We start from the raw sequence: 72,089 nt of genomic DNA on the forward strand, positions 1-72,089 counted from the left end.
CGGACTGGCATTCCAGGAACTTCCTGGATTTCAGCGACTGGCGGCTGCACCCTGCGGTCTTCCAGGCTTTGACGGATGTTTGGGGACCGTTCTCAGTGGATCTGTTTGCTTCCCGGCTCAACCGCCAACTTCCGAGGTTTGTGAGTTGGAGACCGGACCCGGAAGCGTTGGCGGTCGATGCATTCTTACAAGATTGGTCGCTGGAACAGGCTTATGCCTTCCCTCCGTTTCTCATGATTCCGCGAGTAGCGGCGCAAGCTCGCCGTCAGCGGGCTTCGCTGGTCCTAGTGACCCCCTTCTGGCGGGCTCAGGCCTGGTTTCCCCCTCTGCTCGAGCTCTCGTGGGATCGTCCGATTCGGCTGCCCTTGTTCCCGTCGCTACTGTCGGGGCCCCTGGGAGAGGGGCATCCGATGGTGCTGCAGGAAACCTTACACCTCATGGCTTGGAGGATTTCAGGGGACGCTGGCAGGACGGACGCCTTTCGGCGGGCGCTAAGGAGCTCATTTGCAACGCCTGGGCCCCAGGTACCGTCAAGAGGTACCGATCGGCTTGGCAGCGATGGCGTCGTTGGTGTCTGGGAAGACACGCCGATCCCGTGGGGGCTGACGTTACCCTCATCTTGAACTTTCTGGCCGAACTGGCCCAATCGGGTTTAGCATATCGCTCAGTCAACTCTTTCAGATCCGCCATTTCAGCGGGACATTCCCTCATCGACGGTAGACCGGCGGGGGAACACCCTTGGGTTTGCAAGCTCATGAAAGGTGTCAGGCTATCCAAACCCCCAGAACCCAGATATTGCAACCTCTGGGATGTCAACATCATTCTCCGGTTCCTCTGCTCATGGCGTGATAACCAGTATCTGAGTAGGAAGGAGTTGTCTGCTAAGCTTGCTATTTTGCTTTGTCTAGTGTCGTGCAAGCGTGTCTCAGATGTCAGAGCTTTGGACGTCACGGCACGTACGTTCACTCCGGAGGGAGTGACTTTCACGGTCGCTAGACGGACCAAGACCAGTATTAGATCAGTGTCGTACCCGGCATTCCCGGATCAACCAAAGTTGTGTGTGGTGCGTTGCCTCAAGGCCTACGAGGATATGACAGAGGAGTGTCGTCCTCCTGGGGAGCGACAGCTTCTCATTGCACTGCTGAAGCCCTTTAAGGTGGTTTCTGCTCCGTCCATCGCTAGGTGGGTCCGTTGGATCATGACCGAAGCGGGGATAGATGTGACTAGATTCGGTGCTCATTCCACGAGAGGAGCAATGGCTTCTAAGGCCATTCAGCTGGGCGGTAGGCTAGAGGACATCATGGCAGCAGCTGATTGGTCCTCGGAGTCTACGTTTAAAAAGTTTTACTTCAAGCCTATCTATGGCGCGGCAGAACTGGTGGTGGATAAGCTTTGAAACTGCATAATCCTCGCCTCCGTCCTGACATAGAATGAAAAATTTCCTAGCTTACGTAACGGAAAGTTTCGATTCTATTAAGGACTAGGAGGCGAGGATTATCCCTCCCGAGACTGGTGGTCTCTCCCCACCCATATACCTACGTATTTCAGTAAGTATTGATTTTACGATTCTACACTGTGTTTGTGGATGCACTGAATTGAATTGTGCCAGGTCATTGCTTGTATACATGTTTTCCTCTTGGACTGTGCTAAAGCTCATGTTATACCGATTATTGTATAGACTGTATACTGCCTTCTTGCCTTCCCTCTTGTAAGAAGAGCTGGATAACGTTGTTCTTGTTTGATTTAGGACACGACCAGAAGGATTGAAGGTTTTTTCCTGGAGTTCTTCCTCACAGAGAAGAAGAGGAAGAGGATAGGACGTCATGGCTAATATTACGGCGGACGGCTCCATGATTGGATGACAGTTACTATGGACACTATGCCCCATGTGCTCATGGGAGTTGTGGTTTAAGAAGTTTGTGTTGATTGGTTTTTCTTTGAATTGCTGATTTTAATAAAGAGAAGAAAGGACTGCATAATCCTCGCCTCCTAGTCCTTAATAGAATCGAAACTTTCCGTTACGTAAGCTAGGAAATTTTTCATTTCAGTGCAAAGCGTCTCGGGTTGGCTCCTCTATATTGGGGAAAGGGTTTCTCCTCTGCGCGGGCGCAGTGAGAACTGAGTGTCTCTCCTTTGCGCAGGCGCAGTGAGACTGAGTGTCTTCTGTCCAGGGCAGTTCACAGGCTGCACTCCGTGCAAAGTCCTAACTCGGCGATAGAAAGTTTGGTCTTCGCTCCGCACATGCGCAGCAGTGACGAGCGGTCCTGCGCGTGCGCAGCCGTGAGACGCCATGTTTTGTACGTGCTTGTGGCTCGGCGTGAGCGTGCGCGTCACTCTGGGGGCAATAACACACCGGGACACACTCCTCACAGGCAGCCGGGTCCCCAGCGTGCCCCACCTCTCCCCCAGGCCCTGCAGCCTCCACTGAGCGGTGCAAAAGTAGAGGTGAGGCACTCTAATCCCAGTTTCCAAGCTCCATTGGGACTATACTCTTTGTGCATGCTGGAGACAGTGTCTGTTTTCCGCGCATGCGCAGTTGCACGGCGCGTGAGACTCACTATTTTAAGCCTGGCTGCAGCATCCCCGTTTCTAAGGTGCATTGGCGCGCTTTGTATCTGGGACATTTAAACCGCCACTGGGGCTGGGAGAAGCTTGAAGCTGCCAGGCTGCCAGTGCTCCCAGTGTGGTCATGGGACGGGCGGGGTGAGCATTGAAGTGTTGAAGAAGCTGAGTCAGTCACCGGTCACCACTTGTACAGACCCTCCGAGTGATCATAAGAGTGGCAGTAATTTGATGGTTTTGCAGATTATCTTTTCTGAGAAAACCAAAGCCCCTGCAAGATGCCGCATTTGTCATACACCAGCCAGGCTGCCAGGGTTTCAGATGTGTGACATTTTCTTAATTTCAGTGTAATTGTGAGTGACATTTAAACCACTATGAGTGACACTTTCTCACAAGCAAAACCAAGCAATGAAGAAGAGGGAAACATACAATTATAAGAAATGACACCCATTTGAGCAACGAGAAACTCCTAAAAAGATCTTAAAATATATCTGCAAAGCACCAGAAATCGGTCAGCGGTCAAAGACTCTCCGCATCAGGCATCCCTCAGGAGAGTGAGACTGAGGCGCACATAAGTTACAGTCAGCCAGGCTCATTGCTGCTCTCAAGCCTGTTAATACTGGACGAACGCTTAGTCAAGAGTGAAGTCACTAAGATAGGTGGTAATTCAATTCAGTTGTATGACTTTGGCCATTGCAGAAGAGCACTCGCCTTGTTGTCAGCTGTACGTATATTATTATATCCAGGGCCGGCTTGTTTGTTTGCTGGACCCCCAATGACCACCTTTGCTGCGGATTCCCTTGCTACCACCCCTTTAACAGTCCCCTCAATTCTCCATAACCCCTGTAGCTCGGATGCATTTAACTAGGTTTATAGCGCCACTCATACCAGTGTAGGCTGTTAGAGCACTTTACATCACACACATACACTCATTCAAAATGTGTAAATCAGTGTATAGAAATGTTACTTAAGACAGAGAACTACAAGCATCCATACTGATAGACAGTATAGTTTAGGAGGACTTGGTCTGGAGAAGCAACAAACTCATAATTCAACATCTTACTCTGTGGTTGGGGGTTCTCTTTAATAATAACTGTTTATTTTTTTATCGAAATGACCCCTTTCTGCAACATTATAATAATGAAAGACTGAGGGGGGATCAAAGTGCCCTAATCTGTACCTTCCAGTTTATTTCCAGCTCTTTTATGACAGTTATTAGTTCCCTGTTCAAAACTGGGATTTTAACTTTTACACTTCAAGTAAAAAATGACCTTTCTAACTAAAGCACTGACCTATTTTCCATATATGCACTCCCTGATACGCATGGATCGCGTATTTTGCAGTAGGTATACTAATCTGCTGTGCTACTTTGTAATCAGTCAAAACTTCCACTGGAGAAAATGATCGTACTCCAAGAAGAACATTAATCAGAGTTATCGTGCCATTTTTATTGTTGTATGAACATTTCAGGAGGAAATGAAAGCGACAGCAGGTGCTTCTTAAACTTAAATACGTACAAACATGGTGAACACTACTTGTAGTTATCATTAAGATATTTGCTCAGAATAGACTGTAATCGTGCTCCATTGACCAAGTGCTTCATCCACAGTTACCATCTTAGAGCTCGAGCCTTGTAAACACTAGAGTAAAAGTCTCATACATTAATGGATATTTAGATATGGCTCTGAAGGCGCCTCGAGGGTATCTTCCAGAGGCCAAGAGACCAGAAAAGAGGAACAGAGTGCCCTGAGGAAAAAGCAGAGACTATACAATTCAAAGCTTTATCGGACACACGAGCTGTTCGCTTGAAGCTGGTACTGTCAGATATGTGCGTTTCTAAACAAAAGTGTTCGCTCCGATGATACCAGGCATGTTTAGTAAAGTAGCAATGATTACCCCAACACTATCCAGGTCATTTGGTAAACAATTCTTATCACTGAATAAGACACTGCTGGCAGGCAGAGGCTCTAAATTATGGGAGCCACAACATTTGTAACTTTCAATGAACATTCTTCAATGAATTTATGTTATGCGTCCAGGAATTGCCTTCCGCATATACTTACTTAATTATGCAGTGATGGCCGAGAGAGTACAGCTGCATTTTCCATGTCGGCCTCGCTTGTGTGATGCCTGACTGCCCGAGCTCGCTTGGGCCGGCTCAGTGTCAGCTGAGAGCTACAGACAGGGGTGCCAGTCCGGTTTGCTCGGGCGGCATCAAGATCACGGTGCCCCCCGTGGTGTCGTCCATGGGGGTTGGACTCATGCTTAATTGCAGAACCACAGCAGTCCTCATTTCACAGCGAGCGGGCTCAGTGGAGAATTAACTGCTGCCCGCCCAGTGTCTACCAATGATTGGCGGAAGTAGCTGTGACATCAGGAAAGTGCGGAATGCGCGCTGCTGCACGGTGATTATTTCAACAATCGAATGCATGATGTGGGCTTACCCAGGCCACCCTCTAAGTAGTGGAGCTGCACGTGCTGCGCGGCCGGCTGCTTTACCTTATTAGTAATTAAACAGGCCAGGGCTCGACCGCAGCGCTTGACAGCTGAGGACCACAAGCCCTAATATGCGTAACCTCGTATTTCAGTGCGGTGATGCGGATCACCACACTGAAATGCGTTAGAATCACGCCTGATGCGTGATACTTGGCAGAACTGCGCCAGATACTCCTGCAGTGCAAATAGGATGATGATACTAAGATATGGGCTGGATCTGTGCCTATACCTGCGTAAAATTAGTGTCATTTAAGCAATACATATTCGGAGGGCACAAATGTGTGTTTGTCGACATGGCCGAACATACTATTAAGTCATGGGCGTAGGAGAGACTACATTTCTGGGGGGGGACAGGGACAACCGTGTGGACTTTCCAGTGACCCTATACAAATCGCCCATTGTGTGAGACCGTACACGCGTTAAATGTATACAATCGCAAAGTTATGAAGAGAAATATTAAGAAAGGCAGGCAAGTAGTGGACTTGGAAGGTGTACTGGCTACTCAAATGCGGTACTAAGATGATCCTGTTCAGTTGTTAAATGGTGACAAGTACAAAGAAATGAAACTGAGGGACTTGAGACAAAATCTTCACTAGCAGTATCCTGAGCCCAGATACCATCAGGTGTAAAACTCCACATAGTTTTAAGAGCAATAGAGAATTGTGAAACACAGAACTAGGAGAGAGTGTGTGTGAGATGCACGAAGGCTCAACCATGGTGCAGGTAACCTCTAGCCTATAGTTCACCGGTACTCTGCCATAGCCTGCCCTTGCACCCAAAATATGTAAGGGAGTGAGTACCAAATTGCCAATTCCCAGACTTAAAAATCAAATAAAAAATAGTGCAAATACTATGTTCATTGTTTGTATGATAGGTGTGACCCCTGTAGTTGGAAATTTTACACATTTAAGAAACACCGCTTTAAAGAATACTACTTCACAAAGCATTAATAGCCAAGAAACCAGCTAACTCTAACACCACTGGTTGACTTTCAGCTGCACCATGTAAGGCTAGGTTTCAAAGTCCATGCCTATAGTAGAAAACATAAAACTACAAGTACCAGAATGAAAAGGGCTGCTGGCTAAAGAGCCACAAGTGGCTGATGACCTCATCTATAATTCTTGTCCACTTGGAGCTTTAAAATTTAAAGACACTCAGCTGAAAATCTAATTTGTACAGTCTTTAAAAGCATAATTGTTCCTGAAATCTCACTTGAGTGCCCCTAATTCAAGATGACTCACATCTGTCACAAACAAACAAAAACAGAAAGCTTGGAGGGCATGTGGCACTTGGCACATGTTTTATCAAGAAGATGCCCTAGCAGGCCTGACACTTCTAAATGTGGACAGGCGCCGACTGGTGCAGTAAGGTCATATGGGCTACTCACATTTCAAATGCTGGTTCAAGACTGTGAGTAAATCTCTTGCACTTTTTGTGAATCACAAACACAAGTACAAGTGGGAAAATCAATTTTTAATTTGGGAACACTGTCAGGCCATTAATGGTAAAAGACTTGATAATGGGGCAACTCAGTTTACACTTGCCACGCCTGCAAAAACTGGCCCTCATATTTCTCTCCGGGTTCAGAGTGGTTCTGCCTGAATAAATGTAGCTTACCATTAATGTTATCAGCGTACTCTATAATATCATTAGATACACAGTGGTCAAGCCATGGCTCTTCCCTTTTCCTGAAATTGCTCTCAGGTGTATTAGTCCACTTGGTTAAGCTGATGTAATGCAAGACTACGCATCCCAAGGTGCATTAGTGTGGTTAAGGAAAGTCAGGGACTACAAAATAGCGTTTTTCCTGATAGTGTCATCTGGTAACTTTATTGGGCTTCATTAGTAAAATGGCAAGGCACAGGGAAAGTGCCCGTGCCCCTATGCAGCCCGTGATTCCTAATTTCAAACACCAGTTGCCACCTGAGCTAACTGTGATCTGCGACTGTCGCGCTTAACCCTTACTCTGATAATACTCCAGTTTCTGGGGGTTCGACATTGAAAACATAATAAGCTGAAAGCAGTGGTCAGAGTGGGGGAACAAAGTAGGAGAACTGTGGGCAGAGAATCAGAGGCCCAGAATAACCTGAGGATTAGATTTATGGGTGGAGTCAGAGGTGTGGCCGAAAGAGCAAATCTTCCCTGTATTTAGTATTTATTTAGCATTTCACTGACCAGTTACAAACTACTACGCTATCTAATTCAACCAATAGCCGAATATGCTTATTTAAGGTTTAATATGAGTTATTGACATTAAAATACATTCACAAAGTGGGATATGTTTCCAATCACAGAATGTCCCAAATACGCTTAAAAGTGGAATCACAGGCCATTTGTCTCTGAGCCAAGCAGGTTCTGTCATCAGTACTTTTCTCTTTTCCACAGTTCAAATATGAATAGCAAAACATCCTAGTTTGCAAATGTTTTGATCATAATTATAGTTGTACCATATTTGCCACATAATTCATCATCTGCTGAATAATCTGACAATTTTAACTAAAAAGGGGTTTGTAGCTCACAGGGATCAAAAATTACTGATTAAATGTGACTTATGTTGCTGCAAAGTAGAGGGCCCTTTGCAAAGGTTGACTGGTCACCTTTCTCATTGCTGCATTTGTATGTTACACTGGTGCTAACGAGGCAAAATCTTTGCAGAGACTAGGTATGTGTAAAAATGTCAAAATTCACTTGAAGTAACTTATTCCTTAAATTAATTATTGTTCCCCTAAATTAAGAATTTTAACCAAAACTAAAGTCATGTGTGTTTCACATGTATTGTAAAAAAACTTGTAATGTGTGGCACAGAACATATCCAATCACAACAGCATCTTGGTTTTCTGGATCATTCTATTTTTTCATGTCAGCTGATTTTATTGCTGTTTCACTAGTAGTAATTCATCCCCCCCTTCCCGGACGATTTCACTGTCATGTCATACATGTGAACTAAGTCCCATTAAGTGCGGAATGGCTAGTTTCACTGTTGTCTAAGCTGCATGCCAATGCATTTAGTTTTCGGCAGCACCAACCCACATGGCTGGGCTTCACCTTTACCCATAGCTTAATGAACCAGGGCTGTCTTCGTGGAAAGTAAACAACACTTTAACATGCTGGGTGGAATCAGGGCCCTTTGTTAGCTACACCTAGGGGCAGATTCAAGGACATATTACTCCCACTATTAGATTGTGCTCAGCAAAGGAGAACGCTTCCACCGAAAGCTCACCTCTTGAAGCAGTGGCTCACTAGGGTTGGTGTCACCCAGTGCGAGTAACTCATGGTGTCACCCCCTCATGACTTACCCCCATGGACCTCGTCTGTGACAGAGCCAGAGCCAAAGCCACCTTGTCCGGCACGCCTTCCTGGTGGTCATCCTGCTACCGCGTCCACGTTTTTGTTGTCCTCCTCTGCTCTCACCTCCTTGCATCCGAGTTCCCCTCCACAGTTTATTTCCAGCTCTTTTATGACAGTTATTAGTTCCCTGTTCTAAACTGGGATTTTAACTTTTACACTTCAAGTAAAAAATGACCTTTCTAACTAAAGCACTGACCTATTTTCCATATATGCACTCCCTGATACGCATGGATCGCGTATTTTGCAGTAGGTATACTAATCTGCTGTGCTACTTTGTAATCAGTCAAAACTTCCACTGGAGAAAATGATCGTACTCCAAGAAGAACATTAATCAGAGTTATCGTGCCATTTTTATTGTTGTATGAACATTTCAGGAGGAAATGAAAGCGACAGCAGGTGCTTCTTAAACTTAAATACTTACAAACATGGTGAACACTACTTGTAGTTATCATTAAGATATTTGCTCAGAATAGACTGTAATCGTGCTCCATTGACCAAGGGCTTCATCCACAGTTACCATCTTAGAGCTCGAGCCTTGTAAACACTAGAGTAAAAGTCTCATACATTAATGGATATTTAGATATGGCTCTGAAGGCGCCTCGAGGGTATCTTCCAGAGGCCAAGAGACCAGAAAAGAGGAACAGAGTGCCCTGAGGAAAAAGCAGAGACTAGACAATTCAAAGCTTTATCGGACACACGAGCTGTTCGCTTGAAGCTGGTACTGTCAGATATGTGCGTTTCTAAACAAAAGTGTTCGCTCCGATGATACCAGGCATGTTTAGTAAAGTAGCAATGATTACCCCAACACTATCCAGGTCATTTGGTAAAAATTCTTATCACTGAATAAGACACTGCTGGCAGGCAGAGGCTCTAAATTATGGGAGCCACAACATTTGTAACTTTCAATGAACATTCTTCAATGAATTTATGTTATGCGTCCAGGAATTGCCTTCCGCATATACTTACTTAATTATGCAGTGATGGCCGAGAGAGTACAGCTGCATTTTCCATGTCGGCCTCGCTTGTGTGATGCCTGACTGCCCGAGCTCGCTTGGGCCGGCTCAGTGCCAGCTGAGAGCTACAGACAGGGGTGCCAGTCCGGTTTGCTCGGGGGGCATCAAGATCACGGTTCCCCCCGTGGTGTCGTCCATGGGGGTCGGACTCATGCTTAATTGCAGAACCACAGCAGTCCTCATTTCACAGCGAGCGGGCTCAGTGGAGAATTAACTGCTGCCCGCCCAGTGTCTACCAATGATTGGCGGAAGTAGCTGTGACATCAGGAAAGTGCGGAATGCGCGCTGCTGCACGGTGATTATTTCAACAATTGAATGCATGATGTGGGCTTACCCAGGCCACCCTCTAAGTAGTGGAGCTGCACGTGCTGCGCGGCCGGCTGCTTTACCTTATTAGTAATTAAACAGGCCAGGGCTCGACCGCAGCGCTTGACAGCTGAGGACCACAAGCCCTAATATGCGTAACCTCGTATTTCAGTGCGGTGATGCGGATCACCACACTGAAATGCGTTAGAATCACGCCTGATGCGTGATACTTGGCAGAACTGCGCCAGATACTCCTGCAGTGCAAATAGGATGATGATACTACGATATGGGCTGGATCTGTGCCTATACCTGCGTAAAATTAGTGTCATTTAAGCAATACATATTCGGAGGGCACGAATGTGTGTTTGTCGACATGGCTGAACATACTATTAAGTCATGGGCGTAGGAGAGACTACATTTCTGGGGGGGACAGGGACAACCGTGTGGACTTTCCAGTGACCCTATACAAATCGCCCATTGTGTGAGACCGTACGCGCGTTAAATGTATACAATCGCAAAGTTATGAAGAGAAATATTAAGAAAGGCAGGCAAGTAGTGGACTTGGAAGGTGTACTGGCTACTCAAATGCGGTACTAAGATGATCCTGTTCAGTTGTTAAATGGTGACAAGTACAAAGAAATGAAACTGAGGGACTTGAGACAAAATCTTCACTAGCAGTATCCTGAGCCCAGATACCATCAGGTGTAAAACTCCACATAGTTTTAAGAGCAATAGAGAATTGTGAAACACAGAACTAGGAGAGTGTGTGTGTGAGATGCACGAAGGCTCAACCATGGTGCAGGTAACCTCTAGCCTATAGTTCACCGGTACTCTGCCATAGCCTGCCCTTGCACCCAAAATATGTAAGGGAGTGAGTACCAAATTGCCAATTCCCAGACTTAAAAATCAAATAAAAAATAGTGCAAATACTATGTTCATTGTTTGTATGATAGGTGTGACCCCTGTAGTTGGAAATTTTACACATTTAAGAAACACCGCTTTAAAGAATACTACTTCACAAAGCATTAATAGCCAAGAAACCAGCTAACTCTAACACCACTGGTTGACTTTCAGCTGCACCATGTAAGGCTAGGTTTCAAAGTCCATGCCTATAGTAGAAAACATAAAACTACAAGTACCAGAATGCAAAGGGCTGCTGGCTAAAGAGCCACAAGTGGCTGATGACCTCATCTATAATTCTTGTCCACTTGGAGCTTTAAAATTTAAAGACACTCAGCTGAAAATCTAATTTGTACAGTCTTTAAAAGCATAATTGTTCCTGAAATCCCACTTGAGTGCCCCTAATTCAAGATGACCCACAGCTGTCACAAACAAACACAAACAGAAAGCTTGGAGGGCATGTGGCACTTGGCACATGTTTTATCAAGAAGATGCCCTAGCAGGCCTGACACTTCTAAATGTGGACAGGCGCCGACTGGTGCAGTAAGGTCATATGGGCTACTCACATTTCAAATGCTGGTTCAAGACTGTGAGTAAATCTCTTGCACTTTTTGTGAATCACAAACACAAGTACAAGTGGGAAAATCAATTTTTAATTTGGGAACACTGTCAGGCCATTAATGGTAAAAGACTTGATAATGGGGCAACTCAGTTTACACTTGCCACGCCTGCAAAAAGGGCCCTCATATTTCTCTCCGGGTTCAGAGTGGTTCTGCCTGAATAAATGTAGCTTACCATTAATGTTATCAGCGTACTCTATAATATCATTAGATACACAGTGGTCAAGCCATGGCTCTTCCCTTTTCCTGAAATTGCTCTCAGGTGTATTAGTCCACTTGGTTAAGCTGATGTAATGCAAGACTACACATCCCAAGATGCATTAGTGTGGTTAAGGAAAGTCAGGGACTACAAAATAGCGTTTTTCCTGATAGTGTCATCTGGTACCTTTATTGGGCTTCATTAGTAAAATGGCAAGGCACAGGGAAAGTGCCCGTGCCCCTATGCAGCCAGTGATTCCTAATTTCAAACACCAGTTCCCACCTGAGCTAACTGTGATCTGCGACTGTCGCGCTTAACCCTTACTCTGATAATACTCCAGTTTCTGGGGGTTCGACATTGAAAACATAATAAGCTGAAAGCAGTGGTCAGAGTGGGGGAACAAAGTAGGAGAACTGTGGGCAGAGAATCAGAGGCCCAGAATAACCTGAGGATTAGATTTATGGGTGGAGTCAGAGGTGTGGCCGAAAGAGCAAATCTTCCCTGTATTTAGTATTTATTTAGCATTTCACTGACCAGTTACAAACTACTACGCTATCTAATTCAACCAATAGCCGAATATGCTTATTTAAGGTTTAATATGAGTTATTGACATTAAAATACATTCACAAAGTGGGATATGTTTCCAATCACAGAATGTCCCAAATACGCTTAAAAGTGGAATCACAGGCCATTTGTCTCTGAGCCAAGCAGGTTCTGTCATCAGTACTTTTCTCTTTTCCACAGTTCAAATATGAATAGCAAAATATCCTATTTTGCAAATGTTTTGATCATAATTATAGTTGTACCATATTTGCCACATAATTCATCATCTGCTGAATAATCTGACAATTTTAACTAAAAAGGGGTTTGTAGCTCACAGGGATCAAAAATTACTGATTAAATGTGACTTATGTTGCTGCAAAGTAGAGGGCCCTTTGCAAAGGTTGACTGGTCACCTTTCTCATTGCTGCATTTGTATGTTACACTGGTGCTAACGAGGCAAAATCTTTGCAGAGACTGTAGGTATGTGTAAAAATGTCAAAATTCACTTGAAGTAACTTATTCCTTAAATTAATAATTGTTCCCCTAAATTAAGAATTTTAACCAAAACTAAAGTCATGTGTTTTTCACATGTATTGTAAAAAAACTTGTAATGTGTGGCACAGAACATATCCAATCACAACAGCATCTTGGTTTTCTGGATCATTCTATTTTTTCATGTCAGCTGATTTTATTGCTGTTTCACTAGTAGTAATTCATCCCCCCCTTCCCGGACGATTTCACTGTCATGTCATACATGTGAACTAAGTCCCATTAAGTGCGGAATGGCTAGTTTCACTGTTGTCTAAGCTGCATGCCAATGCATTTAGTTTTCGGCAGCACCAACCCACATGGCTGGGCTTCACCTTTACCCATAGCTTAATGAACCAGGGCTCTCTTCGTGGAAAGTAAACAACACTTTAACATGCTGGGTGGAATCAGGGCCCTTTGTTAGCTACACCTAGGGGCAGATTCAAGGACATATTACTCCCACTATTAGATTGTGCTCAGCAAAGGAGAACGCTCCCACCGAAAGCTCACCTCTTGAAGCAGTGGCTCACTAGGGTTGGTGTCACCCAGTGCGAGTAACTCATGGTGTCACCCCCTCATGACTTACCCCCATGGACCTCGTCTGTGACAGAGCCAGAGCCAAAGCCACCTTGTCCGGCACGCCTTCCTGGTGGTCATCCTGCTACCGCGTCCACGTTTGTGTTGTCCTCCTCTGCTCTCACCTCCTTGCATCCGAGTTCCCCTCCACAGTCCCGGGCCATTGGTATATACAGTCCCTCCTCGCCCTTACACCAACAACAGAGGAAGAGACCAGGAAGAAGGACTCTTTGGTGCCCCCGGGGCTCCCGCACAATCCCCCAAGGCCTTTTCCTTACAGTACTCCCCTGCCAGGCTAGGCCGATCTGGCAGTACTGCAAGCGCACAAGGTGGGGAAAACTAAATTTTGCAGTGGAAAGAATTCCATGGAAACAGAGAGTACCTTCCTCAGCAGTGTTCGGCTAAAGCACACCATGACAGGCCCGCCCGTGAAGGCAATTTGCTGTCCATTTATGATTTTTTAACATTAAATAATATGTGTCCGTATTGTCACTACGTCCGGGTCGACAGAGAGCCAGTTATATGGCTAAACATATTCTAGGAGTGGGTGAGACTCGTAATGTGAAAAGTGATCTAGGATTGAATTATCCCTTTCACTTCAGCCAACCTACACTCGTTGTACCGCATACCGAAGTGCAGATTGTCTGCAGAGTCCACTCTTAACAGTGATTCTGGGGAGGGGAGGGGGTAGAAGGGTTGTTAAACTGCGGGGCGCGTTTCACTACTTGAGTTTAGCGTGTCTCTCCAGTCCGTGGTGGTTTACTGATGCCTCGTTGAGTCTTTCACGCAGTTCTGTCACAGCTGAGCAAAGGCGTGTTGCTTTATGTTTTTTTATTTGAACAGAACACGCTTTTTCAGCTCCATGCATGGCCAAGGTTTTAAATTGCTTATGTGTGACGTGTTCATAATTTCAGTGTAATTGAGTGACATTTCAACGACTATGAGTGACACTATCGCTACTCTGTCACAACTGACTAGAGTGCAACTTCAACTATGCAGCTTGGTGCAGGGCTCCTGAAAAGTACTGTGTACAGCGCAAAGCTGTGTGTGAACGTCAGGGCACTGGTAGGCAGCATTTATTTTATTTTAAAAGTTTTATATAGCGCCAGCTTGATCCGTAGGTATCAGAGCGCTTTACATACATACAGTAAAAAACAGACATTACATTACATAGTAGGTCGGCAGTAAGGAAGCAAACAACAGAGAAAAAATACAGCATGGGAAATACATATGCAGTGTAGCGGAGGGGGAGAGAACAATAAAAAGAGAAAGCTTCTCTTGGAAAACTGAGTTTACTTTTCTCTCTCTTATTACAGTGAGGAGGTTTTTGTCAAGTGATCTGACAATCATTGGGAAACAAATGGCTGTAAGATCTGTTAGAAAAATACTGACATTTAAACAGCTTGCAAATAGCATATATATTTCAAAATATATCAATAGTGTTGTGTACAGCTGACAAGCTGAATTCCCGCATTTGAAAGTGCTCTCATTCGTGATAAAGAAGAAAATAGCGGCTCAGCGAAATTAAAATATTTGCCCTGAATTGCATAAATGTAAGCCAATTAATGGGTCAATAGCATTATAATCGGGCGGAGTAGATCATTTGAGTCACTACACCTGCAGGTCTAGTAACTTATTTTTCAAGGCCCAAGATCCTGGATTTGAGTTACACACAAGCAGCCAATACCCAGTCACTTAAATCATCTTTGAATCTGCAGGAAAATACTGCAGTTAGAAATCTGAGATACTGCTTGCTCCAAAATACTACAGAAGTCTAATAGACCTTTAGACTGAAGTAAACAGCACGTCACGGTTGCCTTTCGACACGGTAAAAGACAAATCCAGAATTGAGCAAAAATACACAAAAATGTCATTTAGTGCTATGCGTTAGTGAGAAATGCATCCTCGTATACATTTTCGATCCAAGCGCATTTTTCTCTTAAATAAAAAATAGGGCGAAAAAACACAGTGATACAGACAACAACCAGTCGTGTTCTGGTCATTAGCAGTCTCCCCCTCCTCCGGTGCCAAAAGATTGCCAGAAAAGCAACACAGGATTAGACCTGGTTAACAAGACGCTTCTTTTAAAGTGAATGTTTTGGCCAAGAACGGGCTGGGCTCAACGTTTTACATCCAGTTAGCCTTTTCGATTCCATTTGAAAGCACACACGCAATGAAACAGCAAAGTATATGTGTATATGTCTTCAAGCCGGCAACAGACACGGGGGAGAGGAGTCCGAGGTCAGCAAATCAATCAGTGCACTGGCTAAAGGCAGCTGAGGTGAGAAATAAATAATTCCAGAGCCTCAGGGTGCTGCGCCACACAAAGAGTTGAAAAGGGCAGAGGCAGGGGGGCGAGTGGCCTCTGACGTCACCTTATTCTGTGACTATCGGATCATTGGCGGCTCACAGACAGGTAACTGGAGAGGCGCCAGGTCAAGTGCAGGGCCATTAGGTCAGGCAGCTCCCCTCCCAATTTTTTTTCACGCGCTAAAGGCCTGCTAATCTCCCTCTCAGGAGGGAGAAGGGAAATGTGTTTGTCCCCTGGTCCCCCTCACCCTTGTCCCCTGCGTCCCCCCCACTCCAAAATCTGGGGGGGATATGTCCCCCGCGTCCCCCACAGTTCCTACGCCCATGTATTAAGTGAACAAATAATTACTGTATTGAGTTACTCTTTCTCTTAACTATAATACACTTGCACCGATTATATGGGGCCTCGGACTGAAAGATGGGTATTTCCGGTTATCATACCAGATTTGGGCACACATACTCATCCAATATGGCTGAGTTTACTAAACTGTCGAATCGGGTGAAACGGTCTAGCTATTGCACGGTTGGCACTCTTTTACAGTGCTTCTGGCATCCGGCTCTGAACTCTCGACCATACTGAGTTGCCGGGAGACGAGTGAGGATCACGGAGGATGCCGAATACAGGTTAGAAGTGACGCCGGTTAGAGTTAACTCGCACCACGCACCCTTTTTCTTCATAGATATGGATGTTTGTTCGGATACTAATGGTAGTCCCCGTTTCTCCTTTGTATTTGCCTTGTAGCATCCAAGCACGGACTATAATACAGTTCGCAACGCAGCACGCATACCAATCCGTGCTTTTTGAAAATAGAAGGATCTTTACAGCGTGCACACATATCGTGCGCTGATTTTGGGGTAAGCCTCATTTCTGCTTCTAATCAATACACACGGTATAAATAGGGAAGGTGAAACCCTCTGTAGACTAATGATTGCCGAGCACGTAATTAAAGCCACAAACCCCAACACTAGAAGTTGATGTATGTCACCGGATATGAGCACTTACCATATACTCACATAATAGATGCTATATAAGTATGATGCAAGGGCTAAATTTACACTTGTATGATAATGATAGTATTATCTAATCATAAGAGGGAGGTAGAAAGACTGATCCATTCAGTTTCCTGGATATGTGTAAATACTAATCAAGTGGGGAAGGATCACTTGTCCTGCACAACCTTTGGTATGCAGGAAAAACGTGGGGTGTCCCAAATAAAAGACCCTCATGCACGTGATGGGTATGGTGGTAAATTTAGCGGTATATCTTGATTTTCCGCTTTTTTCACGTGTTTGCATAATCATCAGGTCAGTGTGGTTATGCAGCCTCCACCAGGAGGTTCTTACCCAAGGTTGGTACAGTAGTGAGCCAGTGATAAGGGAGTGGAGAGTGATTAGAATTATAAAAATCCCAAAAATCAGATGGTAATTTTATTCGTTCTGTATTTGGGACTGGTAAACTCTGTAGTAGTGCATAATATGGCACTGATTATGAGTGACAGATGCACTCAGAGTATTAAAATCATGAACGGTAGTGGGTTAAAAGACGGTCGACATGTTTCTGCCTCAACAGCCTTAAACTAGGACTTACGGACATTCATCAGGACCTCGGGGTGAGTAAAGTGAGGAAAATATATGAAATAGTGCTCTTTCAAATGGTGATAGAAAATAAGGATATATTAAACCTGTTTTTCTGTTATGGAGGTCACAGTGTACCTGTAAAATTAAGAAAAACAAATGGCGTAACAACAAACAAAGGGCAGGGTACAGTGGGACACATATAAAGCAGAAATCTGCTTCACCAGTCTATTCATTGATAGACACATTCACAACAAAAAAATGGCAATACTTCATAGGCCCGCTAGTGTATGGCAATGTCAACTCATTCATTACCTTTCCAAACTCATGCGTGGGACTGTAACATACTCAAGGTTGAACAATGCATGCATAGATCAGCCAGTGTTTCACCAATATTGCGGGCGTGCTTCACCGTTGCAAATAATGGTGATCATGCGGTATGCCCACAGCTTATATTTTAAAGTGAACATTTCAAGGTGGTATTATTTAATTATTATCGTATGTGTATTTGTGACTATTCTATAATCACGGGGAACACAGTTACCTCAGGCGCTTAACTAACGCGTTCCAATCGGGTAGTAGAGCTTCAGACAGACTAAGAGGAAGAGATAGTGAGTTAGCGGTTCGTTTCTTCCAATTATACTTGCGGTTTGTTGATATCGTGCTCAGTGTGACTAGCACCTATTGCGTCTTCTGCTGGCGGCTTGTTGGCGCGCTCTGCTCTCTCTGACCCGAAAACAGTGAGTCAGAGTTTCCGGGTCGAGATAGAGGACGGGGCTCTGACGTAAACGGAGCTGATTGGCCACTCCCAAGGTTACTATGGTAACCATGGCGTCAAGAGTCAGTCTCTTTTATTCGATGTTTTACTCGAAATCACTACGTGGATATACAAAAACATATGCTTAAATTCGATGTTTGTTTGTGCAGAGGCTATATGGTGCCTGGTAGATCATTGTGATGATTAGATCTTGATCGCTATGGGTTGAAAAACTGATAGGTGCATACAAGATCGGAATAGGGGCACGTCAATGTGCATATATTATTGGGATTGTCGAGGTGTGTTTTTCTATTGTACCCGGTCAGTTTCTGGTGAGACTGAGCCATGAAATGTTATCATTCAATCCTTTGTTGTGGGTGTCGAGTCTATGCACCCACCTCTGTTCTTTTTCATAGAGGATTTTTTCAGCATTTCTGTCTTTTGTAATCAAAGTTTCAAGAATGACCCACTTTAGGTCTTCAGTCGTGTGGCCCATCTCAAGGTAGTGGTTTGCCATTTTCGTTGTGCTCTTTTTGCACTTCACATTGCTTCGGTGCTCACATGTTGGACAGGCCCCACGAAGGGCTCGCTCCCTCCCCGCATGACAGGGCCCGGACATCGGCTCTCCGGGTGCTACCCGCAGAAGCAACCCGCAACCCGTCCCCCTCCGGGACGCCTGCCCCCGGACATCTCTGTGCCACGGGCCCAGGCCCCCGTCAACCCCATTGCCCGGCCGAGCCGCCATCTTGGACACTGCACCACGCGGCCGCGTGGCCTCGGCTCGACCCCAACCCTGGGCCTGGCCGGGCCCCGACATCCCAGCACCACCATCCCCCCAGGAGGTGAACGGACCACTTGGCAGGTTAATGGGAGAAAGAAGTGTCGATGGCTCTCCCCCCGCCAGGGGCCGATCGCCCCCAGCCTCCCCGGGTGCTGGCTCCACCCCCCTGCTGGGTGTCTGGACTCCCTCATCCCGGACCTCCCGACCTCCCAGTGCGAGGGTCCGGACATCAAAGGGCGCCAGACCTATAACTGAGGCAGCCCCAGAGCAGGAAGGCAGTTGTATCCTGGAGTCGAGAGACACCGAGAAGAACTCATCCTTGACGGACTGCTGGCGCTGCCGCAGCCCTGCCTTGTGAACTATTGTCCTGCCTGCTGGCGCTGCCGCGGCCTTCTGCAACCTTCATCCTCGTGGGACCTGCTGCCGCGGCCCGTTGTAACCGTCATCCTCGTTGGGACCTGCTGGCGCTGCCGCAGCCCGTTGCCACCTACGACCTCTTCGGGACCTGCTGGCGCTGCCGCGGTCTGACCCGTCCGAACGCCGAGCTCGAGGATTGTGAGCTACCACCGTTGCACCTCAGTACCTGTAGGTACCAAGACTGTCCCTCTACCCCCATTCCCTAATAGAGACTAGAATTGAGAGGATCATCGTGTCCTAACCTCCTTGTATCGTACCACCTTACTCAAAGAATTGCCTATAAAAGGTGTTAAGCTGATCTTCGTGTGGTGTCCATCTGTGGGGGGGAAGTTACTTGTCTGTACGATCGCTGGAGACGGCCCTCACCGGAGGCCTCTCCCCTTGTGCTCGGCCGACCCTCCAGGTCCCCGTCTAACATTGGTGGCCAGCGGCGCGATCCGAACCAACGCGTAACCGTACAGAGAGTAACTCACCCTACGACTAATCCACAATGACGACCAGAGAGAGCGGATATGCAGAGAAATTCCAGATGGAAAAACTGGAAGAGTACAACCACCGAGAGCTAAAACAATTTTGCATAGAACTAGGCATTGCTACCACCGGTCTGAGCACGAAAGAGGACTTCAAAAACGCCCTAGAATCCTGGGCAGAGACGAATACCACCGGACCCCGGGACCCCGAAGCCCCGGAACCAAACACCACTCTGACAAGAAAGGAGAACGGATCTCTCCCGGGAAGAGATTCGAGAACGAGAGAAAAATAGACTTCACGAGTTAGAGCTGGCACGGCTCAAATTAGAGGGAGAATTGAAACTGGCAGAACAAAAAATGAACTTAGAACACCTACGGCTCCAAGAAGAGCGAGAGGAGAAGCAGAGACAGAGAGAACTCGAAGAAAAAAGACTGGCATACGAACACGAGTGCAAGCTAGCGGAGATAGAGATGCGCAAACAGAACAAAGACCTAGGGGTGCCCGAGCAACCGCGCCCCCCAGGTACTACCGAACAGAAGGTCCACATCCCCAAAGATGTGGTCCGGGAATATTTTCGGAACGACGACATACAGCAGTGGTTCAAGGCCTACGAGATCGCCATGACTGCCCACCGGATCGCTCGAAGTGACTGGGGAGCCGGTCTATGGGGGAGATTCGTCAATGAAGGCCGTGATGCCCTGCTGCAGCTTCCGGACCATCAAATGACGTCCTATGACCACATGAAGGCCGCCCTCCTCCGTCGATATGGGCTGACGTCCGAGATGTACCGCCAGAGGTTCCGCAACTGCACCCGCATCCCGGGTACAACCTGGATAGAATATGTGAACTATTTCAGCCGAGCCTTCGAGGGATGGATCAAGGGTAGCAACGTAACAACCTACGAACAGCTCTTCAACCTCATTGTGTGGGAGCACCTCTCCAACAACTGCTTCGTCGAGCTCAGGCAGCACCTCCTCGACAGTAAATTGACTGACCCACGACAGCTCGCCGCCGAGGCTGACCGATGGGAGAGCACCCGAGTGGCCCGAAGTGGGCCCAACGAGCAGAACAGAACCAACCAAGGTCATCATCGTCCCCGAGGAGGAGGAGGAGGACAGGGCCGGGGCAGAGACGCCGTCCCGGCCGCTCCCGCAAACTACACCCCGCCCCCGGCCGGCCGGGGCAACCCCCCGATGCGCCCGGGGTTCCGCGCCAACGTTACGTGTCATCGATGCCAGCGAGTCGGCCACTATGCCAGTGACCCGACCTGCCCAAAGAACCAGACCCACGGGCCCCGCCAGGTGGCTGCCGCCGCCCTAGGAGAAGAGCAAGTCTCCGAAGGGCCTGAAGAGTACGAGCAGGAGCAGCCCGAGTGGGAACCTGCCGCCATGACCCTGGCCTGCCTAGGGGGGAGAGACCTGATCCCGCGGGCTCCCCTACCAGCCAACACCAGGAAGTACAGCCAGTGGGTGAACATAAATGGGCGTAAGGCCGAAGCCCTGCGTGACACAGGGGCCAGTGTGACGGCCGTCCGTTGTCACCTGGTGACCCCAGAACAAATCCTGCCAAATGTTCTTTGCCCCGTCCGATCGGCCGACAATTCGGAGAGCCTGTGTCGGATGGCCTGCGTCCCCTTCGAATGGGGAGGAGTGTCCGGGATGCTAAAAGTGACTGTCCGCGACGATGCCCCCGTGGACTGCCTCCTGGGGAACGATCTCGAGAGTTCCCCGTGGGCAGCCGTTGAAAGAAGAGAGCACCTGGGGATGTTAGGCCTCCCGGGCTGGGCGTGTGTAACAACCCGGTCCATGGCCGCCGACACCATCCCTAGATCTGAAGAACCCGCATGGCCAGCACCTCCTCCCCCAATCGCTCCGGAGGGAGACTCCATCCCTACCGACAACCCGGAACGAACCCAAGAAGAGCCCGCTCAGCCCCAAGACCTTCCGGACCTGGCTCAGTGGCGTCAGGAAGGGGGGCCCACCCAAGAACAATTCCGGCAAGAGCAAAAGACCTGTCCCTCCCTCGAGGGACTGCGACAGCAAGCGCTCGCCCAGAGCGCAGGAGACACTGCAGGGGCCCACTGGATCTATTGGGGCAATGACCTACTGTACAGCGAACAAAGAGTAGCGGAGCTGGGGACCAGTCGAGTGCTGGTGGTGCCCCTCCGCTTCAGAGACTTCCTTTTGAACCTGGCCCATGATGTCCCCCTGGCTGGACACTTGGGGCAAGACAAAACCTACAACCGCCTGGTGACTCACTTTTACTGGCCGAGAATGAGAAATGACGTCTCCAACCACTGCCGGTCCTGCCCGACCTGCCAGGCCAGCGGGAAGAGCGGCCGCAAACTCAAGGCACCCCTGCAACCATTCCCCGTTGTGACCACCCCGTTCGAAAGGGTGGGAATAGACATTGTGGGGCCCCTGGACCCCCGAACAGCACAAGGGCATCGCTTCATCCTGGTCCTGGTGGACCACGCCACCCGCTATCCTGAGGCGGTTCTCCTTCGAACTGTAACAGCCCCCGTGGTAGGGCGAGCCTTAATGGGGATCTTCTCTCGAGTGGGCTTCCCCAGGGAGGTCGTCAGTGACAGGGGCACGAACTTTATTTCAAAATATATGAAATCCCTATGGCAACAGTGCGGAGTCACCTACCGATTCACAACCCCCTATCACCCGCAAGGAAACGGACTGGTCGAGCGATTCAACCGCACTCTCAAGGGGATGATCATGGGGCTGGAAGAACCCCTACGCCGCCAGTGGGACGTGCTACTACCGTGTCTCCTCTTCGCCTACCGAGAAGTCCCCCAGAAGTCCCTTGGCTTCAGCCCCTTCGAACTCCTGTACGGACACCCTGTTCGCGGGCCTCTCAGCCTAGTTAAGGAGGAGTGGGAAATGGCCCCCCTGAAGACCCCTCCAGACGTCTACAAGTACCTCCTGACCCTCCGCAATCAGACCCGGCGATTCAGAGAGCTCGCCAAAGCCAATTTTGAGGCCAGTCAGGAGGACATGAAGAAGTGGTACGATCAACATGCCTCCTCCATCGAATTCGAGCCTGGCCAGCAGGTGTGGGTGATGTCCCCCATCGAACCCTGTGCCTTACAGGACAGGTGGACGGGGCCCTTCAAGGTGATCGAGCGTAAGAGCCCCGTCACCTACCTCATCGACATGGAATCCCCCCGGAACCCCCTCCGGGTCCTCCACGCCAACAGACTCAAACCCCACTTCGTGCGCTCGGAGCTCAGCCTGCTGATGGCCACAGACAGTGGAGCTGAAGAGGACTCCGAGCCCCTCCCTGACCTGCTGGGGACCGGGGAAAAAGATGGTTCAGTGGACGGGGTCCAACTCTCCGAGGCCCTGACCCCGGAGCAGCGCCAAGACTGTCGGGCCCTCCTGCTGCAATTTGCACGCCTATTCTCCCTCACACCCGGGGTCACCCCCTGGTGCCTGCACGACGTGGACACTGGCGACAGTCCTCCTATCCGACACCGGCCGTACCGAGTACCAGATCGGGTACGCACCTGCATCCAAGAGGAAGTCTCCAAGATGCTCGCCCTCGGAGTCATCGAACCCTCGGACAGCCCCTGGGCCAGCCCGGTTGTACTGGTCCCCAAAGCTGCGGCCCCGGGCACCACACCCGAGCTCCGGTTCTGCGTCGACTATCGGGGTCTGAACGCTGTCACCCGAACCGACGCTCACCCCATCCCCCGAGCCGACGAACTAGTTGACCGCATGGGGGCGGCCCGCTACCTAAGCATCTTCGACCTGACGGCGGGCTACTGGCAGATCGGCCTCACCCCCAGGGCACAAGAACGATCCGCTTTCTCCACCCCGGATGGACACTACCATTTCAGAGTGATGCCCTTCGGCATGAAAAACGCTCCAGCCACGTTTCAACGACTTGTGAACCAGGTATTGGCGGGCCTCGAAGAGTTCAGCGCCGCATACCTGGACGACATCGCGGTGTATAGCCGCCACTGGTCTGACCACCTCCGCCACCTCCGAGGGGTCCTGCAGGCCCTCCAACGGGCCGGCCTCACAATCAAGGCCAGCAAGTGCCAAATAGGCCAGGGGTCCGTGACCTACCTCGGACACCAAGTGGGGAGCGGTCTGGTGGCCCCCCTCCAGCTCAAGATCGCTGCCATCCAGTCCTGGTGGCCCCCCGTAACTCAAACCGAGGTCCGAGCCTTCCTGGGGCTCACCGGATACTATCGGCGGTTCGTAAAGGACTATGGCAGCATTGTTCGGCCCCTCACGGAACTCACATCCAAGACCAACCCAAAAACCGTCAACTGGACCCCCGACTGTCAAGCGGCCTTCGAGAGGCTGAAAGCCGCCATGTGCACCGCTCCTGTGCTCCAGGCCCCCGACTACACCCGTGAGTTCATCGTCCAGACTGATGCCTCAGACCATGGCATCGGGGCCGTCCTCTCCCAACTGAACCCCGAGGGAGTCGACCAACCAGTGGCCTTCCTCAGCAGACGCCTCCTGCCCCGAGAACAGCGCTGGAGTACCATTGAGCGAGAGGCCTTCGCAGTAGTATGGGCCCTCAAGAAGCTCCGGCCTTACCTCTTCGGAACCCACTTCCGGGTACAAACAGATCATCGGCCCCTGCAATGGCTAATGCAAATGCGGGGAGAGAACCCCAAACTATTGCGATGGTCCATCTCCCTGCAGGGGATGGACTTCACTGTGGAGCATCGCCCTGGCCAAGACCACGCCAACGCGGATGGCCTGTCCCGCCTTTTCCGCCTCGACGAGGAGAGTCCCCAAGAGGATGGGTGACTCTCCCCGCCTTCAGCTGGGGGGGACGCATGTTGGACAGGCCCCACGAAGGGCTCGCTCCCTCCCCGCATGACAGGGCCGGACATCGGCTCTCCGGGTGCTACCCGCAGAAGTAACCCGCAACCCGTCCCCCTCCGGGACGCCTGCCCCCGGACATCTCTGTGCCACGGGCCCAGGCCCCCGTCAACCCCATTGCCCGGCCCAGCCGCCATCTTGGACACTGCACCACGCGGCCGCGTGGCCTCGGCTCGACCCCAACCCTGGGCCTGGCCGGGCCCCGACATCCCGGCACCACCATCCCCCCAGGAGGTGAACGGACCACTTGGCAGGTTAATGGGAGAAAGAAGTGTCGATGGCTCTCCGCCCGCCAGGGGCCGATCGCCCCCAGCCTCCCCGGGTGCTGGCTCCACCCCCCTGCTGGGTGTCTGGACTCCCTCATCCCGGACCTCCCGACCTCCCAGTGCGAGGGTCCGGACATCAAAGGGCGCCAGACCTATAACTGAGGCAGCCCCAGAGCAAGAAGGCAGTTGTATCCTGGAGTCGAGAGACATCGAGAAGAACTCATCCTTGACGGACTGCTGGCGCTGCCGCAGCCCTGCCTTGTGAACTATTGTCCTGCCTGCTGGCGCTGCCGCGGCCTTCTGCAACCTTCATCCTCGTGGGACCTGCTGGCGCTGCCGCGGCCCGTTGTAACCGTCATCCTCGTTGGGACCTGCTGGCGCTGCCGCGGCCCGTTGCCACCTACGACCTCTTCGGGACCTGCTGGCGCTGCCGCGGTCTGACCCGTCCGAACGCCGAGCTCGAGGATTGTGAGCTACCACCGTTGCACCTCAGTACCTGTAGGTACCAAGACTGTCCCGCTACCCCCATTCCCTAATAGAGACTAGAATTGAGAGGATCATCGTGTCCTAACCTCCTTGTATCGTACCACCTTACTCAAAGAATTGCCTATAAAAGGTGTTAAGCTGATCTTCGTGTGGTGTCCATCTGTGGGGGGGAAGTTACTTGTCTGTACGATCGCTGGAGACGGCCCTCACCGGAGGCCTCTCCCCTTGTGCTCGGCCGACCCTCCAGGTCCCCGTCTAACATCACATATTCTCTGTTTTATTTTTCTACAGGTCATTCCGATGTATCTGAGGTGGCAAGGACATGTGATCATATAGACCACGTGGCTGGTATTACAATTCGTGTGGCTCCTCAAGTCCCATTTAAAATCGGGTCGTAATTGTAACTCTTTTGTGGCTTTTGTTAGACTGCACACTGAGCATGACCCGCATGGGTAATGTCCCGTCACCTGTGGATTCCCCCATAAGTTTGTCATGTCTCTGTTTTTTTTTGGGGCAGGTCTCGTGTGGACCAGCATGTCTTTTAGGTTGCGGCTCCTTTTGTTGGCGAACCTGGGTTTCGGCCAAGACAAATCGCCCGATGTCAGAATTCTCCAATTTTTGTTTATCATTTTTTTGATGTCATTTGTCATTGGGCTGTATGTTGTCACACAGGTCAGTATTCCCTCAGCTGGTTCTTTTGGGGTAGTTTCAAGGAGTGATTCTCTATTCTGATTTCTCGCCCGTTTTTTGCATCTGTTTATCGTTCTTTTTGGGTAATCCCGGGCTTCCAGTTTCTTGCAGAGATCACTAGCTTGTGATTTATACTCATCAGTGTCGCTGCAATTCCGTCGTAGCCTGAGGAACTGACTGTATGGTAGGTTTTCTCTCAGGGTGCGAGGATGAAAGCTATTGTATGAGAGTAGGCTATTTTTAGCTGTCGGTTTGAAGAAAGTTCGAGTTTGAAGTGTGCCCGCCTCAGCATAGATGGTCACATCTAAAAAGTCAATGCTTTTGTCATCCGCAGAGTAAGTAAACCGGAGGCATTCATCTCTCTCATTCATCCATGTGTGGAATTGTGATAAGTCGTTCTGGTTTCCTTGCCATATTACAAATACATCATCGATATATCGTTTCCAGAACAATATATGATGATAAAATGGATTGACCCCTTCATTAAGAATGTATTGGTCCTCATATGTGCTGACATATAGTCCCGCCACACTCGGGGCGAACGTACTGCCCATCGAGGTCCCATGGCATTGTAGGTATAGGGTGTCTCTGTATTGTAAGAAGTTTTCCGTTAGGGCCATCCGACAACACTCTAGAACGAAATGCCTAGGGGTTTTGTAAGTCCATACAATGTTGAAAAGGATGCTCTCAAGGGTGTCCATCGTTTTACCTTGTGGAAGGCTGGTGTATAAACTTTCCACATCGAATCCAACTAAAAGCATTGTAGTTGGTGAATAATCAATGTCCTTTAGTTGATTTAGAAGGTCTCTCGTGTCTTTTAGATACGTTGGAGTTCTCTGGACCAACGGTCTGAGATACTGGTCTGCGAACTCAGAAAGGGGTCCAGAATAGAGCCACTTCCTGAAACGATTGGTCGTCCAGGTGGAGGTGTCCGACCCGTGTGTGTCTTCGGTAACGAGTAGAAATAGGGGGTCCTAGGTGTGGGGGTTCTTAGGAATGCTCCTTCCTTTTTTGATATCCAGTTGTTAGTTTCCCCTTCTTTGATCATCATCGCCACAGTTCTTTGTAATCTTAGGGTTGGATCTGTGTTCAGAACCTTGTAGAATTTGCCATCCAATAAGAGATTCAAACACTGTTGGTGATACCCTTCTGCTGTTAAGAGGACCACCCCTCCGCCTTTGTCGGCGGGTTTGATAACTATGTTACGATCTTCTTTCAGGGTCTTCAAGGCTTGTTCTTCCAGTCTGGTCATGTTGTGGAAAGGTTTGCGAGGATTTTTCGCTAACTCATCAACTCCTTTGAAAAGGGCTTGCTCAAAAGTCTGAATTTCAATGGGGACTTGAGAGTTCAGTGGGCAGAAGGTTGAGTTATTTTTCAAAGTCGTATCTCCTTCTCTGGTGGGCGGTTGGTCTGTTCCGAAGAACGCTTTCAATTTCAATGTCCGGCAAAATTCTGCCAGTTCACACTTGATTTTGAAAGGATCAGGCTTTGGGATGGGAACATAGCCCAAACCTTTGTTAAGTACATCCTCTTCTTCTTTTGTTAAGATCTTATCTGTGAGATTCACGATGAGGGATTCACGTTTGTTCCTGTGTTTGCTTTTGTTATGCTCCTGGTCTGCACTTGTCTGGTTTGGTCGGACCAGGTTACTCCTCTCCTCCGTGTTCTCTGTGATGTCTGGCCATTCCCTAAAAAAGGAACGCCTTGTTGGAAATTGGAGCCTGACTGTTGTTGTATTTGATGGTTCATGATCGGTGGTCCTTGGAAGTAAGGGTTCATCCATCCTTGAAAATGAGGGTTAAAGGGTTGGCAAGGCATTTCTTGATTTCCCGTCTGGAAAAATGGAGGTCTCCATGAGTTGCGGCCTCGTCGGTTGCCTCTTCTGTTGTAATTTTGCATCCTGTTTTGATTACGTGAGTTGTCTCCTCCTTGGTCTGAACCATCACTGGAAGCGGCACTGTTTGACTGGAATATTAGCTGGAGGAAACTGTGGGTACATTGTCCATTTCCCGCTCTGTCCGTCGGTACCTCAGGCCAGCGTCCCTCTCGGACGCTGGCCTGAGGTACCGACGGACAGAGCGGGGCCTCATTTTCCCGAGCGGGTGCCGGGTGAGGTGAGGTTACTTCCCACATAATGCTGGGAAATGGACAATGTACCCACAGTTTCCTCCAGCTAATATTTGGGGCTCCAAGTTTCTGGTAAGAGTACTGTTTATCATTTGAATTGCTATCTTATAATTTTGCAGTTGCCTCTCCTTTGACATCACGGTCCTGTCGAAAGCTGGGTAATATCCTTAGACAGCTGAAACATGTTGACCACACTGCACTGCGCCATATTATAGTTATATTTTCAAACTGTATAGCGCTTATTTTAATCATGACACTAAGAACAGTGCCCAATAAACATATTTTCTGTTCTGGTAGTTATTCTTAAAATCTATTCTGCACTTATTTTTTCACTGAGCACTGCACATTCATCAGCACCACGTTTGAAATACACTGTGGCTAGAAGGCTATCGTGACTTTCCTGTCTCTACACCATCAATAGATGTGTTGGGTGAGATTTGGAATAGATCATCCGTATCCCACATGACGATTTCTCCGCCATAATGGTGGGCTGATGGGAATTTTTTCAGCCTAGTGTAATTTCACTGTCACAGTACTTCATGACAGCTCACACACTCTTTGACTATGTGCCTCTCTTTCTATTTACTGATATGTCTAGGGTTGTGAGGTACCATGGTCAATAAACTAACCCATATAGACCCCCCTACAATTTTGTATTTTGGGTCGGAACTATAACCAGCCAGAAGGTATGTTTCTTACCTCCTGGTACTAAATAAATTCACAATCTTGGGATAATGAGCAGTTACTAAATATGGTCACATCTGGCTACCCTCTTTGGGCATACAAAGAGAAGTTGTACTTTACAAGGTAGGCCTGAGCTTTTCTGCTCACTGTGTGTTTGGGAGAGGACACAGATGAGTGTATTCTCACTGACGTATATTATTAAGTATATTAATGCGCTTGACCCTTCCTACACTTTCCACCACGAGCACCATGGTTTTTCATTGTGATGTTCTTGATCTGTTGCTTATACTTCAACCTTTAACCCTTTAACCCAGGATATTGGGGGCTTTTGTCTCTTCCTGTCCCTCACCCTTTTTTCCCCATCTACTACCTCCAAGTGCTGGTGGGATTTGTGATGTTGTATCACAACTTTGGAAATGTCATAGCATGGATTCTGCTAAAGTGATTTTAATGTAACAATGCCCGAGGAATTGCGGGATTACATGATGTTTTCTGTTTTTCTTTCCCAGCCCTGAGGAAGTCGTGGGCCCTACCCCATACGACAAAACACCTGTTGGCTGGATTCTGAGCAAGATACTAACATTAAAAGCATCTTGTCTAACTATTGTGCTCATTCTGTAACTTGAAAGTAATTTAACTTGAAAAAAATCTGTACTTTGGTGTGATAGGGCTTTACATGTAATTTTGAGATCTGCGGATCTATTTTAGGGGATTTTGGATGATTGCCCCTCCCTAAGCACCCAATAAAACAAATATTCTCCAGTAACCCAATATTGCCGAAAGATCTGAGAGTGCCATAATCCATCCAGGATAAAATCATCCCAGCTTTTCTCATAGAAAGTAGTAGTCTACTTTTGTGTGTGGAAGTGGTAGGTCATTCACCAAAGATTAAAGCCACAGGTTTGGATTCGGGCAGCGCTCTTTCAATGACGAGGCTTCTAATTTGTTACTGTGTCAAATCCATTGGGTCTGGGAACGAAACTAGAATATCTGCAAGAAATGTGAAATACATTGATTGCAACTGCTGTATGTATTCAGGAATTGCTGCTGCCCATCGGAATTGAGACACACATGTACATCAAATAATGCGGCTGGTGATACTAATGTTTCTGCGGAGAGATTGGACGTTTGTTGTCTATTGGCAGTTTTAACTGACCAACATGGCTAGTAGCTCTGATGGTTAATTATCCTGCTTCAAAGAATGCGTACCAGGCTTTTATCACAGAAATGACTGTTTTATGAGGATTATAGCAATTAGTTACTGGTTTTGTCCTAGAGATCCTTTTGCTATTCGTGCAATGTCTGATGCACTACAGCACCTAGCACTGACCTGGGGGAGTGGAGGGTCAGGTGCTGTATATTCAGAAATAACATGGGTTTAAAAAACCTGCTGACGAATTCCTTGTGTGTCCAAGAGTTCTCAGGCAACAATAAAAATGTAAAGATGAGGGGTGTGGCTAGCAGCCGGACATGGCGGCAGCATAGAAGGCGAGCTCCGTGGTTGAAGCGGCCTCCTTGCAGATCCGACTAATAATCCAGTGATATTTATTGACCTGCGGCAAGGTACTGTGGTTCTGAAAAATATGGATCCGTAATAGTACCGGACTCGAGAATAAAAACTTCGTCTAAATAGGACGAATTTGGTATCAAAAGACCGGAAATGACGAGTACATCAAGTACATGTATTTTCGGCATATTCGAGTGACAATTTCACCTCGAAATCGTCATTTACCGTCTGAACCCTTAGTTGCATGTTGCCCTCTACATAGGCCTTAATCCAGTCGAATTTGATCCCACAAGGACACGTACTCCTTAATCGACTTCTTCCTGACCCCAGTACAAGTTAGAACCATTGCCCCAGGCCGAGCTCGTTAGGTCAGTTCCCTCCCAGTGGCCAAGCAAGATAGTATCTAGGCCCAACCGGCCATAAAGCCATTTCAGCACGCACACCTGCCATATCTCGCTCACATCTTTCTTTTCTCCTTTTCCTCACTTATTTTATGGTGGGGAGGTGACCATTTTTATTAGGGGTCCAGCGATATCTGATGAAATGTTGGGCCTTGCCGGATGATTTGTTATGGGCAGCACGACGTGAAATATGTACATGTCATCATGACTCTGCTTTCTTTTTGTAATCAGTAACCATAAATGAAATACCGCGCACCCAAGGAATGTTTCGCCAAAGGGCAAATGTTGTGTATAAGAAGAGAAGCCTAACTTTGTGAAAGTGTGCAGTCTCCTGAATATACTGGCATTGTACTTCTAGGACCCTGTCACCTTGGTTGCAGCCAATAAACTAATCTTTGACTTCACCTAGAAGACTCTGAAGTTTCTGTGGGTCTGACTCAGGAGAACCCGAGGTCTTTGGTGTGTTGATCCCCTGGCACCGCTGGGTTACCGGTTCGGTACCGGTTCCTAAAAACCCAGTACCTCATTTGGCGCCCAGCGTTGGAGCGATTCCAGTGGTACCAATCAGCCTGAAGATCGTGAGGAGCTTCGTGTGAAAATTCCGGAGGAGGGCCCACCACCTCATCGACCCCTGCATGTCGACGTGGTCCGAAGGTCTTTACTACGAGGTTCCCCGCTTCCCGACGGCTACAAGGACTGCTGCCCTGGCTATCGCCCTGATGTTGGACCCTTGACATTTTCAGTAGAGCGAAACGCTGAGACGAGTCTTCTGGTGAAGCCATCGATAATTTTCAGTTAAGTATAAGTGGAGCGTCTCCTAGTCCTTAGTTGGACTTACTTTGTGATATCTTAGAGATACATAAAGGTTTTTATTGGTTCTTGCAAGTACCATAACCGAAGGACTCGTGTTTTCACGAGCAATATCGTAATCGATAACTCCTTTGAAGTTTTGGAACTAGACTAGAGAGAAAGGATGCCTAGTCTTAGACTCGGGAATTTGTTTTGTCTTGGTAAAAATAATAGGGACTCCCGATTGGAGGACTCATGTCCGGTTCCTCCAGTTGGAACTCCGACTTACGAGCTATACGTTAAACATGGGGTAGGCCCCATCGTTTACAACGAGGTATGGATTAAATACACTAGGAAAGACGGTGTTTTAAAATGGCCCCAATATGGTAGCTTTGATTCTGAAATATTAGACAACCTTGAAGTTAAACTCTTCAAAAAGAAAGCCCGGCCGGCGATGTTTGACTCTTTCCGCATATGGCGCAAAGAAGCCAAACAAAAAGAAATTAAATTATCTAAGAAAAATAAGAGAGAAGAGGGACTTTCAGTAATGCAAGCTGCCGTGCAGTTTAAAGATAATGAGGAAGAGCAGATAAATGAACAATTGCACAGGCAACGTAAAATGGCAATAGATAAGTGCTATCCAGTTTTGCCGTCTCTTCAGCAAGGGACAGCAAAAGAGCGTGAAAAAGACCAATTAATGTCGCAATTGTTAACTTCGCCACCGCCCTATGCGCAGAATGCTACCGCACCCCCGCAACCTTTAGTTGCACAAGCTGCGCCTCTGGCTTTTCCACAGCACCCACCAGCTGTTCTTCAGCTGGCTCCTACTTCTTCGGTGCAGCCTCCTCTAGGCCCACCGACCACTTCTGTTGCTCCTGTGCTTTCTACGATCTTGCCTACTGTACTTTCTACAAATGCCCCTTCTATGATTTTGCCTAGTACCACATCTATTATTCCTCATACCTCTTCTGTCATCTCTGCATCCGCTTTACCTCACCCCGTTCTTTCATCTGTTTGTTCTTCCGTCTCACCTTCCCTTCGGCAGAAAATGGCCAGTACTGTTACTAATCTTCTTTTACCACTTTTCGGGTCGCCTGCTACGACCCCTAACATAGGAAAAAGACAGTTGCGAAGTCAACTGCCCGATTATCAAGAGAGAGATTCCCTGAATAATTTAGCTCGGAAATGGGTCATGGACACTGCAAAATATGATTTACAGTCTGTCATGGAAGTTTTCCATCAATGGGAAACAGCGACACAGAGATATGTGTTCGAACAGATGTGTGTTTTTCTTTGCGAAGATTTAGAAGACAATGATCAGGATTGCCTCCCACAAGAGATGTGTCGTATAAGGTTTAAGTTTAGTCTGGGTATGATTGTAGGTCCCGATGTGGAAGAAGCAGTTGAAATGCTATTATCACATCGAAGTAAGGGAAGTAGTTCTGGGTCACCATCAGAATCTAGTGCATCTAGTAGGAAAAAGGCACGACAATACCCTATGAGAGAAGTTCCCCCACACTGGAGAGAGGGTGACGCGACAGCTGTCCCACCTGTCCTGCCCCACTTTCACCGAGTATGGGTACATGTTCCATGGAAGCGAGCTGAAGTTTTAGCACTCAAACAAACACTACCAGATCCGCGTAAAAATCCTGCAGGGTACTATAAAGAATTATCGCAAACTGCTGGGTCATGTATTATGAATTTAGCCGATATCGATATGTTATTCGGGAACGTCGTTCCACAGCCTTTATGGGGAAAAATTCGTCATGAAGATCATGACCAGGAATTAGGTGACACGTGGGCTAATATTACTGTTGCAGATGCACGACAAGTTGGTGGTGCAAAACCTGAGCCCCTGATAGCGGAACTACCTGGTAGGATAGTAGATTACATGAAGACAATAATGCCTGCGATACGTGTAAATTGGGATAAGTTATCTGCATGCAAGCAAAAGAAAGAAGAAACTGTGTCAGATTTCTTCACCAGATTTGAAGAAACATTCATTGACCACAGCGGTCAAGATATGACCACAGAAGGTGGTCAGAGATTGTTCGTCGATAAATTTGTGCACAATCTGCTTCCAGACTTGTGTAGAAAATTAAAAGATTCAGAAAGCTCTTGGGCAGTCTCATCTTCAGCCCAGATATTAGCTACCGCACAGTACTATGAGAATAGAGACAAGGATGAGAAAGATAAAGTAGAGAAGAAAACTAGAGAACTCAAAACGAAGGTTTTGCTACAGCAAGCATATCCTCCACGTGGTGGTGGTAATAAAAATAATAATGGTCCGAATCACTACCGGAACACTTTTCAGCAGCCGCAGAGAAACTTACAGAGATTCGATTACAATCAAAACCGCGTAGGTCCCAATCAGTGTTTATACTGCAAACAAGAAGGTCATTACAAATACGACTGTCCTGCCCTGCCGCAACGTACGAACGAGTTTTCTGGTGTACGAGGTCGTGGTAGTCAGCAAGCGCCCAGAGGTAGAGGGCGTGGAAACACCCCTCAGGACGCACGTCCCCTTCCACCACAAAACTCTATGAACAGGTTTGACCAGCAAAATAACGTATCTGACAGGACAGCTCAATACTACGTCGATGAGTATTACACAGAAAATGAGCAGTGGGAGAATAACGATTGCTAGGACAGCCTTAGACGAAGAGAGGGAGTTGTTTCAGTTCCAGTAGATCAGAGTGGACCTTACGTTGAGGTGATTACATCGGGTGTGTCAGAGCCTTTTCTGTTGGATACTGGTGCTACAAAGAGTTCTATTATGCACTCCAAACTCCCTGGCGCACCTTTGTCTGGCGAAATGAACGTTTCCGTAGGTTTTTCTGGCGCCCCGGTTAGAAATCCGATTTCTGACCCTTTATCTCTTTCTGTTGGTCCTTGTGAATTCGAAGCACCCCTTATTTTGACAACAGGTTGTGGTGAACATTTGCTAGGATTAGATTTGCCAAAAAGATTGTATGCGACTTTGTACTGTTCTCCCTCAGGAGTACAACTGACTTTAGGTAAGAAAGTGGTTTCTCCCATGTATTTGTCGAGAAATACGCTTCCAACAGAATTGACACTTCTTCCGGATATTCTTTGGGCTATTGGTCCGAATGATGTAGGTCTTTTAGAAATTCCACCGTATGTTGTAACATTGAAGTCGAATGTCAAAATGCCACGAATTCCCCAATACAGAATATCCAATGAGGGCGAAAAAGCTTTGCTAGCGATTGTTTACGAGTTGATTGAGAAAGACGTAATTGAGGAAACACGAGGCAATGTTTGCAATAGTCCTGTTCTGCCTGTTTTAAAACGAACTGACCCTTCTCAGCCACCTGTGTATAGATTTGTGATTGATCTTAGGGAAGTAAATAAGATAGTGGTGCCACAATTCCCAGTTGTCCCCGACATTACAACATTATTGACTATGATTCCAGCATCCGCATCCTGGTTTTCGGTGATTGACCTGAAGAATGCTTTCTTCAGTATCCCGATTGCTGAGGAAAGCAGGGATATTTTTTCCTTTAGTTTAGGTGGTTGCAGTTTCCGCTTTAAACGCGCTCCTCAAGGCTACTGTGAAAGCCCCTCAATATACAGTCAAGCTCTGAAAAGTCAGCTTGACGCAATGGTTTTGCCCAAAGGTTCCACTCTAGTACAGTACGTGGACGATTTGCTCATAGCCGCGGATACTGAGAAAATATGTAGAATGGCCACATTGGCACTACTGCGTCATCTATGTGATCTACATCACAAGGTGTCACTTTCCAAGCTCCAATATTGCCGACAAGAAGTGACCTACTTAGGTCATCTCTTATCGAAGGAGGGAAGGAAACTGACCCCAGAAAGAATTCAGGCAATAGCGAAATTAAATGTGCCAAGAACGCAGAGAGAAGTACGCGCTTTCTTGGGCATTACATCGTACTGTAGACAGTGGATTCCAAATTTTTCGTTATTAGCCAAACCCTTATTGGCACTAACGTGTACAAATACACCCAATCCCATTCCTTGGTCCGATGAGTGTCAGAAAAGTTTTCTCGAATTACGCACAGCATTATGTTCGGCCCCTGTGTTAGGTAACCCCAACTACAGTAAACCTTTCACATTATACGTCCACGAGAAGGAGGGTTGTGCATTGTCTGTGCTGACTCAGTTATACGGAGATAGACAACGGCCATGCGCCTATTTTTCGTCAACTTTGGATCCGGTAGCACGAGCATTGCCGAGTTGTCTAAGGGCCACAGCAGCAGCAGCTGTTTCTATTCGACAGTCTGCAGGTCTAGTAATGAATAATACACTAATCGTGATGGTCCCGCATGCAGTAGACACATTGTTAAATAGGACCAAGACACAGCACTTAACTAGTGCTCGACTGTCCAGTTATGAATTGACGCTACTAGCAAGCCATGTGCACATCAAAAGGTGCAGTACTCTGAACATAGCCACATTGTTACCAATTGCTGAGGAATCGGATGCTTCAGAACAGCACGATTGTTTCCTCAGAACGGAGGAGGAGACCAAAGGGAGAGTTGATCTATCCGATACTCCTCTCGCCGAATGTGATGGTACATTATGGGTGGATGGTTCATGCTTTAAACTCCCAAATGGTAACGTGACTACAGCGTATGCTGTCACAACTCTGCACACAATCGTTGAAACTGCGCGAATACCACATGGTTCGGCTCAAGCCGCCGAACTCGTGGCGTTAACGAGAGCATGTGTGTTATCAAAAGGAATGAAAGTGACTGTCTATACCGACAGTCAGTATGCTTTTGGAGTGGCTCACAGTTTTGGACGATTGTGGAGAGAACGTGGGTTCCTGACCTCGCATGGAGCTAAGATTCAGCACGGTCAGTTGGTGAATGAGCTTCTTGAATCACTGACGTTGCCCCTGAAAGTAGCAGTTGTAAAATGTAGTGCACACAAGAAAGTGATCGATGATGTTGGTCATGGAAATGCATTTGCTGATGAAACTGCTAAAGAAACGGCAAAGAATGTGATGAGCCGAATGTATGTTGCGAGCCCAGAAAGATGGACTGGTGATGTTGGAATATGTGAAGACACAATAGAAAGTGTGAAGTCCATCCAAGCTGAGGCCACGGAGAAAGAGTTAAGCATGTGGAAAGAAAGTACAGGGAGAATGGATGCAAATGGTTGTTGGATTGAATCGACAAAGCAACAGAGATGGTTGTTACCCGATGCGTATGTGCCTGCAGTGGTTACAATGGCTCATGGGATGGCCCATATCAGCGCGAAAGGGATTTGCGAGTTGTTGGCCCCAGTGTGGAAGAATTCAGGGATTCCCAAGTGTGCAGAGAATGTTGTCAAGAATTGCATGGTATGTCTAAAGCACAATCCTGGTAGGGGAACCCCAACTCCAGCTGGTCATTTCGCACCTCCTACGTATCCGTTCGAGGTTTTGCAGCTAGATTTCATACACATGGAGAGGTGCAACAACTTAAAATATGTGCTCGTGGTTGTTTGCGCCTTCTCAAGATGGGTAGAAGCCTATCCCCTAAGGGACAATACTGCCTTGTCCACAGCGAAAGCCCTTGTGAAAGAGTTCTTCCCCAGGTTCGGAATGCCTAGAATGGTCTGGTCGGACAACGGAAGTGAATTTGTGGGTTGTGTGATGAAACGAGTGTGTGAAGGGCTAGGCATTAGTCAGAAGTTCCACGCTGCAAATCACCCCCAATCAGCTGGATTAGTGGAATGTTACAATGGCACGCTTAAACTTAAATTGGCCAAAATCCAAGCGAGCACGGGTCTTAAATGGCCCGACGCTCTACCCTTAGCACTCCTATCCACCAGAATGACTGTGCATTCGCGAATGAAACTCAGCCCCTATGAAATAGTCTTTGGTCGGCCAGCCAACATATGGGGAGTGCCTAGGCCCACGAAGTTTAGCGAGCTGCAACACCCCATTTTGCTCGACTATCTGTATGAATTGACGGCTAAATTGCGTGTTTTATATCAACAGGTCCACAACACCTTGCCTCCGGTTTCCAAGACACCGGGTCACTCCATTGACCCTGGCTCCTGGGTTCTGGTCAAGAATTTCCAGAGGACAAGAAACGACCAGCCCAGATGGACCGGACCTCACCTCGTCCTCCTGTCTACAAGGTCGACTGTTAAAGTGGAGGGGAAGGCCAATTGGGTCCACGGGATCCACTGTAAGAAAATACCTTTCCCTCTGCCACATGACCAGTGGGTCCGGACAGGAGGCACTGACTCAAAGCGCACAACTGATGAACGCGTAACAGAAGCTAAACGCGATTGTGACAGTAAGGACATTTTTCAAGAAACTACGCCGCCATCAGAACAATTGAACTCTGTGGAACCTGAGCTACTATTTCTGGACCAGACAGCACCCGGGAAAAGACGCTATAATTTCCGACAGAGAAAAACAGACTAAAGTAAAAGTGATTTATTTTTTGATCCGAGAGAAAAACCTGTGGACTAATAAAATAATAAGTTTTTCCTTCCAAAATGCTATTTTGAAAATGCAGATTCTCCCATCTAGGTAACTTGCTTATTTTTGTTTTTTTCGAACCGCCATCCGGGTTCCGCTGCTAGGGTCGCGGTTGACTAAAGACTTTTGGGTGCAGCTGACAACAATAGGTTGCTGGTTCCAGTTGGTCGAAGGGAGCCACCCTAGACTAACGGAAGCATCCTTTAGCAGAAACAACCTACCGCCGCGGGCAGCACCTTAGAGAGGATGGAGTTTCCTGATGTGGAGAGAACTGCCAGACAAATGAACTTTAAGCAGAGACTTTTGAAAACAATGAGAAAGAAAATTTTTGTAATGATGTGTATTTTTATGATATTTAGCGTAATGGTGTTTTTGATAAGTTATGTTTTATTCTCTTCTCATATGACATTCACGCCTACTACATCACCCATACCTCCCCCTACTGTTTCCTCTCATTCTTTCCACTCTTTGCCTGACCACGAATCAAATAGGAGATTAGAGTTCATTAATAACTCCTTCGTTCAGCTATTACACCAACACCAACTTGTAATGAACACAACCAACTGTTGGGTGTGTGGTCTCATGCCCCACACCACGGATAGAGGTATCCCCTATTTGGTCCTGCCATTTAGTCACAATGGGTCAGTATGGGCATATAGGACAATGTTCATATATGCACGAGAAATCCAACCCCTACGTTCTGTAAAAGACAACCTCAAGACTAGCGCCCTAGTGAAGGGTATAGTTGACATGATCAAGGAAGTGACTTCTTACGAAGATACCCCAGACGATGAGATACTTGCATATGTAGGTTGGAATGTGACCGGATAAGGCACTACACTGAGTGAGAAACAGCAAGCCAAGAGATCGTCCCCTATCTGGATCGTACCCCATCAAGGTCACCTGTGTCTGCAAGGTATTGGTAGGAATCCCAGAGCTCAGCTAGGGAAGAGTGTCTGCACAGAAACGTATGTTTTTGGATCTCAGACTTCCCCTGCCTTTTTAGCCGCAAAGGGTACTTATTTCATCTGCCACGATAGAGCCTATACATGGTTGCCCCCTGACTTCTCGGGCTCATGTTTTGTTTCATTCCTGTTACCTCCCACCTACACAGCAGCGGCGGATTACCATCGGACAAGGATAGTCCGAGGTGTTTTGAGTAAAGAAGACACTGCGGGTCAAGAATTTGGTGACTTTGCAATGGGTATTCTGCCGTTCTGGGGAGCCATGGTTAACAGCAGAAACATAAGGCAATTGACAAGGGTAGTTGAATCCACCGTGATTGAGACTGCCGGTGCCCTTAGTAACCTGACTGCTGAGCTCCAGTCGGATCAACTGATGACCCTTCAGAACCGGGTCGCTTTGGATGTAATACTTGCGGACCGGGGTGGAGTATGCAAATTGATCCAGTCCAGTTGTTGCATTTTTATTCCAGATAATGCTCCAACAGTGTACAGGGCCATCTCCAAACTACATAAGATTTCTGAATCTATCCATGTGGACAAAGGAGATTGGTCATCAATGGGATGGTTCTGGGGGCTGATATCTGCCTGGGGATGGAAAATTCTGATGGTCATTGGGATGGTCTTAGCCATTCTGTTCCTGTTCTGTCTATGCATACAGTGTGCTCCTGCAATATGTGGCCTCAGTGCTACATCATGTGTAAGGAAGCCTGTGTCAAGACACGAACTCAGCACTAGAATGATGTTGCAGCAACACCTCAATGACTTTAGGAATATAGATCTGGACTCAGATTAACATGAGGATAGATTAATTGCCTATGTAAGGGCAAAAGGCGGGTCTGTGGTTCTGAAAAATATGGATCCGTAATAGTACCGGACTCGAGAATAAAAACTTCGTCTAAATAGGACGAATTTGGTATCAAAAGACCGGAAATGACGAGTACATCAAGTACATGTATTTTCGGCATATTCGAGTGACAATTTCACCTCGAAATCGTCATTTACCGTCTGAACCCTTAGTTGCATGTTGCCCTCTACATAGGCCTTAATCCAGTCGAATTTGATTCCACAAGGACACGTACTCCTTAATCGACTTCTTCCTGACCCCAGTACAAGTTAGAACCATTGCCCCAGGCCGAGCTCGTTAGGTCAGTTCCCTCCCAGTGGCCAAGCAAGATAGTATCTAGGCACAACCGGCCATAAAGCCATTTCAGCACGCACACCTGCCATATCTCGCTCACATCTTTCTTTTCTCCTTTTCCTCACTTATTTTATGGTGGGGAGGTGACCATTTTTATTAGGGGTCCAGCGATATCTGATGAAATGTTGGGCCTTGCCGGATGATTTGTTATGGGCAGCACGACGTGAAATATGTACATGTCATCATGACTCTGCTTTCTTTTTGTAATCAGTAACCATAAATGAAATACCGCGCACCCAAGGAATGTTTCGCCAAAGGGCAAATGTTGTGTATAAGAAGAGAAGCCTAACTTTGTGAAAGTGTGCAGTCTCCTGAATATACTGGCATTGTACTTCTAGGACCCTGTCACCTTGGTTGCAGCCAATAAACTAATCTTTGACTTCACCTAGAAGACTCTGAAGTTTCTGTGGGTCTGACTCAGGAGAACCCGAGGTCTTTGGTGTGTTGATCCCCTGCCACCGCTGGGTTACCGGTTCGGTACCGGTTCCTAAAAACCCAGTACCTCAGTACCGAAACCCGGGACCGGGCGGCTCAGGCGGTGGCGAGCAAAACCTAAATCCGACGGAGGGAAGAGCAGATTGAAGTGCAGTCCGTCCGGGCCGCTGCAGAGGATTGGAGCCAGGGAGCTGCCGGGCGCAGAGAGCCGACAGGAAGTGTGCCGGGCAGGGCGAGGAGACACTGGAAGCGCCCGCTCGCGATTGCCCTGGGAGTGACGAAGGGGACCACAGAACAGCATCGACACCGGACTTAAGGTGGCCCTGGCTGAGGGGTCAAGCACCGCTGTATACAGCCCGGCGAGCAATAGAAACGCCCCTGGCCGGCAGACGGAGGTGGTCGGTCCTGCCGACCCTGGGACCGGAGCCGCCATCTTGGACTCCGAGCACTGCGGTGCCTGGGACTCGGGACTGGGATAGAACCGCTCCAGTCTGCATGAGACCCGGCTGGACCTGAGAGGGTCAGTGGGTGACAACAACCGGACTGAGAACTACCCGGTGGGGAGCACTGCGGACCCCTGGGGCACCCGTTGGTCGGCGACACTACAGCAGACAGGGAAACGCCAGCACGCGACTCCGCTAGAGTCGCCTCTACACGAACACTATCTTCGGGCCACGGACCCGGTGTATCAGGGCCCTACGCCCCATCGTTTGTAGCAGAGCCTCGGACATCCGTGCCGGGACATGCGTGCTCTCAGCTCAGCTCTCCTGCCCTACTAAGTGAAGGTGTACATCGTGGACGGCAGTGCCCCCCAGCCACAGCGGTTGGGCAGCGCCGCGGGCACATCCACGGCAGCGGACACACGGGCACTTCCTGGCTGCGGCCGAAGTGGTAGCGGCCTGAGCACGTGGACCACCGTGGACGGAGCCTGCTATCTATTGCCTGAAGGGAACGCGGTGAAGACGGCGTCCGGGGGGCCGCATCGCCCCTGCCGCGGTTGCAGCGGACAACTAGCGCGGTGAATAGGGTTGGTCACATTCACCAGCTGCCGGGTGGAAAGACGGGGGGGCTCTGTCGCCTGGTGCCCATCGTCACTGCACGGCCCATATAACTCCGAAAGGACCGCGGCGAACCCCCCGCCAGGGATACTTTCTGACGGACTTGGCTCCATCAAGGACGCTACTCACGGCGGACACCCTGCTGCAGGACCCTACTGCAGTGACCATCAAAATGGCCGGTAAGGGGCTGAAGGGAGGGGCTACACAGTCACGTCTTGAGAGGTACGCATATGATAAAACGACTTCCCCCCCTACAGACGCTAAAACGCAGGCGAGCAAAGCCGTTGACACGGTGGGAGGTAAAAAAGAGACTCTAGAGGATGTGATGCGGGCCCTGACGCAGGTGCAGGTGACGGTGGGTTCGATCTCAACAGAAATAACACTGATAAGAGCAGACTTCCACAAAATGTCGGAAAAGGTGAACACAATGGAAATAGTGACCAAATCTTTAGTGGAGGACGTCTCAGAACTGCAAATAAATATGGAACGGATCTCGAAGGAAAACAAGGACCTGCCTGCTAAGCTGGATGATCAGGAAGGGCGCTCAAGGCGGAACAACATCCGCATAATAGGGGTTCCAGAATCAGAGGATACGGGAGCGATGGACCTTTACGTCGAAGACCTGATCAAGCAAACACTTAAGCCTAAGGGTCTTTCTGCCTTTTTCTCAGTGGAAAGGGCGCACCGAGTCCCGGGGGGCCGACCGAAAACGGGTGCCTCCCCAAGGCCGATTATTGCTCGGCTCTTTAATTTCAGAGACAGGGATGCGATACTGCAAACAGCACGGAACTCGCCCCCCATTAAAATCCAAAACTCTACGTTGGCGTTCTTTCCAGATTATACGGCGGAGGTCGCACGCAGGAGGAGGACATTCTTCGAAGTAAAGAAAGAACTTAGGGCACGAGAGATTCCTTACTCAATGCTCTTCCCAGCCAAGCTACGGATCGTGGCAGACAACAAAACGTGGTTTTTCGACACACCGGAGGTTGCACAAGACTGGCTGGAAGGCTGGAGGCCAACGGGACAGCCTCGCCGTTCCAACAGGACAAACAAGCACCGCACTAATGGATTTCGTCCGGGCTCCCAGGCATCCGGGGGAGAAACAGCACCGCACTCACCTCTGAGCGCGACACCGGAGATTGAAGATACCGAAGAACAATGACTTCCCGAGGTCACCTTTCTAAGCCAAATGCAACGCTGACCGGACGAGCCGCCAAGGACACTGGGCGGAGGTACTCCGTGGACAAGAAGGGGGGGCGCTGACCCCGGAGAGTCCTTCACCCCAGCGTGCAAGTACTGTGTTTTGGGTTTGGGTCAGGCACTCTGCTGGGTTGGGGGGGCGGGCAGTTTTGAGTCCGTTTAGCAGGGGGGCAGGGAGGGGGGGAGTTGGGGGTTGGGAAGTTTTGCAAATTCTAGAATACTTCAATGGTCGAGATTGGAAATATAAGGCACATCCACGCAGGGTAGCGAGAACCCGGCACTTACATCGAACTCAGTTGGCATGGCAAGCATGTACTTTCAACCACAGAACCCATGGCACACACTACACGAGCTGACACGGGGGGGGGAATCTAACACGGGGCCAGTGATGCCGTTGCAACTCATGTCTTGGAATGTGAGGGGACTGGGAGACAAGGTCAAACGAGGCTTAGTACTGCAAAGTATAAGAAGATCAAATCCGGCCCTGGTCCTATTACAGGAAACACACTTGACGGGCACAGCAACACATGCACTAGACAGAAGAGGTTACCATATGATTGTTCACTCCGAATTCACTAGAGGGTCCCGCGGTACGGGGATCCTAATGGACCGATCTTCTAGATACATAGTCCAGTCCACGAAGGTAGACACACAGGGGCGCTTTGCGGCGACACACGGACAGTGGGAAGGGAGGCCGCTGAATGTGGTCTCGGTGTACATTCCGCCGGCACTGCACGCAGTCGCTCTCCCGGAACTGGGGAAATTCCTGCTGGAACTCCCAGAGGGAGATCTCATCTTAGGAGGGGACTTTAATGCAGTGGTACACAACACACAAGACAGATTTCCGGCACGAGCGCAGACTTCCGGGCCTTCCCGGCTGAATGGCTTTCTAGAAGCACAGGGTTTGGTGGACATCTGGAGGCGGTTACACCCGGACGACCAACAATACACGTACCACTCGGCGGTCCATGACAGTCTGTCACGGATTGACTACTTCCTAACACTGGGAGATGGACTCCTCACTATCGATGACGTACAAATTAAGCCAAGGGGTATCTCGGATCATTCCCCGTTGACATTTGTTCTCTTCAACCCGGAGCGGACCCGAAAGCGCATCTACCCGATATACCCGGGGTACCTTAAAGTGCCACTAGTGGCTAAAACTCTGAAAAAAGCGACGAGGTGCTACCTCGCAGAGAACGTCGGCTCAGTTTCATCCCCCTCTGTCTTGTGGGAAGCCTACAAGACGGTACTTCGAGGGCAAGCTATATCCACCATCACAAGGCACAAACACACCCAGAAGCAGGAACTAATAGATTTAGAGGACAAACTCGCCAGGGCTAACGAAGACAATATGGCCGATCCATCGAGGGACACGCTGCACACGCTCCGGCTGTGTCAGCAGCGTCATACCGATCTTATACGCCGTAAAGTAGTAGAGAATATAGCGGCCACAGCGCACAGGATATACGATGTCGGGGATAAAGCTAGTAAGCTCCTAGCCTGGCTAGAAAAAAAACAGGGAGGACAGAGAAATATACTACAGTTGAGGGACCCTGCGGGTATACTACAGACCCGTCCATCACTGATAGTAGGACTATTGGCAGACCATTTCCAAAGGGTGTATTCCCCTGAATTGGATGTTACACAGGAGATGGCAGAGACGGCTCTCGTGGGGGTACCCACCCGCACCCTGTCACAAGACAAAGTGGAAGAGCTGGAAACTGACCTAACCGCTGAGGAGTTACGGACGACTATCGCAGCACTACACTCAGGGAAAGCTCTGGGCCCCAACAGGATACCGATTGAGTGGTACAAAACCATGTCAGAGACGCTTAGTACACCCCTACTCAATATGTTTACTGAAAGTCTGGAACAAGGACAATTGCCGCCTGACCAATGTGTGGCTACCATAGTGGCGATCCCGAAACCCGGCAAACCGCCGGAGGACTGCGGCTAGTACCGTCCAATTTCCCTCCTTAACGCTGAAAGCAAAATCTTTGCGAAACTATTGGCCAACAGATTGCTGCCTCATCTAGCACACCTAATACATCCAGATCAGTCAGGGTTTATGCCGCACAGGAGTACGGCGATGAATCTCAGACGATTGCATGGTGTGATGGCGCGAGCTCCGTTATTGACAGAGCCGGCAGCAATCCTCTCGCTTGACGCCAAAATGGCGTTTGATTTGGTAGAATGGCGCTACCTCTTCGCGGTCCTAGATCATATGGGTTTCGGCCCAAAATTCATAGCGTGGATTAAATTATTGTATAGTAACCCAGTGGCGCGAGTGACGGCGAACGGCCACATCTCAAGAGAAATACCGCTAGCAAGGGGTACGAGACAAGGCTGCCTGCTCTCGCCGCTACTGTTCGCCTTGGTACTGGAGCCGTTAGCCACTATCATTAGGTCCACCCGGCTACTGCGGGGCATAGACTGGGGAGACGATTGGGAGGACAGAGTGTCGCTATATGCCAACGATATGTTAATATACCTAACGGACCTGGCAGTGGGAATTCCAGTGTTACTGGTGCTGTGTGAGAGACACGGAGTAGCCTCAGGTTATAAAATTAACTGGTCGAAATCGGTGCTTTACATGCTGCATGGAATGCCACCTAACCTGGGAGAGGGCTGCCCACTAATATTGGAGACAGCATCCTTCCGGTACTTGGGGATCCGGATCACGCGAAACCTCGCGACATTTCAGGACCTGAATCTCAGGCCACTGCTCGACAGATTGAAAACAGATGTAAAACACTGGAAGACCCTCCCATTAACGTTATTGGGCAGAGCGGCGCTATTCAAGATGCTGGCGCTGTCCCGTTTCCTGTATGTCTTGGAGAACACGCCGGCGATGGTCCCATCGTCGTTCTTCAGACAGGTGTCAGGTCAACTGTCGGGCCTACTATGGGGGAACTGACCAGCTAGGGTCGCACAGGTGAAACTGGTCAGGGACTGGTACAGTGGGGGATAGCACTCCCCAACTTGGAATTATACTACTGGGCGGCTCACCTCAAGGTGATCAACCAATGGATGCATGCACCACAGGATGACCCGGCGTTTTTAGCAGACAGGAGGCAGCTGGGTACTAACACCCTTCTGGCCCCGCTCTACAACAAGGGACTGACGGCAACACTGATTGGCCCGACTAGACACACAGCGTCGCTATGGCATAAAGCGCAGGTACGACTGAAGTGGGAGGGTGTGATTACACAGCTTACACCCTTGTGGGACTCCAAGGCCCTGGGTAACCTAAGACATAGTAAAGGGTTTACCCAATGGGATAATATCGGGATATCCACTGTAGGTGATATGTGGCCGAAGGATGGGGTGATTCCATTTGAGACCCTGAGGGAGCAGTATGATCTGGGCATTAATGAAACATACCGTTACATACAGATTAGGCATGCATTAATGAATGCAATTGCACCGGGCACTAGGGTCCCGGAATCTGCTCCGCTAGAGGACCGCCTACTCACAGACTATATGGAAGCCAGCGCCACTTCCCTCACCTACCGCAAACTGATAAACAATCTACCCGACCCGTTGCAGAAACTGAAAGAGAAATGGGAGGATGAGTTGGGGGAGATGGATGAGACAAACTGGAATGCAGCAATGGCGTCACCTAGAGAAGCTGGTATCTCAGCGAGATTTCGGCTAGTGCAATTTAAAATATTACACCGAGTATACTACACGCGCACCACCCTACATAAAATACAGAGGGCAGATCACCCTTATTGCTTGAGGAACTGCGGAGAAGAAGGCACACTGTTTCATACCCTGTGGTCCTGTCCCAGCATGGTGGACTACTGGCGGCGTGTAACACGCACGGTTGCCCAGACTCTACGAATCTCCATCACACCTGACCCTAGAGTATGTTTATTGAATGTATGGGGCCCGACCAACCTGACGTCGCATGGACGGCAATGGGTGGTTATTGGAATGATGTTGGCAAAGCCAGATATAGCACAAAAATGGGGGGCATCGGAAATACCAACCTTAGCGCAGTGGTGCAGAAACATGGATTTGCTCATGATGGCAGAGAGGGCGGTGTATCAGCAGAGAGCTAACCCACGTAAATGGAATAAAATATGGTCACCTTGGAACACATATAGAGGGGATCTGTGCGAGCCACTGCCCGAAGAAGAGGATTTATACAGTTCGGGGGAGGAAGAGGACATAGATGAGGGGTGTTAGAGGAGACAGGGTGGGGCAATGACAGGGGAGGCTCCAGAATTCCCGTACTCTCCCGGCATGAACAATTGCTATGCGAACTGTGGCATATAGGGCTTTAATCGCTATACTACTATGATTGAACATAACAATGTGTATATTGCATAATGCTGAAATTCCAATCTATGACCCTAAAAGTTGAAAGTTGCATATAAATTTGAAACTGTTGCACTAGCGGTTGGATGTGGCTGAATGTTGACGCTACACTGACGAATGATTGATCATGCTAATATGTCTGTCTTGCTGCAACAATAAAAACAATAAAAACAATAAAAAAAAAAAAATGTATAGATGCCTCCTGTGAATAATGTTCCTGCTGGAGAGAGAGAGGCATTTTGTCTAGTGCCTGTTTTTCCTCATCATGAAGTAGCGGAAAGGGTTAATGTGACTACGGCAAAGAACGTGTACTATGCAGACCACTTAACGGCATTTTAAGCTCAATGAGTTACAGCTTGTCACAGAGGTCCTTTTGTTACTTGCATTTCATTAGTTACAATCCTAAAATGGCACAGTTAGGTATGAACTGTCTTCAAGAACCTGCATTCAAACTGTGTGTATAGGTTAGAACATTATTTTCTCCCCCAGTCTTTTATTATCCTAATGTTGCTAAAAAGGGTTAGTTTGCATAGATGAGCATTCTTTTTACTTATGCCAATTACTGTGGTATGTTTTAAATCCTGAGTTTATGCTTCTCCAGACCATACACTCTTAAAATATACTGCATACTAGTATCTATGACGTGATTCCTACAACTTGCAATCCTCACCGTCATATGTAACATTTCCTATAGACTACATTTACACAGATATGATTCATTGTCTCTGTATAATGTGTGTGTGATGTATCGATCTCTGACACTCTACATTGTTATGAGCAGCTCTATAAAACAAATAAAACGTATATGAGAAGGTAAGTACCCTTCCATAACTTGATTTTGATAGAAAGTGTCACTCTAAGTGTCACACATTTGGTCGTTGGAAGTCATTCATAAGTACACTGAAACTATGACAATGTCACACATAAGCATTCTGAAACCTTGGCAGCTATGGAGATTTAGTGTGCCTCACTCACATAAATGCACTTTTTGCATCATAGAGTGATTGATACTGCCAGGATTCTGTTCCAGTGTTAGCCAGCCAGGTGTTCGCTTGGGAACATTTAAGGGATGCTACTACTATTATGATAGTAGTATACCAGAGGGGTTAGCTTCTTCCTTGTGGCTTTATGTAGCTCATACAGTCTCAATCTCCCTGATGTACGTACTGTACTATGCAAAGGGAGACCAACTTGGCCCATCAAAAGAGGTTGGAAAAGCAAAGATCATTCATGGAAATGAATTAATAGTTCAAAATGTCATTTTAGATTAGGAATCTAGGAATAAGTTATCTGATTTAAAATAATCAATACTGTGTCTGTCAAACTGTTTTTTGTAAAGAGAGTACCACCAATCATTGTTCTTTTTATCTTTATTCCTTTCATAGCACCCAAGGGCAAGAGGGCACCCTCATAAGCAGCTGCCACCACCACCAGCGCCGCGGAACGTTTGAAGACAACCACAACCAGGTCGACTCCCACCACCAGCTCTGCAGCCTTGGCAGATGGTTCTGGCGACCCCAGTAAATCATGTTTATTATTATTTCTAACTTGTAACTATTCCCACTAGTAAAAGTATGGCCTTGTACATTTATACTATTTACTTTTCTTCAACTTTACTATCAAAGGTTTTTTATCCCTTCATTTTCCAGTGTTTTTCTATCTTGTGCGGCTGACTTTCTCCTGTCTGTAAATTTTTTTCATGGACATCGATTCACCAAAATGCCAGGGGTATCAGAAGTGACATCACACAGCCTTTGACCTTAATGAATCATAGCATTTGTAAAGCGCACTACTTACTCTGGTTTATAGACGAGGGTTCCTCTGAGAGTGGTGTTGGGGTTGGTGTGGATGTGGAAGTGGAGGTGTTCGGTGGTGCTGAGGGCTTCGTCGGTGTTGGGCGATTCCTCCTCCTACTCCGTTGGTGCGGTCCCTGCTGGTGATCTTGTAGCCTTCCGGGATGGCTATGGCGATGTCGGATGCCGAGGAAGGGTTCAGCTAGGTCTCCGTCAGGAAGGTGACGTCTGGGGTGGTTGAGTCGAGTAGGTCTCAGAGTTCATCCGCGTGTTTGCGGGCAGAGCGGGTGTTGAGAATCAGAGGAAGTTATATCATATGACCTTTAATCCTGAGTCTTTCCAGGAGGTGAAGTCATATAACCTTAATCATTAGGACATCACAAGAATTGACATCACTAGCATTCGATAATAACTGCATCATTATTATGAAAATACAAGTTAAACAAATGTCTGTTTTAATTTCCACCTGTATTATGGTGCTGATATGATCTTCGAAAGTGGTGGGAAATAATACTAGCTCTGAATTGTAGAAAGTGAAGCAAATGAGCCAAACCTCCTCTATGGAGTGTGCAGAGAGGTCCAGAAACTGAGGAAATGTTTTTAAGTATTGGGTCAAATAGTGCATTGTAAAGCACATTTTTCAAATAGATTAGCTAAAAAGGGCTCTCATTAAATATTCATGTATTTTCCTATTATGCCAAGCCAATCGACCCCATTGTTTCAAAATGTGATCTAGGGCCCCTATATGTTAAAAAATATCTCTAGCATGTCAGGACAAGCATTTGATCATGGCTGCCCCGCTCCCATATCCCACTGTTGTGCTCCCATATGCAAAGACTTACCTACAATGTGCAGTAATCATATCTACAAAAACATCAGCGAACACATACAGAGGAAAAACCCTTTAAGTACAGCTAGTCAATCATCAGTCTTAAAAAGGCATCAGCAAACACACACGGGGGGAAAACTGTACCATTGTAATGAATGTGGAAGTAGTTTTCATGACTCTTCCGCATTAAGGATTCATCAGCAAAATCACACAGGGGAAAAGCCTTTCCAGTGCAGTGAATGTGTGAAAAGCTTTAGTCAGGTATCAATCCTGCAGAGTCATCAGAGAACACACACGGGCAAAACCATTCCATTGCAGTGAATGCGGAAGTAGTTTTAGTAACTGCTAAAACCTAAGGATGCATCAGAGGACACACACGGGGGCAAGCCATACAAGTGCACTGAATGCAGGAAAGGCTTTAGTCGCTCATCAGTTCTACATCCCCATAAGCAAAAACACACCTTCATTGAACACACATGGGAATAATCCAAGAGATGCAGAGAATCTGGCAAGACCCTAAACACATCAACAATAATACTGACCCATTTGTGGACACACACAGGAACATAAAAGTGCAGTTAGTGTGATAGAAGTCTTGACTAGAAGGAAAGAAATAAAACGGAGATATTTGTGGTATTATGAAAGTGTCTATTCTCAGTAAATGTTCATTTCTCTACATGGAGGAAAAACCAAGAAGTACCAGGAAGCTTATTGGGAGACTAGCATAATGTGGAATAAAAGAAAAGAAACATATCTTTTCGAGTGAAACAGACAGAAAGAAAAGCATCCAAGCACAACTGATCACGCTACTAGTTAAAGCAACACTGTGAACAATACTTGGACTCATGGGTATTTTCAGCGAAATTTAGGGATCACTGATAAAACCCGATAAGTCATGAACCCAAAACAAATGTACTCCCATGGAATGCTCATCCAAAAGTCAAAGGTAGTTCCTAATAGTGAACAGTGTAGTATACACGTCATCCAATCAGCAGGATGGTAAAGAGGCTTTACTCCAGGGGAGTGACAAGCACAAGAAGAGCCAACACAGGCTGACGCACAACATGCAAAATAGGCAAGCTACTGACAACATTTATCAAACAATATCCTAGGATAAAAGCTAGATAGGAGCATAGTTTTTGTTCTCTACACTAAATAATACAATCAACCACTCACTCACTCATGTCTCTCTTTAATGAAGAGTGCTGTTACCATCAAATTTCCTGATACTCGTTGTACGAAACATAGATGGAAGAAAGGCTGAGTCAGTCATACCGAGCTGACTGCAGTTCTGCCAGTTTATATTTCTATAAACCCTACCATGGGAAGGCAAGAATAACACTATTACGCTATAAACTCTAAAGTAGAAAATCACTTGCTCCAGCTCCAGCTAGTCAGCCCTGTCCTATCGGCGGGGTGTCTGGAGCTGCACTGGGGTCTGGCCCTGACAAAGCGGGGAAATCAGATAAGATTGCCCCTAAAACTGGGTGCACTGATGTCTCACAGCCCAAAAAACAGACCGGGACGGTCCTCCACTTGCCCCCTGAAGCCTGCCCTTATGTTTTAGTCTTAGCAGGAGTTCCTCCCCTGCAAGAGGATCAAAGGGAGTCTTGGGCCCAGCTGAAAAATAAGTCTATTGACTGGTTGTCCAGGCATAAAAGCGTAGGGCGGCAAATCTCCAATGAAATCATGACAGTAAGATGGGTAGATTGGGTGGGTCCCTTGCCAAAGAATATCACTGGCGACTGTATTGTCCTGAATTTTAGACATCCAGCTACAGTTAACCATCTGTTAAATAGCAATAACATCCACTTCAGCCCATCCACTGCTGTGACCCCTCTACCCTTGAGACACATTTATAGACTCCCATTAAGACCACCTACACCAATCTTTCCCTTATCCAATAGATTCAGTGCTTTATCGAATCTGCAGTACCAGGGTTGACATTCAACAGATGACCCACCTGCTACTGGAAGCCCTACGGCCCTAGTTAGTGTTCCCCAGCCCATTAAGAATGCTAGTACCATATCCATCACACCGAAGCTTCACATGGAGGTTACACCACCTGGGAGTCTAAATACAGATGAACCTATTCCCTCTCCCGTCATTCTAGACGCTGGTTGCACTGTATCAAGTTGGAATTTCAGGGCCGGACTGGAAACCCAAACCAGGCCTGACAAATTTGACAGCCCAGCCCCTGCCTCTTTTGTTGCTTGGGGTGATATAGCAGCACCAAAGCAAAACCAGCCCCAGTAACAAATACGTTTCCCAGCACTGAAGAATCAGCCCGCACTCTTCCAGCCTCCCGGGGAAACACCCGAAGCTCGTTACAGCCAGTCCGGCCCTGCTCAGGGTGTAGGTTTTACTGACAGTGGCAATTTAAATACCTCAAACACCAATAGTGTGCAGAATAAGACACTCTCCTTGCGATGTTTGCAGGAACCTGGGAAACTGGAACATGAATCAGATGGCACTGAATGGGATGTCACAGTCAATGGTCTCAGCCCAACTGGCCTCTGTGCCGAGCATGCAGAATCAAAGGCAGATATATTGGAAAATGCCTTCAGTCCAGATAGTCCCACAGCCCAATGCAGAATAGAACGCCAAATTCTCAATAAATTCAGGATTTCAACAAATTCCTTCAGTGATTAATAAGAATTTTCCACAACTTCCACCTACACTAGCAGTTTCTACTGGAGTGAATCAGACTCACGGTGCCTTAGACGGCAGAAGGGGTGCATGCTTGGTGCAATCCTAGAGGTCACCCAGAGTGGCCCTTTTATAGAAGAAGTAAATGGGAATCCAGCATCTCTTTTAATCAATAAATGTGCCTCCGTTCCACAGTCAGACTGACGGGAACGCCCACCCCTCTTGGGAAAGGAGTCCAAGTTGTAGGCATTTCTAATAAACAACTAATAAGCTGTCAGCAAATGTTCCCGTACAAATTGGGTCAATGATGAATGGCCACAAACTTAAACTGTGATTAAGATCCAGTTATTATGTTAGGGAATAACCTTGTAAAATGACTTGTGGATTTTTGGGGAAGAGTCACAATTCATTATTCATGTTGTAGGTGTGGTTTATTAAATTACATTTTGTTGTGCCATGCTTTCATGAACATTCATTGATTGCTGTCATTTTTACCTCATCGTGAACCATGTCAATAATGTGTTCTCTCTGTCTAAAAACTTAAGAACTTTTCCTTGATTTCTAACTAAGCAGGTTCTATGTCAGTTTGCTATTTTATATTATATTAAAAAAAATCTTATATCTTAGCACACATTTGTTGTGTGTGGTCTGTCTATTGACTTTACAGCTAGAGTTATTTCTGATTCTGGCTTTTGATATACTTTAGAGGTTCCCTTTATGTGATTCTCTTGCAAATATTATGATAATTATTTCTCTGACTGAGTAACCATGTTTATGCCTTCAGTAATTATTTGAAACCTTTAATATAGCTTTGAATCTTGTTGTAGCTCCAAAGGCAAGGGCCTTTACCAAGGGAGCGTTCCTTTAAAGGGCAGTATTGCCTGCTATGGCTGACTATAAGGTCATTACACTGTTTGCCCCATGAGGGCAGAATGTGTTAATCAATAAAACAACGGTGTCCCAGAGACCGAGGGGGTTGAAACACCTCAGGTACTCCGGAACCTTTGTTTCAAAGCTGTTGCTGTAAAACTTGAACAGTTAACAGCCGCATGTGAGACCACGGTGGTTAATTGTTGAACATTCACAGCAATAGCTGTTAAAGGAGGCTGAAGTCAGCCCCTGGTTCTCCCTGGGCTCGGTTGTTTTGTAAATCCAGGACGGTTATTTGTAAAATGTGATGAGGTGGGATTGTCGTCTGATGCAAAATTATTTCTTTACTTACTTTCAAGGTATTCTGGGATGACAGGCAGTGCAGCGTGGCTGCCACCCTTGGGGTAACAAAAAACATAATTGTCAGGTAAGGATTCCTATAACTCTCTGTTTCCTTTCCCCATGTTTCTTCTTTCTCTATTCTCTTTCTTGATCTCTGTTTTTTTTTGTCTCTTTACTTCAACTTTTGACTCTCTCTGTGCACTATTCTTGTTGTTATCAAACTTCTGATAATAATATGATGGAGCCACATTCCACTCTTGGAACATGTTGGGGGCTGCACTGCAGGCCCAGTTCCTTTTTAGGTCAGTTTTGCGCAGCAGTTCCTTAACTATTATCACATTTGTCTCCTCTACACCACGTGATGGTGGTTCACCCTGATTAGAGGTGCCACGCTGTTGCGTTGCTACTGGGTTTAGAAAGTGACTGTAATTTTAAAATTTTATTGATTCATTGTGTGCGTTCTAATTGGGGGAATGTTTTAAAAACTATTATAATTGCTTACTTGTGTGGGGTTACTGCATTCTTTCCAGGCACTCTTCTGCTTTTTTCTTCATCTCGGGGGGGGGGGGGGGGGTTTGGGGCTTGTGGGGGTCTTTTTTTCCTTCCCCAGTTCACCACGGCTCGCCAATTGTATGGAGGGATGTGAGTTTTTCACTCTTGCTGCTCTATTCCACTTCCTGTCCCAGATCGATGGGCAGCGCTCTAGTTGTTCCTGACTGGCCCAGCTATTTAATGTGAATGTCGGGCCTGACGCGCAGTGAACACACGCAGCAGGCACGCCTGTCTTTGTCAAGTTTATGCCTTGTGCCAGGGACGCTGTCCTTTTTGTTGTAGACCATGGTACGCCCCTTGTTTACCCGAGAGGACAGCTCTTGGAGCTTCAAGGAGAGAAGGATAGAAGGATGTGCACTGCAGGTCAATGAACTGTGAGCATTGGGCTATATGAGTGTGTTAACTGTAAGACAGTCATTCCATTGGGGGTAGCTAAAAAAAACAAGGGGAAACGTGTCAGCCCTACCCTTACCCATGAAACAGTCCTTTTCGGGGCATTTCCTGAATGCCAGATCTCTGATTAAACATAGAGCAGAATTTAATGATTTTGTCTCCTCCCGTAGGCCAGATTGGGTATTTATTACTGAAACCTGGGCTAGAGATTGCCCAGGGCCTGGCCTGGTGGAGGCCATCCCCTCAGGGTATGCTCTGTCCAGACTTGATAGGGGGGGTTTGGGAGTCCTTTATAAAGACACCTTCTCGTGCTTCACTGAGGCCCTCACCACTCCCTCAGATCCCTATCAGGACCTATATTTCTCCTTGAAGAGGATAGTTTTGTGGGAGTTGTCAGCTACCGGCCTCCCGGACCCAGTGGAATGTATAATCAGGATTGAGCCTTATTTGGCTAGATCCAATGTCACTCTTTTGGGTGATTTTAACTTCCATTTGGAGAAAACTCTGTGCTCTGAAACGCAGGTTTTCCTGGAAACTATGGACTCCTGTGGCCTTCCTCAGCTGGTGAGGAGCCCCTCTCATATGGCGGGACACATTCTGGACGGGATCTTCTCTAACGATCCGAGGATGGAGGTGAAAGATCCCATCCCACTCTCTTGGACTGATCAAACGCCATTCCATTTTTTATGCGAATTGCAGAATCCCACCCAGATCCCAATTTTAAGAACAGGGTGGAGATGAAGAGAAACCATAGCCGCATAAATAAGGAGGGTCTTCTAATTATTGCTGTCTCCCCCAACTGGCTCTTGGCAGCTCTAGACTCTCTTGCCCCTCTTAAGGAGCATTATGTGGCTAGAAAACGCCCTTCGGCGCCCTGATTAACTGAAAGGTTGAGAAACCTTAGGCAGGTATGGCGGCAGCAGGAAAGAATATGGCGCTGTGAGCTTATCCCATCCGAAAGGGACATGCATAAACTCAAATTGAAGGAATACGGGCTAGCTATTAATGAGGAAAAGGTCACCTACTATCCCAAGATGACGGAATCCATCAAATCCCAGAGGGAACTCTTCACTGTGATTAATTCCCTCCTAGCCCCCTCGGCCTCTGCCAACACCGAGGTCTCCCAGGAACTATGTGATAAAAGGGCATGCTCTTATACTGACAAAATCAAGGACGTATATTCCTCCCTGGAGATATCCAATGTCGGAGGGTCAAAGGCCGATCGTCCTTCGGATGCTCTGATAGCTCCTGCAAAGGATTGCCGCTTGAGCGCCTTTCCCCCTATACTTCAAGAAGACATGGAGCGGATGGTAAGGGGAATTATATCTGGCTCCCCTATGGAGCCCTGTCCCCTGAAGATCCTGAAACTAGGAATGGAGGCTATTGTTCCTACTTTGACCGTAGTTCTTAATGCCATTATTACTTCTGGCCAGTATCCCACTGCCTGGAAAACGGCTGTGGTTAAACCTCTCTTAAAGAAGCCCTCTCTGGATCTGGGGGAACTAAAGAACTACAGTTCAATTTCCTGTTGCCCGTCCCAGCTAAAATCTTGGAGAAACACCTGAACCTCCATCTTAGCACCTATCTGGAGGACCATCAATTGCTCGATGGCTCGCAACATGGGCTCAGAAGTGAGCACAGTACCGGGACGGCGTTAACCGTTGTTTTTAACAACATTCGACAACAGGTCGACGAAGGTTACACCACCTTACTGACCCTTCTGGACCTAACGGCAGCCTTCGATACCATCTCGCCCCTTAGATTGGCTGGGAGGCTCCGGGAAATAGGGATTGAGTGCTCTCCCCTTAATTTGCTTACATCTTTCCTTTTGGAACAGGCTCAAAGAGTTAAGATGGGTCAATTCCTTTCTGCTTCTAAACGGCTGTTCTGCGGAGTTTCCCAGGGATCCTCATTGAGTCCCACCCCTTTTATCCTTTATGTAGCCCCGCTTGCCTGGGTTGTAAGATCTTTTGGCCTAGAAGTGTTATCCTATGCTGATGACACTCAAATCATGATTACCATCACTGAGAGTGTTGAAGCTTCAGCAGCAAATTTTTAAAGCTGAATGCAGGCCGTAGCAGCATGGATGGCAGAGAACTATCTAAGACTCAATGGGGATAAAACTGAGATTTAAATTTTCGGAGACAATCAGGAGATTTGGTCCAGGGCCTGGTGGCCAGATACGCTTGGATCTTGCCCTCGCCCTGGCCTCAGTGCCAAAAATCTAGGCATCATGGTTAATACCTCCCTCTCCTTGGGAACCCAAATAAATAGAAGTCTCCACCTGCCTCGGAATGATAAGAACTCTCAGAAAGATATGTCAATTTCTCTCCCCCTACACGCGGAAACAGGCAGTGGTGGCCCTTGTGCTGTCCAGATTGGATTCCTGCAATTCCCTTTATGTAGGGATCAATAAGGGTCTCCTACACTGACTCCAACTTGTGCAGAATGCTGCTGCCAGGCTGGTGATGGACCTTCCTAAATTCCACTCTGTTGCGGCTACCATCAAGAGCCTTTCTTGGCCTCCTTTGGGTCGGAGAATTGAGTTTAAAGCCCTGTGTTTGGTGCACAAGACCTTTTATAATATGGGGTCAGAAAGCATTAAAAACTGTTTCGGAGATATATCCCTAGTAAGCAGTTAAGATCTTCCAGCAAGAATTCGGTGGCTTTGCCTAGATTCAGAAAATCTAGATGGGGGGGTCCTTTTTTCGCTGGCTGCGGCCAATTTGTTGAACTCCCTTCCTCTTTCAATTTCGATTCTGGGAACTCATTCCTCATTCCGTAAGGCCTTGAAGACCTGGCGCTTTACCAAAACGAATCTGTGAGTCCTCTATCTATGGCCACCCCTGATCATGATCCCTATCCGCAGCGCCTTGAAGACCTGGCGCTTTACAAATACGAATCTGTGAGTCCTCTATCTATGGACACCCCTGATCATGATCCCGATCCGCAGCACCTTGAAGCACATGGGCTAAGTTGACAGAATTTGTAGTATGGTCATTTCATCAAAGGATTTGAATGAACACCACGTGGCAATATTTTTTGGGGGGTGTGCAGGATGCTCAGGCCACATGGGTGGGTGGGGGCTGACGTGTGAAGGCGTCGGGAGGAGATCCAATGAAGTCTTTAAGTCACTTTCAATTTTTTTTGTCTTTCCCAGGAAGAAGGCGGCAAGTTCTTCGCAGTTAGGCTGCAGATTAAACCCAGAAAGCAGGTTGGGGCTGCCTGTTAGATTGCAATTTAACGAGTTCAAACAGTTTTTTAGGTCTATTCCTGGCATTGTTTAGCTATTTCCTAAAGATGTTTGCTTTTGATCTATGTATGTGTTTGTTGTAGATGATTCTTAGAGATCTCACTTGCTGGAGGTGTTCAAGCGAGGAGTAGAATCTTAGATTGCATCTTTCAGTGTTTAGACTACCATTGTACCAAGGCTCGGAGTCTTTGGTGGACACTCTTTTTAGTTGGAGGGGTGCCATAGAGTCTAGAATGTTTGTCATTGAATTAGTGTAATGATCAGTAAGGTCCTAGGCATTTGACATGTCTTCGGGAGGGGGAAGGATATAATTGCTAATAGATATTAGTTCATTCAGGTTTATGTTTCGAGAATTCCTTTTCCAGTGTTTTTGTTTTATGTGAACCTTTTTTGAGGACAGTGATTCAGTAATGAGCAAAGTGATGCAGTGGTGGTCTGTCCAATCACATAGAATGATAGATTCAAGTTCAATGGAATTAGCTTTAGAGATAATTAGATCCAATGTCGCTTCCAGGTTCTGGGTAGGACTTTCGCATATTTGGATCAAGTTTAGATCAGCTAGGAAGGTTTTTAGGCTAATCACTGATTGGTCATCAGGTCATTCCAGTAGAGGTTGAAGTCACCAAGGAAGATTTGGGCGCAGTATACACGGAGTTGGTTGATATGATTTCCATAATTTGTTCAATGGATGGGAGGTTAGCTCCTGGAGGGTGGGAAAACGCGTGCAGTTTGTATCAAGGCCAATCTTTACTCAGGATATCGATGCCTAGATATTCACACGAGATGAGAGTAATGTTTTGTGCTTGCTTCAGAGAGATTATTGCCGTTAGTACAGGGGTTACCTCCACCAGGTCTGTTTGGTTGATCTATACTGAAGATGTCGTAGCTGGGCGGTGCTAGAATGTCGAGCGTTGGTGTGAAGGAGTCATTGAGCCAAGTTTCAGTCAGGACTATATGGTCAAGATCATAAGTAAGGATAAGGTCAGCAATATCCACTGCGTGTTTAGATGCCGATCTGCAATTGAGTAGCGTACATTTCAGGTGGGTATGGCGACAGCGGAGGCAGCCTGAGTGATGGGAATTTGCTTGAAGTTGGAATTGTTACCTGCTCTGAGATTGGGCCTAGGATCTCTATGCGGATTCGACTGAAGGAGGAGGGAGTAAATATTGTTGTCAGATTGAGTATCTTTCATCCTGATGTGTCGAGTGGAGGCGTGGGGGTAGGGAATTGTCTTCCAGGTCAAATGAGGGGACGTTGTGATTGCTGAGATCCCATTGGATGTGGGGGGTGACATCCGTCTAACGTGATTGTTATTGGATCCCCTCTGTGGTGGGATTACAAACATATTTAACTCTGATAAGAAACACTTCGCATAGATTCTACTTAACAAGGCTAAGATTTGGCACACTACATTATATAACAGCATTGCCAAGTAAGGAAAAATGGTCCTAAATATCACCAAACTTCCCGTGTGATGGAAAGACCCCCCAGTCCACTATGCACTTCTTACTGTTGTGTACCTTTTATAAAGATATCCAGAGAATTGTTATAAAACCACTTTTTTAACCAATAGGCTTTTCCATTATAAACACGCTTTTAACTTTTTATGTACTATGGATAATGTAAAAACTGTTTAATCTGTTATTAATTTTATACAAAGGGCGATTAGGAAAAGAAAGGATTTGTCACATCTGGATGCATTAATATCTGAAAAACCTGATGACTGCCTTTAGTTGTGTCATTATTCCCTAATGTTGATATAATCTATCATCTTAATCTCAAATATGTTTATGAATCATTGTTTTTCCTCCCCTTTTGTTATATGTTAGGATTTTGCACCAAAACTCTCCTTTTGTACATATGCGATTTTTGCACTGATAATTATCAGAGTACTATCTATTGAATAAAGATGTAATGCCTGTTATGATATACCATTTTTTTAAAGATGTAAATATTTGAAAACTGTTTTTATTTATGTGTATATAGTACCTTCTGTCTAGTATGCTTTATGGTTGTATATTTTACACCGAATAAAGCTGGTTTGACTTGACTTGACTATTGGATTGCTAAAGGGAGTGCCTATTCTTACCCATTGGTTTGGTGGGACACCAACAATTAGCGAGCTCTGAGGTGAAGGATATTAGGCTTCGAACCTCAGCCTTAAGTTGAGGCTCCTGAGCGATCTCAGTGAGTTTGGCGTCATTAGTAATGTGGGAACAGGAGGTCGTGATGTGGGCCAGGTGGCCAGGTGAGACTGCTCCGGTTTATGGTGTTTGGGAGAAGCTGAGTTGGGAGAACCAGGGGAGGGGGAATAGAGATGGAGTCATGATTGAGGAGTGGGGGTGTTGGACTCATAAACTGATCGATGAGTCGATAGGCGCCATGTTATTGGTCATGCTAGGGGGTTCCGAGATAGCAAGTGTCAGGCTTTGCCAGAAAGGGTGTCACAGATGCATCAGTGCTGACAGAGGGGGCTCAGCACTATCACCCATTCTTTTTAATCTACTCATGGAGCCCCTGGCAAACGCATTGAACTCAGTGAACATTCTATATCCCCTGTGTGTGGATGACACCAAACTGTATATGAAAATCTCCTCACCAGAAGACTTCATCTCCCTCAACGCTATTCCACAGAATACTCAAAGTTGGCTCACTGGCAACCGCCTCATGCTTAACACCAAAAAAAAACTGAATTCCTCCTCATCGCCCCACCCAATCACACACCCAAAATAGACTTATGGTTGAAACATCTAACTTCCTTTGACTGTGCTCCGCACATCATTGACTCCGCGAAGGCCCTGGGAGTCACCATAGACCAGGGGTCTTCAAAGTGTGGGGCGCGACCCCCAGGGGGGCCGTGGAGTGATGCAAAGGGGGTCGCGCAATCCTGGTCACACTTCTGCCCAGGCTAAGGGATTCAGCCCCCCTCCTCCCCCGTAGTGTGTCTCAACTGGAGCTGCTGTGGGCTCTGCTGGGCTGTGTCTGCAGTCTTATCTCCAGCACAGCCCGGCACCCCTGAGTTTTTCACAGGTCGTTAAAGCACATTTGCATGTTTACATTCCTTTTGTAAACTGGTTACTGAGGCTTAGTTTTTCCCGCAAGGGAAACAGGCTCAGGCCCCCTCCTCCCTCCCCCCTCCCCCTGCTGCCTTCTCCTCTCCTCATAATTTTTTCCCCCACATTTCGTTTAAGGATCAATTTAAGCTACATCTATTTCCCCCATCCTGTAAATGAAGGCACACCCTCAGTTCAGCAGCAGGGATGTTAAATTCTTCTGGCTTGAGAGGAAACTCGGGAAGGCAACCCACACAAGATGCCAGCCACATTCACGCAGACACACCTATGCATAACGAGAGGGCCATGAGCACGTCAGGAGGCCCAAGTGCTGAAAGCCAGGGAAGTCACTCTGCTTTCCAGACTGGGGGATGGGCGCTGCTTTTAAGAACAGGAAGAAGGACCCTCTGATGCCATAGATCTGAACCCGGAGGGCAGCAAGGGTGGGCTCAGACATCTCATCTTAGACTTGGAGCTACTTGAACAATAATAGTTGTAATTTTAACGTGCATCGTACATTTAAATGCACCAATGTTTCCTTTTGCCTGTTGCAATTCGCGGATATTTCCTTCTGTCCACGATAATTCCTGCTTTACACTAGTTTGTACTCAGGGAAAGTGAAAAATATCTCAATCTCTTCACAAGCTGGAGGTTTAAAGCTTTTTTGGGGCTTTTTCTTAACATCCTCACATTGAAGGTAAGGGAGAGCTCTGAGGAAGGACAGAATGGAAATGCTCAGGTGGAAATGGGTGGACGGATGAAGGATGGATGGATGGAAGGATAAAGGGTGGATGGATGAAGGATGGGCGTATGGATGGATAAAAGGTTGCATGGATGAATGATGCATGGATGGATGTGTGAAAAGGTGGGGGGTGAATGATGGCTGGATGGATGGATCAAAGGGTGGGTGGATGAAGGACTGATTTATGGATGAAAGGGTGGATGGATGAAGGATGGATGTATGGGTGGAAGGATGAAAGGTTGGATGGATGAAGTATGGATGGATAAAAGGTTGCATGGATGAATGATGGATGGATGTGTGAAAAGGTGGGTGTATGAATGATGGGTGGATGTGTGAAAAGGTAGATGGATAGATGGAAGGGTGGATGGTTAAAGGATGGATGTATGGATGGAAGGATGAAAGGGTGGATGGATGAAGGATGGATGTATGGATGGAAGGATGAAAGGGTGGATGGATGAAGGATGGATGGTTGGATAGATGTGTGAAAGTGTAGGTGGATGAATGATGGATGGATGGATGTGATGAGGTCTAACAGGCGCATTTATGGTTATCGATAGTTGTTGATGATGAGGAGTACCGGTTTCTAGAAACTTTTGTTGGAAGGGGGGTCCCCACGCCTGAAAAGGTTTTACAAGGGGGTCTCGGCATCAAAAAGTTTGAAGACCTCTGCCATAGACAAACACCTGAACATGCAGGCGCAAATCACTAATGCCACCAAGGAAGCTAATCACCAGATGAGTATACTAAGGAAACTTAAACCCTTCCTCCCACAGACCGACTTAAAAATGACACCAAGATTAGACTATGGAAGCACCCCTCTATGCGGTCTCCCCAAATACTGGCTGGCCCCGCTGAGGGCATCGCTTAACGCTGCGGCCAAACTGGTATCAGGAACTAAAAGAAATAACTACATCTCTCCGACCTTGAAAGTTCTGAACTGTCTGCCCTACGAGGCAAGAATACACCTAAAGATAGCTTGCATGACCCATGAAGCCCTGCATAGCAATACCCCCAGTTACTTAGCTCTAAAACTAGAGCGATCGGGATGATGCAGACAACTGCGAAGTGCGAGTTCACTACTACTGAAACCACAATCCTACCATAAAAAGAGAACGGGCTGCAGAGCATTCTCAGGGATTGCACCAAAGATTTGGAACACCCTACCTCCAGTGGTACATGGGATCTCTTCCTTGACCTCCTTCAAACAAGCATTGGCATAGCCAATAGGTCTCGCCTTTGGGAACTTATTAGTGTTTAGCCATACAACAGTTGATGTTGTTGCACCAAGGATATTGTGCTGGATAAGCAAACACTTATAAGATCCCAAAGGCGAGACCGATTGGCTATGTCAATGCTTGTTCTTACTTTGCCCGGCTTATCAGAGTTATTGCCAGAATTGGCGTCTTCCCATCTTTAGGATTGGGAAAACAGGAATAGTAGATTTTAGAAGATCTCTGAAATATCAGAAATCTGCTCCTTTTTCTGCTTGTTTTATATGTGTAGGAAGGTGGAATCTGACTATATGGTTGCCCCCACTTTTTTCCTGGTGTTTTGCTGGTTTTTCGACTTAGTTGGGCTGGGACCCTGCTAATCAGGGCCCAGCCTATCTGCTTTCTCTTTAAAATGGACTCCATGTACTTTAGGTACATACCAGATTGAGTATTGTGTCCTCTCTGTGAGTCCCTGTATAGTGACCATAGGTACCCAGGGCATAGGTGCATCCAAGGCCTACCAGGGGCTGCAGAATGTATTATGCCACCCCTGGCTGGCCCTCCAAACTGACATCACAGGTCTGTTCACACAGCCTGGGTAAGGTGGTGTAATCACCCCTTACTTAGATATAGTATCCCTATATTTACCTATATATATAGACACATAGTCACCTATAAGCCACTCCTATGGTAGGCCTCGACAATCCTGGAGGCAGAGTGCTTGGTCTTATGTGAGAGGGTGCCCTAGCATGAGCTAAGCCCCTCTCCAGCTTTTGGAACCATCTCCTTATAGCTGTTCCATGATATAGCCATACCATATACTCTTAAGTGCATTATAATCCTCATGGTTAATGCTAACTTTGGTTTGGCTTTATCAAAACATGTCATGTAAGGTCTCAAACACTTTGGAATACTACCCCACCCCCCCACAGTTCTGGCGGCGGGGGTAGGATTCCACCCTTCTAGAGGGAGAAGACATGATACTACTGTTAAACCCCGTAAAAGTTAAACAGAGCCCCAGCATCACAAAATGGATGCTGCTGCCACAGACACGAGTCTGACCTCCTGCTGCTGGATGAAACTCCAGCAGGGGAGGCCTGGACAATAGGTTTCCTGCCTTGGGTGGTGCTAGCACCTCCCCAGACAGGCATTTAGTGTATTGGGGCAGGGAGGGCTGCAGTTCTAGACACTGCCTGGGCACACAAGGTGCTACATGCATAGCCCGGTTCAAACCAGTTGCTGGGGCACTCCAGACCCGCTCTGGCACAAAACTGGACAAAAGGAAAGGGGTGTAACCACCCCTTTCCCAGGTCAACCCATAGGAAGGATCTAGCTAGGTAGTCCAGCCCCTAAGATCAGTATAGGTATAGGAGCTGTGTCCCTAGGACTTTAGATTATCCTGGACAAATCTTTGCAAGACATATCCTGGACCTTTGACGTTCCATTCTGACTGGAAGATGGAAGACATCTCCCTTGTGGTCAAGGAGTGACCACACTGTTCAAACAGGCACCGTCAGTAACTTTGCCGGTCTGCAGTTTCAATGCTCCTGTCGGATCCCGAAGACTCTGCCACTCAAGAACTGGACTTCCAGACCTCTCTGACCCGACCCAGATCCATAGCAAAGCTGAGACAAGTGGTGGTCACGAGAGACGTGGGACCGAAAATATTGGACATCCTGCAATTTGCTACCTGCTCAACTCCTGAGGCATCCTCGCAGTTGTGCATTGGGGTAAGAGAAGCCCCAGCCCTGAGCACCCTTTGCACTGAATCTCAGGCCCCTCCACTCCACGAGTGTCCCGTGGGCCCCGCCTTTGCATTTGTGCTTGATGCGTTTTCCTGGCTCCTTGCCCGTTGGCTAGTGAGTCCCCCAAAGACTTTCTTACAACTTTAACTTGCTGGCCTGGTTGCTCCAGGCTTGCTCCAGCTTCCCTGAAAAGGAGAAGCGCCACAGACCTTGCTGGTCTGCAACAGAGTGAATCTCGATATCCTGCGTGGGTTGCGGTTGCCCAGGTTTGTTGGGTCCAATCCGGATACTGACACTGCCATCAGCTAGATCTGTCATGGGACAGCCTGAATCCTGCGCCTGGTCATTGTCGATGTCTCCTGGACCTCGTGGCTGAAGAGACAAACTCACCTTCTTCACCTGCAAGCAACCAACATCGCCTGGTTCCTTCCTGGTACCTTCCTGGTCACTAGCTAGTGACTCAGACTCTGTCCCCTCTGCTTTCAGGTTCTTAACATCCTCGATCCACCTTTGGATCCACCCGGACACTTTTCTTCTGGACGTCTGCAGCACTTCTTTGCCGCTCTCCATAGAAAACGACGACGAAACCCGACATCAAAAGGCACCTATGCACCCGGCTTCCCTGGGTGAGGTAACATGGGTACTCCGGTGCTCCCGTGGGTCTTGACTCTCAAAGTGACCTAGTCTAAAGGGGTTTTGTTGTAGTCCATCCGGAAGTGACCTTTAACAGTAACTTTGTGACTTCTTTGTTCTCCATTATAAGTCAATGGTAACCCGTGTCTGTGTTTAGACACTGCACTCGTCTCCCGTGGGCCTCCTACTTCCTAACCCTTGGTTGTTTAGTGTAGCCCAGCGATTCCACAGGCCCTAGGCCTACTTTCTATTTCAGTCGTGGTTCTCATACCACTATTTTACTATATGGTTCGTGAGGCCCCTAGGGCATTACTGTATATTGTGCAACTTATCGTATGCTAATTGAGTAACTTGTGATGTACTTTTACCTCTGACCCCATAAAGAGTGCAGAGGGGTTGTGTTTAGACAGACCCCCCAGGATATAGCGGCATGGATTAGCAAATTTAGCGGCACAAAAATGGAAATTTAGCGGCACAAATATGGAAATTTAGCGGCAATTTTGCGGCATTTTATGTGGCCATTTTTCCTACAACAAACACAGATATCTTAGTTTTTTTAGTTATTTAACAACATGAAGCTATGTATATTTGGTTTCTTTACAATGTAGACACATTGGGGCAGATTTACAAGCCCCCTGCGCTGCTTTTACGCCGCCGTTGCGTCACTTTTGTGACGCAGCGGCGGGACAAAAGATGCACCATGGTGCAGGGTATTTACTACGTAACGCATCTCCCAGATGCGTCACGTTGCAAAGCCTTGCGCCAGAAGAGGCGTACCATTGCAGGTCAGTTTGTGTCTTGCAATATCCTTAGAGCTTGGTGCCACTGTACCTGCTGCACTAATGATGGCTATACCTATCGCCCTTTTTATTAGTAAGCACGTTAAATAGTACAGTGTATTTTGAACACGACCTGATATCCCACCAGATGCCCATTCGACAGACCTAAACACTAGAGAAAGAGCAGTCAAAACCGCCAAGTGGTCACTTGTTAAACAGTAGCGAACTGCATGTTGGTACTTGTAGTTTCGTTGCAAAATGTCAGCCTGCAAATCGTCTCCGATTTAAAAGCGGGGACTGGTTGAAGTTGACACCCATGACATGGGGCCACTTGACGCCCGTGTTAAATTTCTCGCCTCTAGGATTTTTCCCATGGCTCACTCCCAGGGGGAAATGGTCTGCAATAGGTGAGCTCAACCCTCTGACTTCATCCCTTGTCCAGCGCGCCTCTGCATATACCCCGTCCCGTGTGCGCCTCAGCTCTCTCGGCTGAGTGGTTCTGTCTGTTTATCTTGAGGGACAGACATCTCTGCACGGCGCTCCGTCTCCAAGCCAGCGAATAGGGTGACCAACTGGCATTGGTGCAAATTCAGGACGGTGAGTGTAAAAATTCAGGACAAAGGGTCAAAATTCAGGACACAAATTCTGGACAGGAGCTCAAAATTCAGGACAAAACTTCAGGACAATAGGTACGTTTTACAGACACATCAGAGGTCGCGCAATAGTATATAAGCAAGCCCAGCCATTTCCAAACATATTCAACCGTTTGCAAACCTATCCATCATGTATCCTTCCATCTATCATTTCACTCATCCATCCCTTCATCCATCCCCTCATCCATCCTTTCACTCATCTCCATTATCCATCCACCCTTTCACCCTATCCATCTGTACACTTATCCATCCACTCTTCATCCCATCCATCCATTCACTCATCCATTCAGCCATTTACCCTTTCACCAATCCAGCCATCCTTTCACTTACTAATCCTTCCACCCATCCACTATTTTAGTCATCCATCCATCCTCCCTTTCTCTCTCCATCGACCCTTTCACTTAGCCATCCTTCCTTCCATCCATCCTTTCACCCACCCATCATCCATCCATCCATCCATCCATCTGTCCTTCCCCTCATCATCCATCCTTCCCCTCATCACCCATCCATCCTTTTCCCTCATCATCCATCCATCCTTTTCCCTCATCATCCATCCATCCATCTACCCACCCACTCTTCATCCATCCATCCTTCCCCTCATCATGCATCCATCCTTCCCCTCATCATCCATCCATCCTTTCACCCACCCCCTCATCATCCATCCATTCACTCATCATCCATCCATCCACCCTTCCCCTCATCATCCATCCTTTCACCCACCCCCTCATCAACCATCCATCCATCCCCTCATCATCCATCCATCCATCCTTCCCCTCATCATCCATCCTTCCCCTCATCATCCATCCATGCATCCTTTCACCCACCCATCCATCCATCCTTCCCCTCTATCCATCCCCTCATCCATCCTTCCTCTCATCCATCCTTCCTCTCATCCATCCTTCCCCTCATCCATCGATCTTTCCCCTCATCCATCCTTCCTTTCATCCATCATCCATCCTTCCCCTCTATCCATCCCCTCATCCATCCATCCTTCCTCTCATCCATCCTTCCCCTCATCCATCCATCCTTCCCCTCATCCATCCTTCCTTTCATCCATCATCCATCCTTCCCCTCACCCATCCATCCATCCATCCTTCTCCTCATCCATCCATCTTTCCCCTCCATCCATCCATCCATCCTTCCCCTCATCCATCCCTCCCATCCATCCATCCATCCATCCTTCTCCTCATCCATCCTTCCTCTCATCCATCATCCATCCTTCCCCTCACCCATCCATCCATCCATCCTTCTCCTCATCCATCCATCTTTCCCCTCCATCCATCTTCCCCTCATCCATCATCCAGCTACCCTTCCACCCATACATCCAGCTATTTACATTTTCTCTCCATCTTCCCCTCTCATCAATCCATCCATCCTCTCTCATTATCCATTTATTCAATCTTTCATTCATCCATTCACCCTTTCACTAATTCATCCAGCCATTCACCCATCCCTTCACTTACTTACTCGCCGACCTTTCCATATTAATTTTGAGCTGAGCCCTTTTGAGAAGAGGCCCATCAAGAACTTCACCCTCGCTGCAGGGGCCGTTCTAGGACTGGGACAGAAGCCACCCAGGGCGGAGACAGGATCCACCACAGGGGGGGACAAGAGCCATCACAGGTGTAGGTGGACTGGAGCCACAACATGGGGGGACAGGAGCCATCACAGGCGGGGGGTGGACTGGAGCCACCACATGGAGGACAGGAGCCATCACTGAGGGGAGGGCAGGAGCCATCACAGGAGAGGGAACAGGATCCACCAGGGTGGGCACAGGGGTGGGCATGCAGTATTCTAGTATCATCTTGGGCTCCTCGCCCCCTCCTGCACAAGACAACGAGAAGACAGGCTCTCTGTCCAAAAAAGCCACCCCCCACTGTGATGTACAGTACTTACAGGAGATACTCTAAGAGAACTGATTTAACTGAATGTCCTTCATACTTTGTTAATCAGTGTGGGTGCGATTGTGCCATTTCTTTATTTTCTTACATTATAGACAGCATGTTTGAAGAACCAAGGTTTGCCTACAATTTAGTGACAGTAATTACGCTCTGTGAAGAGAACCACGTGCTGCCTCGGTGTAATCAGGGGTGTAATCTGGCCGAGTCTCGGATGTTTGGGGCCCTGGGTAGAAATGGAATGTGCGAGCCCCCCTCTAAACAGCAGAGACATGACACATTCAGGGCTGTTTGCATGTGAATAGATGTCGCTGCTCCTGAACCTGCAGCCCCTCCCTCTCAGTCACCTTCGAAGCACCTCTTAACAGGTCATCAAAGGCTGGAGGTGTGAGGGTAGCCATCCCGCTGTGCCTCTCCAATGCTGCTGAGTATCTGAGGAGCTTTGGTGCAGCATCGGAGTGAAGAAGGGAGGTGGGTGCAAGCTGTGCCGGCTTTAGGGTGGGGCAACCGGTGCCCTGTTAAAATGACGGACAAATGGCGTCCGTTAAAGATTCCTTCACGGACAACGGACAGACGGTCGAAATTACGGACTGTCCGTGAAATTTACGGACGGTTGGTCACCCTAGCGGCATCCTATTCCCGCAGTAAGAGTCAACAGAATGGCGGCACCCATGCGAACAGGATGATAACACGAGGCTGCGCACAACCCAGAGCAGCGAGGCGCTTTTCAATGAGTGGGAAGGAGGCGCTATAAATATAGTGCGGTTTGATAGAAAAAGACGGCTCGAGCCTTTCTCCTCGTGGGCTTGCGACCTCCAGCCTGCTTTGGTTTTCGCACGAGTAATGTCTCCATTCTCATGATATCGCCACCCTGCGCGGGGGTCAGTCCGGGTGACCGTCACAGAGGGTGGCGCCTATTCAGCGGCCCGTTCCTCTGCCAGCAACAACGCAAGGAGGGATGGACGAGAGGCATTGAAGACAAAAAGACAAAACAAGCATTTGCAATGCAATAGGTCTCGCATTATTAAAGTTTGAGCTATTGGCATTGCTAAAGAATGCCTCACCAATAGCTCAAACTTGAATAATGTGAGACCTATTGCATTGCAAAGGCATGTTCTTTCCATGCTGGTATCCCCCGGATGTGATCCTCTGGTTCCTCATGGAGCCTGTTTTTACAAACAGGGTGACATGAAGGGCATGTGTCTGAGCGCGGACTCAGAGTTTGAAGTGTATGTTTCAACCCCGCAAAAGCATCTTAAAAATAAACCAGACATCCAGCCCCAGCCTGACTCGACTTCGAGACTCTTGCCTCCACCCTTCGTCTCACACACACTCCCCTCCAGCCCCAGCCTGACTCGACTTCGAGACTCCTGACTCCACCCTTTGCCTCACACACACTCCCCTTCAGCCCCAGCCTGACTCGACTTCGAGACTCCTGACTCCACCCTTCGCCTCACACACACTCCCCTCCAGCCCCAGCCTGACTCGACTTCGAGACTCCTGACTCTACCCTTCGCCTCACACACACTCCCCTTCAGCCCCAGCCTGACTCGACTTCGAGACTCCTGACTCCACCCTTCGCCTCACACACACTCCCCTTCAGCCCCAGCCTGACTCGACTTCGAGACTCCTGACTCCACCCTTCGCCTCACACACACTCCCCTTCAGCCCCAGCCTGACTGGACTTCGAGACTCCTGACTCCACCCTTCGCCTCACACACACTCCCCTTCAGCCCCAGCCTGACTCGACTTCGAGACTCCTGACTCCACCCTTCGCCTCACACACACTCCCCTTCAGCCCCAGCCTGACTCGACTTCGAGACTCCTGACTCCACCCTTCGCCTCACACACACTCCCCTTCAGCCCCAGCCTGACTCGACTTCGAGACTCTTGCCTCCACCCTTCGCCTCACACACACTCCCCTTCAGCCCCAGCCTGACTCGACTTCGAGACTCTTGCCTCCACCCTTCGCCTCACACACACTCCCCTTCAGCCCCAGCCTGACTCGACTTCGAGACTCCTGACTCCACCCTTCGCCTCACACACACTCCCCTTTAGCCCCAGCCTGACTCGACTTCGAGACTCTTGCCTCCACCCTTCGCCTCACACACACTCCCCTTCAGCCCCAGGCCTGACTCGACTTCGAGACTCCTGACTCCACCCTTCGCCTCACACACACTCCCCTTCAGCCCCAGGCCTGACTCGACTTCGAGAATCCTGACTCCACCCATCGCCTCACACACACTCCCCTTCAGCCCCAGCCTGACTCGACTTTGAGACTCTTGCCTCCACCCTTCGCCTCACACACACTCCCCTTCAGCCCCAGCCTGACTCGACTTCGAGACTCTTGACTCCACCCTTCGCCTCACACACACTCCCCTTCAGCCCCAGCCTGACTCGACTTCGAGACTCCTGACTCCACCCTTCGCCTCACACACACTCCCCTTCAGCCCCAGCCTGACTCGACTTCGAGACTCTTGCCTCCACCCTTCGCCTCACACACACTCCCCTTCAGCCCCAGGCCTGACTCGACTTCGAGACTACTGACTCCACCCATCGCCTCACACACACTCCCCTTCAGCCCCAGCCTGACTCGACTTCGAGACTCCTGACTCCACCCTTCGCCTCACACACACTCCCATTCAGCCCCAGCCTGACTCGACTTCGAGACTCCTGACTTCACCCTTCGCCTCACACACACTCCCCTCCAGCCCCAGCCTGACTCGACTTCGGGACTCCTGACTCCACCCTTCGCCTCACACACACTCCCCTTCAGCCCCAGCCTGACTCGACTTCGAGACTCTTGACTCCACCCTTCGCCTCACACACACTCCCCTTCAGCCCCAGCCTGACTCGACTTCGAGACTCTTGCCTCCACCCTTTGCCTCACACACACTCCCCTTCAGCCCCAGCCTGACTCGACTTCGAGACTCCTGACTCCACCCTTCGCCTCACACACACTCCCCTCCAGCCCCAGCCTGACTCGACCTCGAGACTCCTGACTCCACCCTTTGCCTCACACACACTACCCTTCAGCCCCAGGCCTGACTGGACTTCGAGACTCCTGACTCCACCCTTCGCCTCACACACACTCCCCTTCAGCCCCAGCCTGATTCGACTTCGAGACTCCTGACCCCACCCTTTGCCTCACACACACTCCCCTCCAGCCCCAGCCTGACTCGACTTCGAGACTCCTGACTCCACCCTTCGCCTCACACACACTCCCCTTCAGCCCCAGGCCTGACTGGACTTCGAGACTCCTGACCCCACCCTTCGCCTCACACACACTCCCCTCCAGCCCCAGCCTGACTCGACTTCGAGACTCTTGACTCCACCCTTCGCCTCACACACACTCCCCTTCAGCCCCAGCCTGACTCGACTTCGAGACTCCTGACCCCACCCTTCGCCTCACACACACTCCCCTTCAGCCCCAGCCTGACTCGACATCGAGACTCTTGCCTTCACCCTTCGCCTCACACACACTTCCCTCAACGGGGAGTGTCATCAAGGTAGAAGGAAGCCACAGTAGGGGCGGGTACTCCCTACAAAACAGATTTTTGGGCTTAGAAAGCTAACTTTAAAGCAGTGAAATAGCCCATCTGCTGATGCTATCCTTGTGCAGTCCGCAGGTGTGAAACCGGAGCGGGGCAACAAAGCCACTCATCCTTCCGAAGTCGATAACATGTGCATCGCTGTGGTGTAGTTCAATAGCGCCTACGAGTCACTACGCTGTGAAGCCGAAGGCCGTGGCAGGAAACATTTGATAAACCACGTTCTTTTCAGTCCCCTGTGGTACTTCACATCAGCTGGTTGCAAACCACCAAATCAACCCGA

General features: G+C 48.1%; 1 long non-coding RNA gene across 1 annotated transcript; it reads left to right on the forward strand.

Annotated features, from left to right (window-relative positions):
* Positions 1-2,317: 2,317 nt before the first annotated feature.
* On the forward strand, positions 2,318-53,416 carry LOC144768086 (uncharacterized). Its single transcript, XR_013598467.1, has 3 exons — positions 2,318-2,445; positions 48,245-48,379; positions 53,360-53,416. It is a non-coding gene; the product is annotated as an uncharacterized LOC144768086 (long non-coding RNA).
* Positions 53,417-72,089: the final 18,673 nt, after the last annotated feature.

This window comes from Lissotriton helveticus, chromosome 1_1, assembly GCF_964261635.1.
Source record: "Lissotriton helveticus chromosome 1_1, aLisHel1.1, whole genome shotgun sequence".
NCBI classification, from domain to species: domain Eukaryota; kingdom Metazoa; phylum Chordata; class Amphibia; order Caudata; family Salamandridae; genus Lissotriton; species Lissotriton helveticus.